This window comes from Hipposideros armiger, unplaced genomic scaffold (assembly GCF_001890085.2).
Source record: "Hipposideros armiger isolate ML-2016 unplaced genomic scaffold, ASM189008v1 scaffold_553, whole genome shotgun sequence".
In the NCBI taxonomy this organism is placed as follows: Eukaryota; Metazoa; Chordata; class Mammalia; order Chiroptera; family Hipposideridae; genus Hipposideros; species Hipposideros armiger.
The window spans coordinates 79,434-142,550 of NW_017731903.1; the positions used below are offsets into that span (position 1 = coordinate 79,434).

The following is a 63,117-nucleotide window of genomic DNA, read 5'->3' on the forward strand; positions in this document are numbered from 1 at the left end:
AGCTCTGCTTCTGTCGGCACTACCAGAAAAATAGTATCCACCTGCTGGATTTGTTCGCGGCTGTATCCGGATCCCCCAGAACAGAAGCCGGCACCTAGCAGATGCTCAAGAAATATTTACTGAGTCAGAGGTTGAATGGGTTGGTTTTTGTCCTCTGTTGGCTCCTGCCAGGACCCCATCTGTCCTGTATGCCCTCCCTACGACCAGCACTGCCAGTGCATCAGTTTCTTTAGGCTCAATCCAGTATGTTTACACTCTGAAGGGAAAGAGGCAGTGGAGAAATAAGAGTTGTTCTTTTTTTTTTTAAGATTTTTATTGGGGAATTGGGGGAAGGGGAACAGACAAGTTGCTGTCCTTTTGTTCTTCAGTCACGTTGTAGAGGACATTGCTTCACTGGCCCATGTTGGTATTATCATTGTGCTCTTCCTGGATGAGGCAGATTGGTTGCCGGCCTCTGCACAGCCGCTCACAGCGGCCCTTGGAAGCTTACACCGGTGTCAGGCGATCACGCTGGCTGCTGGCCACACACAGTAGCTTATGGCAGCCCACTGCAGCAGGGGCTACAGCCTATGCCGTCACTGGCGACTCATGGCAGCCCAGCTCCAGGTGGAGTTGTTGTTCACCATCTGAGCTGTAGAGGGCAGTGTCACTGGCCCTCATGTGGGATCCGAACCGGGGCCCTGATGTTCAGAGCTGGCATCCCAATTCAGCTCTTAACCAACACACCACTCGGCTGGCCCGAAATAAGAGTTTTGAAGACATATTAGGGTGCCCTTTGCATTGTCTTCCCAGAGCTATCTGTAGCGGGGAGAATCAACAATGGATTTTAGCAGTGACATACATACTTATGCTTGGGGGTACAGGGAGAATCTGCTAAGTGCTTTCAGCCATAAATGAAAAGCCAATGACCACCCAAAATCACTCAGGGAAATCCAAGAGGAATATACACAAAAGGGAGTGGAAGATTTTACTTTATATTATTATTTATTTTTTAGATTTCATTGGGGAATTGGGAAGGGGAACAGTGCTGGGGAATTGGGGAAGAAGAATAGCCAAGTTGTTATCCTTCAATCTTAGTTGTGGAGGGTGCAGCTAGCTCAGCTCAAAGTCCAGTCGCCATGTGGCCACCCATAGGCAGCTCAGCTCAAGTGGTTGTCTTCAATCTAGTTGTGGAGGGCGCAGCTCACTGGCCCCTGTGGGAATTGAACCAGCAACCCTGTTGCTCAGAGCAAGAGCTCTAACCAACTGAGCCACTGGTCCGCTCCAATTCCCCTGTTCTGAAACCTTAGATGGTTCAAGATTCTAATCCCCAGGTTTTGTAGGTTAAATAGTGGAAGGCTTTTCTAAAGGGAACCTCTTAAGCTGGGGTAAAACACCATGGCTTGTTCTTGCCTTTACCTTGATTCTCCTAATACTGTTCATTCTGTCCCACCCATCTTCCGTTTATCCAGGTCAAGTAAGAAATGACATGCTTAACTCCACAGTAATCTTTATCTCATATCAGAGTCACTGAGTTGGTCAACAATTTGCAGATTCCTGGACTCCCTTTCAGGCCTACTACATTAAAGTCTGGGGTTTGGCCTGAAAATCTGCATTTTAAACAAACTACAGTTAATTGTTAATAATATACTAAAAATCTGAGAAACTCAGCTCTTAACCCCTTTAGAGAATTTGTCATACTGCTTGGCATTGGACTGACTCCTGGGTGTTTGATTAGTATTTGTGTAATATGAAATTAAAATCACAAAGTCACTACCTCCCATCCCCAATAAAATAAAATACATGATGTTGTCATTTTTTTAGAGTACCCTAGATGTCTTTCAGAATTCCACAATCTGGATTTGTTCATGATTCAAGTCAGTTTGAATATTTCAGGGAATGATAATAGATATTGTATCCTTCCTAATGTGTGTCATCAAGAGGTCCATCATGTCTGTTGGCACCCACATTGGTGATATAAAGTTTGATCACTTTGTTCAAGAGTCTCAGTTCTTCTTGCCAACACAATGAAGAATCAAAGGTCAGCAATTACCTGATTGGTATGCAAACAGGGTTTATTAGTGATATATTCTCAGGGGAGAGAACTGGCCTAGCCAAGGTTGGAGAGAGGCCTAAGCCTCCAGTATTAGTGATACATTCACAGAGAAGAAAATGGGCCTAGCCAAGGTGGGGAGATAGGGAGAGAGAGAGAAAGGGGGAGAGAGTGAGGGCAAGAGAGCTCAAGGGCCAGAGAGAGAGAAAGAGGGAGAGAGAGGGAGAGAGAGAACTCTTGTCCGGAGCAAATTTATAGTTTGCTGGGTGGGGTGAGGGAGTTACATGTTGAATTGGCGGGAAAAGTGGTGCATGCTCTTCCACCCCAGAACGTGGCCTCCTAAGATGGGTGGAGTCTGTTGACTCAGATCCTTATCTTGCTCCGGACCTCCTCTGGTCATCTGTTGTTGTAGAAACCCATAAGTGGCTGGAGGCAGTTAAAGCTAGCTAGGAGCTTTTGCTCTAGGCACTATGGACCCCCTCCACCCCTCCTCCTACATTTTCTAACTGCCATCTAACAACTTGGTTCAGGTGGCACCCCCAGACATGTCCATTATAAAGGCAGCTTTTCCCTTTGAGTTTAGCAAGTTGACGCTCCCCCAAAACTCAAAATGCTGTAGTCAGGGTTAAATCTCAGATCTGTGTGTGACCTCTGAGGCTGTGCTGATGATGCCATCGCAGCACCTCTTCCTGCAGCATCACCTCAAACACGTTCTTTTTATCAGCGTGTAACATGTCACATACGTAATTTTATTTTTACAGATTGGTGGTGCTTTGAAATTTTCGCTTCACTATTACAAGTAAATCTTGGTACAGGTTTCTGTTTCTTTAAGATAGCTTCCCAGAAGTGGGATTATTGGGGAAGAGGATATATACTCCTTAGAGGTTTTTAATCCTAGAAAGGTGCCATTTTGCACTCCCAGTAGCAGAGGACAAGCATGCCAATGTCAGCTAGCTCGCCAGCAACGCCTCCTAACTTTTAAGCAATTTTTGCCATTTTGAGATGTCAGACTACTGGTAAAGTTGAACTCTGTAACTATAATGTTTCAGCTCTTTGTGACAAGAAGGGGAAAAAAGGCAATGTCATTTCCTGGGAAAGAAGAAGTTAGCAAAAGTTCCACAAATCTTTTAGAGAAAGTCATTTTGAGCCAATTTACAAACAGTGTCCTTTACATTAAGCAGGTAGCTCCAGAGCCTAAATCCCCCACCAGAAGGGAAGGGATGCAGTTTTGTAGGCCACATGGATTTGGTTCCCTGGTCAAGGATTACATATTAAAACAAAAAGCTGGGCCAGCCGAGTGGCTCAGCTGGTTAAGAACTCGCTTGGGAGTGCCCGTTCTGAACAGCAGGGCAGCGGTTTGGATCCCACATTGAGGGCCAGTGACGCTGTGCCCTCTACAGCTAAGATGATGAACAACAGCTCAACCTGGAGCTGGGCTGCCATGAGTGGCTTGCGGCTGGCAGTGGGCAAGAGCTGCCATGAGCCACTGTGAGCAGCCGACCAATGACCAGCGACCGATTGCCTCACCCAGGAAGAGCGCAATGATCATACCAACACAGGCCAGTGAAGCAACGTCTTCCACAACTAGACTGAAAAACAAAAATCCCAGCAATTTGTCTACCTGTCTGTTCTTCTCCCCCAATCCCTCAATAAAATCTTAAAAAAAAAAAAAAAAAGCTGACTGTCCTCTCTGTGCCCTGGGATAAGGTGGGGGAAGGGAGCTCTGTTACCTAGGTGATTGGTGTTGCCCTCTATCGCCCCAGTTTTGGGAGCAGCAAAGGCTGAGTTACCTATGGGAAGGTTCTTGAACCCCCTATCCACTATCCACCTCCTACTCTCAGAGCTATAGGGAGTGTTCATAAAACCTGAGCCTTCTTTTTTAGGCTGTTCCAGACCCTGCTCACCAATTCCCCCACACCTCCCCACTAATTCCTGGTGATCACAGAGGTGAATGGAAAACGGGCTCCCTACCTTGTCCCAGGCCAGTTTCTTCATACTTGGGTTTATTAAGACAGGGGATTGTAATGGTGGTGATATAGGATCCTAGTGTCTGGTACCCGGAATCATGGTCTCATATACCTGAAGAATGAGAATGTGGACTCGCAAGGAGAGGTAGAGGAGCAAAGATGTTTATTGAAGCGAAAATACTGCTCTCTTATGAGAGGTGGTACCCGAAACTGGGATGTCCACTGGCTAAGGCAAAAGGCTGTTACTTTTATGCTTTCTCTTGCATGCTTGGAGAAAGGAATTGGCATCTTCTAATGGATTTTGTCTATCAGATTCGCTCTGTTGTTCAGCTTAAAGAATTTAGGAAGTAACCTTTTTATCCCCAGAGCACAATTACATTTTTGCCCTGGAGCAAATGAGTCATTTCAGAATGTGGATTTCCAAGATATGACTGTGTTTGTATTATTCTACCATGAACTTCCCAGTCTACCTAACGACATGCTAGCTAACCTGCCTCAATGGCACTAAATCTTCTATTTTGAGATTTGGATCTCTGGTATAATTCGATTTACCAGTGTAATCTGGCTTGCTGCTCTTTGAAAGCTGTCTTTGGCTCTGCTTGCTGTACATTTACTATACACACTAGTTTCAATGCTTCACGCTGACCCTGTGATTTGGGAAGGGCTTTGCATCTGTACAGGTCCCACTCCTGGCTCCAACTTAAATCTACATAACATATGCAAAGGTTGTAATAATCAGTTTAACTGCACATTCCTCACTCCAAAGGATAAAGCCAAGCTTAATAGAAAATTCCACAGCAGAGCAAAGCAATTGACATCCTGGTTAGAAAACATAAAGCTTCAGATAAAACAATCTCTAGGCAGTAGTTTCCAGCAGACTTGGACCAGCCGACCCTTCTACTTTAAGAAATCTTTCTTCTGTATTTCTACCTGATTCAGGAATTCTTTCACAACCTATGAGTGAGCAACCACAACAGGGTTTATGATTAACAGACAAATATCCTGGATGCCTCCAGCGTCTGAGCCCCTGGAGTGGAGCATGCTCTGTACAGTTATCCTGGTTGCCATTCAGAGGCTGACGGGAGAGGCCCGGCTGAAGCCACCCTCAACACTCAAAGCTTTTGTGGTATCAGGTGAGAGGACATGGGTGGAAGAACAGTGTTCTCTAGTGTTGCATGGATCCCCACGCCCTCTTCTGGGTCTCAAGGATGGGCCATTTTTGTTTGGCTCTTATGCCTGCTCAGAAGCCTAAAAATTTGCAATCAAGGGGAAAGAACCCTTTGCTGAAACCTGTTCTTGGAAACAGGATTCCTGCAACGTATGGTCCCTGGGAGAGGGACCAAAGGGTGGGGAACATGTGCTCTGGCTGCTGCTGCTGAAACAGGGCTCAGTTGGCACCCCCATAGTAGAGGCCTCCACTTCCAGGCCTCACCTTTTCTTGACCTACCTATAGCTTAACAATAGATCATCCCCCTGCAGCTTGAGCTCAGAATGTCCCCTGGCCCACCCAGTTCCCTGCTTTAGAAAACTACCCTGAACCTTATGATTAATGCCCTTAGGCTTATTGATCACAATCTCAACGGCCAACCAGGCTGATCCCATCATTATTCCTGGGTTGTGACCCCCCACAGCCTCTGGGGGAACGCACAGATTTTCTCTTAAAAATCCCAAGCTGGTCTGAGAATGTTAAGGCAGTTGTTGGAGGTGTTAACCCGCTGCCTTCTCAGAGTACGGGTGCTCTGATAATAAATGCTTATTCTATGACCCAACTCCTATGTTGGTCTATTTGCTGAGTGGCACAGGCAGCATGAGCTCTGGACTCATTTGGCCTCCGGTTTCACTGTCACCCCAAGGTACCAAGGAAGCTGTGAGCCAGAAAAAGAGAGAAAAGAGGGTATCGGAGAGGATAGTCTACATGCCAGAGCTTTTTTATGTTATTTTATTAACCCTCAAATCAACCTTTGATTTTACCTTGTTCTATAGATGAAGAAACACAGGCTCAAAGAGGTTAACTGCCATACCCAAGGTCACACAGCTGGGATGGGATGGAATCAGGGTCAAATGCTGGTCTCTCTGACCCTATACCTTCTCCCACTGGCTGTGGTCTACTTCCTCTCAGACAAAAGCAGAAAGACATGTCCTTGAGCAGGGTCTGTCTGGTTCCTGGGAGCTAGGAGAGATAGGGTTTCTCACATGGCTTCCTCTCTCTTCCCCAGGGCTGTCAAGACAGAGTGCAGGGACGTCTAGTTCTCTCTGGTGGATTTTGAGATTCAGATACAGCAGTTTTCCATGGCTCCTTATTACATCCGCAAATACCAGGAGAGCGACCACCAAGGGGTCCTGGGCGTGTTCTCCCAGGGTGTGGTGGAACACGCCCCTACCGCCTACTACCACGTCTTGAAGCTGCCGAGAACCTTTGTGCTTTTGCTTGGGGGACCCATCGCCCTATTCCTGGTCTCTGGGTCCTGGCTCCTGGCCCTCATGGCCGGCCTCACCCTTCTTGCTGCCTTGAGGTACTTTGTCAAATACCCCTGGACCCAGTTTCTGGTCGATGCTTTGCATACAGACATGTCTGACATCACCAAATCCTACATGAGTGAGCGTGGATCCTGCTTTTGGGTGGCCGAGTCTGAGGGGCAGGTGGTGGGCACAGTGGGAGCTTTGTCCATTGAGGACCCCAGCCTGTGCAAGAAGCAGTTGCAGCTGCTTCACCTAAGTGTGGCCTTGGAGAGCCGGGGTGAAGGGATAGCGAAAGCCTTGGTCAGGACTGTCCTCCAGTTTGCGCGGGACCAGGGCTACAGTGAAGTTGTCCTCTCCACCAGCACAATACAGCACTCCGCTCTGGCCGTCTACCAACACCTCGGCTTCCAAAAGACACACCAGTACTTCCATTCCAAGATGTGGGCGCTAATGTCTATCCCTATGATTCAATTCAGCTACCCGCTCCCCTCCGCTCAGGCCTCTCAGGCCCCTCCACAGAAAGGAGGACTGTGATCATTTCCTTGTGGATTTGACAGGAGAGGATGCGCTCTGTGGCAGTAACAAGCTAACGTTGAGCTCTCACTGCGAGAACACAGGAAAAGCTTGTTGCTCCTTCACATCCCAACTCAACAGGGTGGCTCAGCTCTAGTCAGACTTGTTGAGTTATTACTGTTTCATTGATCTAGTGGTACAAGAGTGCAAAAGGATAATAAACATTTACTTAGCTCATGTGTCTGTGGGTCAGTAGTTTGGGCTGGGCTTAGCTGGGTAACTCTTTTGGTTTTGGCCATGTTTACATGTGTGGGGGTGGCTGAAGTGACAGGGTGACTGGGTATTTTCATGTTCCAGCAGGCTTGCTCAGACCTGGTTTCCAGGTCATTGTGATGTGCCAAAGTAAAGCAGAAACAAGAAAATGCTTTTTCAAGCTACTACAGGTCTCATGTCTGCTGACATCCCCAACTAAGTGGGGAGAAAGGGAGCTGCCTCTTTATGAGAAGAGAGCATGGTCACATGGCAAAGGGACTTCAGGAAGTGTGGGATGAAGCCAGGTGAGTAGCACTGGGGCCACTGATGCCATCAATCTGCTCTGGCCCCCAGTTGCTCTGCTGAAGAGGAAGAAGGCAGCCAGGGATGTGGGATGTTGGCATGGGCTGGACCTAGATGTCATGCAACTCACATCCCACTCCCTAGGACCCAGTCACGTGGCCCCAACATGCCTGAAAGGAAGGCTGGGAAATGCATGTCCAGGAAGAGGAAAGGGGATTGGCAGGTTTCCCAGATCTGCCACTCCTGAACCCTGCCTCTGCCCCCAAGTGCCCAGAGACTCCAGATACTCTCAGGTCCCCCAGGGCTTCATCTTATAAGCCTCTGATCAATGGAGAGGTGGGGCTCAGGCCCAATGGTGGTGTGTGCAGCCATGCACCCTTCCCAGCTAGCTCATCACCAGCATGGGAGTCCCACACATGTCTGGAGCCTCTCACCAGGTACCCCCAACCCAGAGGCCAAGCTCCAGGAACTTGTGTCAGCCAGGCCACAAACCAGGCCCAGTCTTGCCACCTGGCACTGTAACAGGCAGAATTCACCTAAGTGGGGTCCTTTCACCAAGTGTATAGTGAGGTTCCAGACATTCATGTTTTGTTGCTCAAGACAATGGGACTTGACTCTGTTTCTCCATTTCAGTCTCTTTTCTCCCTGGTTTTGGGGTCCCCCACAGTTCCCTCTGCCAGGCCATCTTCTTCCTCCAGGCCTGCTGCCTTGTACCTTCCCCTCGATTGTTGCTGGAAATTCAACCATCCAAACCACTCATGAAACTGAGCTCCCACTTCTGGGTTCTAAATCAAACTTCTGTGCCACCTGTGTTGTGTTCCAGCTTCCATATTTAAAGGTGGGGCTACAGGTCCATCCTCCCTGAGGGGGCAGGAAGAAGTGGGGACTAGCCACTGCTCACACTGCTCTCCTGGGCCACTTAGTGACCCTGCAGGAGGAGTTCCCACATGGGGCGGACAGAAGGGAGTGGCTTCTCCTTGGAAGCACCAAGAGCAGCTGGAGCCTTGATAATGCTGGTAACCTGGGCAAGCTCTGAACTTGAACTGCCTGCTGAGAGACGGAAGGGTGAGCAAGACACACCCGCTCGCCACACACGCTCCATCTGTCTGGGGGGAATCACACAAGTGACCCCTTCTCTCTTCTACACAGCATGACCTTCATTTTCTTTCTCATCACACTTTTCAAACTGCTACTTTGTTTTCCTTTTAAAGACTTAGTTTATTTTGTCCTCACTGTTGACAGATTGTATTGGGTTGTTGGAAAAGTCATGACACATGTTTGCAACAGATGGCATTAGTTCATTTTTGGAAGTACTAGAGTCATTCGCATCTATGTTATTGCTATGTCATTTGACAGCTGACAGTTCTAGCTTCATTCTAGAAAAAAATTGAGCGATTTGGTTGAGTTTTGGAGATTTTACAAGTTGAAGGTGGAAGACCCAACTGTGCATTTTTGCCATATTTTACTGTTTTATTTCCATAAAGGGAAGAACGCACATCAAGCTTGTGAAAAGTTGCATAAACTTTACAGTGATAATGCTGTACAAAACATCAGTGCCAATGATAGTTCACGAAATTCCGTACTGGTGATTTTGATCTCAATGATACTCCTTGGTCAGGGAGGCCCACCGAGGTTGATGATGACAAAATAAAGGCATTGATGAAGTCAAAACCATGTTACACGATACGAGAGATTGCAAAACATTGAACATCCATCATTCAAGCGTTCATGACCACCTGAAGAAGCTGGGGTACGTAAGCAAGCTCGATATTTGGGTTCCGCAAAACTCAAAGAAGTTCATTTGACAGCGATATGCTCATTAAACGTGGGGAAAATGATCCTTTTTTAAAACGACTGAGAACTGATAAGAAGTGGATTGTTTACAACAATGTGGTGCACAAATGATCTTGGTCCCAATGTGATGATTCGCCTCAAATGACATTGAAAGCAGACATTCATCAGATGAAGGTTATGCTCTCAGTGTGGTGGGATTTTAAAGGTGTGATTTTCAAGCTCCTACCAAAGAGCCAATTAATCAATTTGAATGTGTACTGCCGGCAATTGGACAGTTTCAACGAATCCATTATCCAGAAACGTCCAGAGCTTGTTAATTGTAAAGGATTTGTGTTCCATCGCGACAACATGAGACCACACACAAGTTTGATCACCCATCAAAAATTATTGGAGCTTGGATGGGATGTGTTGCCACACACATCATACTCGCCTGACCTTGCGCCGTCAGACTTCCACTTGTTTCTCTTCAAAATTCTTTGCATGGTATAATGTTCAATTTAGATGAAGTTGTAAATAAGCACCTTGTTCAGTTTTTCACAAATAAAGACAGTCCTTCTATGAACGAGGAATTATGAAGCTCACTGAAAGATGGCAAATGTTATCAAACAAAACAGGCAATATATCATTGATTGATCTTTGTTTTTTATATAAATAAATGACCTTTGAAAAACATAGACAAACTACATCATGACCTATCCAACAACCCAATAGTTTGTCTTTTGAATTGTTTTATTTTAACATATCTTCTCTGACTTGACATTTTTATCTTTCTTTAAAAATGTTTATTATATGTATATTACCTTAATTTATAAACTGGTTTCATCATCTATTTTAAAAATTATTTTATTACTTTTTAAAGCCATGCCTTTTAAATTTTAAAATTTTTCTTCTGGGGGCCGGCCGAATGTCATGTTGGTTAAGAGTTGGCTTGGGAAGCCAGCTCTGAGCAGCAGGGCCCTGGTTCGGATCCCACATGAGGGCCAGTGATGCTGCGCCCTCTACAGCTAAGATGGTGAACAACAGCTCAACCTGGAGCTGGGCTGCGGTGAGTTGCCAGCATCAGCATAGGCTGCAGCCCCTGCTGCAGTGGGCTGCTGTGAGCTACAGTGAGTGCCTGGCAGCCAACATGAGTACCTGGCAGCCAGCTTGAGTGGCCTGTAGCCAGCATGAGCTGCCGTGAGCGGCTGTCCAATGGCTGGTGAGTGACCGCCTCAGCCGGGAAGAGTGCAATGATAATACCAACATGGGCCAGTGAAGCGACGTCCTCCACAACTAGACTGAAGAACAAAAGGACAGCAACTTGTCTGTTCCCCTCCCCCAATTCCCCAATAAAATCTTAAAAAAATTTTTTGTTTTGTTCTGTTGACGTTTTAATTATTTTAGTTTAGGCTTTTTCGATTCCAAGCTATATACTCTATAAATTTCTTGATGTTTGTGATTTTTATTTCTTTTTTTTTTTTGCAGTTTTTTTTAAAATTGGGGAATGGGGCGAGGGGAACAGTGATGTGGAATTGGGGAGGGGCACCAGCCAAGTTGTTGTTCTTCAATTTTAGTTGTGGAGGGTGCCAGTCACCACCTGGCTGCCCATTGGCAGTTCGTGTTCTCTAAGCTCAAGGTACTGTGTTACAATCTTAGTTGTGGGTTGGCGTGGCCACTATCCCATGCGGGAGTCGAACCAGCAGTCTTGTTAAGAGCACATGCTCTATCCACTGAGCCATCTGGGTGGCTGCTCAGCTCAAGGTGCCAAGTTCAGTCTTAGTTGCCTGCGGCATAGCCCACCATCGAACAGGCAGTCTTGTTAGGAGCACGTGCTCTCACCAGCTGAGCCATCCTGCCACCTGTTGGCAGCTCAGCTGCAGCTCAGCTCAGGCACAGCGTCACTAGCCATGTGGGAATCGAACCGGCGGCCCTGTTGCTCAGAGCTCAGGCTCTTAAGCCAACTCTTAACCAACTGAGCCACTCGACCAGCCTATGTGATTTTTATATCTTATAAGCTATAATTCCTTACATTATATTTTGTATATATTTTTACTGTGGATAATATATGTAAAAAATTTGTCATTTTCATCATGCAATTCAATAGCATTAATACATTGTTATATGACCATCACCACAATTCTTTTCTAGAACATTTTCATCAATCCCAAACACAAACTCTATACCCATTAAACAATAACTCCCTGTTCCCCCTCTCCCCAGCTCCTAATAATTGTTATTTTATTTTCTGTGTCTATGAATTTGCCTATTCTGGGTACCTCATGTAAATGGAATTATACAATATTTGTCTTATTTCTTTTTGCCCTTCACTCTAAATGACTGTTCTTAAACTTTCATCGCTTTGGATTTGTATCTATTTGCATCTTTAATTTAAAATTGGTTTTATGATAGTGATTTTTGCTTTGTCATATTGACAGTGTCACTTCATAGGGAAGGCTGCCCTCCTGCCATCCAGTTCTCTTTGAAGTCATCTCCTTGGTGCTCTTCAATAAATCTATCTTCTTTAAGGTTTACTTTCCAAAGAAGTCTCCCATGTAACTTGACACAGATTCAAAATCCTTCCCAGGAATTTAACACCCTTGCATTGCCTCAAGGCCACTGCTGGACATCAGTGGGGGTTCTCTCAGTCTGGTCTCTCCTCTTTTACTGGCAGTATTTCTCTAAGCCATATAGCAATTGGAAGGTTTTGTCCTGCTGTTACCCCTCCATGTGTCCTGTTGTTGCCAGCTTCCAGTTAAAGGCTGCCCTCTAGTACCTGTGGACTAAGTTTCCCAGATTGAATAAACGATGCCCCAATAAATTTGCATTTCACATAAACAATAGTTTTGTTTTTAAGTATAAGTATGTCTCACATAGCACAGGACAGACTTACACTAAAACATTTATTCATCTAAAATTCAAATTTAACTCAGAGTCCTGTATTTTATTTGCTGTATCTGGCAACCCTACTGTGGACATTACCCAGAATTCCAAACCCCAGTCCAGTCCACAGGCTGCCACATTTTCCCTCAAAATCAGGAAGAGGAGTATGGACCACGTTCTTTTCCCTTTGCCTTTCCCTGCAGGCTCTGCAGAAAGAAAGACTGGGTTAATCTGTGATGCTTTACTCACCATAGGACCAGGGCCAGTTCAGAAATGTATCACTATGCAGGTGCATGACTCCAGACTGGGCAGGCATTCATCACTTGAAAGCTTAATATGCATTTCCTGCAGTTGGAGAGGCTCATTGGACTCACACCAGAGAAACATTTAGCTACCCCAGAAAGCTCATCTGGGCCTGTTTGCTGTACCATGGTGCTGTCTATCAAAAATTTTGTCTTCTGGGGGTCTCTTGCTGCTTCCCAGGAATAAGCAGCTAGGAATAAGCATGCAGGAGTGCAAGAGTCTGTGACACTCAAGTATGCAAAAGATCATATGGAGACTGTTCAGGGAAAGTATCCATAGCTAGGTGTGGGCACCAGAAGGAAAGAGCACCTCATTTCCTAGCCTGGCCTTCGCCCACCAGGGAACTGCTGAAACCATTTGCTGACAGAATACCTTCCATGCTTAGCCTCCAGTCTTTGGGGCAGGAGTAAGTAGAATATTCTCAATTAGGCCAAGAACCAACAGAATTTTTGTAGCCTTCATTTCCTGGTTGCATGTACAAAATTGTCCAGCTCCAACCCTCTTAGTCAATCAGGAAATGAGCAATGTTAGATGTTCACCTTGGCTAGGGTTTTCTTGCTTATTGTTTCTGGTCCTATTAAGCCAAGAGTGCTGACCATTTGTCCCCGACAGCTAAAAACCCGGCCAACACTTACACGTTCCTTCCCTAAAAGGACCAGATCCTACTTCCTATTCCTTTTACCCATTGATAGAAGAAACGCAGCACCTGGGCATATTTACTTTCTAATATCAGGGACAGCCTGTGTGTGATGGTTGCTGTGTTTGTGATTATGCACATCCCTCTTTTATGTGTTCCCCAGTCATAGCTTCTTAAAGCCTTCTCATCACAGTCTTAACATCTAGCACGTTTATAAACTCTCGTAACTTGTTAAGTTGAACATTACAAAAAAGAGCTACTTTTTGGAGACTGCGCTCAGTGGGAGCACATCCCTCTGCTCCACACCCCACCAGCTCTGCTTCTGTCGGCACTACCAGAAAAATAGTATCCACCTGCTGGATTTGTTCGGGGCTGTATCCGGATCCCCCAGAACAGAAGCCGGCACCTAGCAGATGCTCAAGAAATATTTACTGAGTCAGAGGTTGAATGGGTTGGTTTTTGTCCTCTGTTGGCTCCTGCCAGGACCCCATCTGCCCTGTATGCCCTCCCTACGACCAGCACTGCCAGTGCATCAGTTTCTTTAGGTTCAATCCAGTATGTTTATATTCTGAAGGGAAAAGGCAGTGGAGAAATAAGAGTTTGGAAGACACATTAGAGTGCTTTTTGCCATTGTCTTCCCAGAGCTATCTGTAGGGGATCCAGGAGAATCAACAACGGATTTTAACAGTGACATACATATTTATGCTTGGAGATGGAGGGAGAATCTTCTACGTGCTTACGGCCATAAGCCTGAAAACCCAATGACCACCCGGAATCACTTCAGGGAATTCCAAGAGAAATATACAGAAAAGGGAGTGGGAGATTTTAGAGACATGGACCATGGTCTGCTGGAGGAAGTAACACCTGTGCAGGAGCTTTAAATTAGGCTTTGAAAGACAGGACATGTCATCACTAACATCACTAACACACTTACAGGCAGTTTCCCAAAATTGGGGGTGGGGGAAAAGTATCCCCAGAGTTAAACTTTTAAACTAAATTATACAGTTTCAGAGTGGTAACATACAAAGTCTCCTGAGACAGACTGACCAGCTGCCTTGCGGGACTGTTTCAGAAAAAGGATGTATGTATATTCATATATACACACACCCACACACAGAATGTGCCACTCTGTTTCTATTTGATACTGTCATACAGATCTTTGTGTCTCCATCTCTTTGCACATTGACCCTTAGAAATTAAACACCCATTTTTCAGTCAATTTTGGTGGTCTGACATTAAAAGTTAGTCTTATGTTCTTTTCTAGGAAATAAAATTGATTGCCTCATACCTCAGGCCATAAATTTTGTGTAGAAAATAACAGAAACAAGCTGAAATTTTCAGTTTTCCTTTCCCTGGTTTAGAAACCCTGGTTAGTTTAGCCAGGTACCCCAGATTAGCAACCCCTCCTTGAACGCTGGATTTGTTTGAGTGTGACAGAGGGGCTATCTGATAAGAATCCCCACCTAAAATCAAAATAATTGGAAAAACAAAAGTCAGCTAGGTCATTGGTTTCTTCAACTATTTGGTTCCGCTTCCTCCCTGTTTATTTCCTTTACCAAGATGGTCGCCGTCAAGCTCTCTTCTGATTGGTCGGGTTTTCAGACGTGGCTGATGTAGCCCCGCCCACCAGCTCGCCCCACCTGGGTCCTAAATTCTTGCGTATATAACCAATACAGACTAGCGGGAGTGGGCGGGGCAGGCGCCGGATGTGACGTTTACGGAAGCTACGCGTGCGGTCCGCAGGGACAGGTGGGGAAGGGTCCCGGGAATGTGGTGGGGCCCCGACGCTGAGCGTGGTCGGACTCAAGGGGAGCGGCCGTCGTGAGTGTGGGGCTGGCAGCCTTCGCCTCCCTCGGGACCCTGTCTGGCCCGCCGCGCGCGAGGCCCCTGGCGGCTCCGGCCGCCAGCCAGGCCCAGCGCGTCCCCGCCTATCGCACTCGAAAGACCCGAAAACCTTGGATGATTTTTGCCCGGGGTTGACAGCTTGGGCTTGAGTGTCTTAAAGAAGGGGGCCTCAAGCAGTTGTCAGGAGGTCCCTGTCCCTGCATACGCCCCCTTTGCTCGTTCCTGCGACTTCCTTTGTCCTCCTCGTCTTTCCCCCTCAGCCCTTCACGACACTTTCCCCCCCTTATTTGCGGATGCTGATCTCCTCTTTGGAGTGTTAGTCGGCCCTGTGGGACCCGGCACCACTTGCTGGCCTCAGGAGGGGATTGCATTCTCCATCCAAAAGATCCTCTCCGGAGAGGTACTGAGGTGCAACAAGCATCCTCTGCTTCCGTTAGCTTTAATGGGCCCTGGACTGAGTTTACTAATTAGACAACTTGAGGTTTTAGATTTCACAGCTTTCTGAGCCCCCCAAAAGGCTTTGTGGGGAGTGGAATGCCTCTGCATCCCTGGTATTACCCACAGCTTTTGTACTGTTAGGATGTTTAAGAAAGGAAGCATGGAGAAAGTGTGACTAGAGGTAGACTGGCCAGGAGACTATCTTATCTCTGAGGGAGGGGTTAGAGTGAGAAGCAGAAAGATAGTGGCTAGACAAATGAAACGGAAATGCAAGGATTTCTGGGCAGATCAGAATCCTGACTGAAGCAAAGTCTCTGTTGGGAAGGAGTAAGGTTTAAGACTGAAACAAAAAGGGGCCAGTTGACACCGGGCCTTGAATTCCAAAATGAATTCTACCATAGTTTGTATATTCTAGAGCATGCTGGTTAGGATGTGCTGTAATTCAATGTGTATCAAATACCCAGATTCCTTTTGGAAATGATGTTGAGTGATATCTAATTAGAAGCTGGAACCTGGTTCCCACAGCAACAATATCTAGAAAGATTGTAGAATTACTGCAGTTTGACACCCAGGGAGGGAAGACTCCCAGATTTTGTTTTTGTGGGGTGTTTTTTTTTTTGGTTTTGTTTTTTGCTTTCAAGTTACCTTTGTGCATTTTTGTTATTCAGAGAGTGCTTAGTTTTTGAAGATGGATTTGAGTAAATTGTTTTCAAGATCCAAATTCCTTTCCCTGATACAACGAATGATGTACATAGACTGGAGTTGTAGTTTAGTGAGCAGAGGTAGGATTATGAACATCCATTCCCAGACCAGTTTCCCTAACTAACCTTGTGCTCAAATATGAAAAAGTACACCACAGAAAAATATCAGTCACTCTCAGAATAAATAAAAATGAAGTCAGTTAACAATCATCATGAAAGCTCACTGAGTATACTCTGTCAGGGACTGGGGTGGATGTACGTGGGTAGCCGGGAGGAGAAATAATACAAAAAATATAAGGTGCTGTCCCTCCTTTTATGGTGCTGAGAGCAGGGCCACCTAATGATGGAATGATTAGCATGAAGGTTAGAACTGAACCCCCTGTGGCCCATTATAGCTATACTCCTGTATCACCTAACTGGGTTTTTTGGGCTGCCAATTCTTTTATCATTGTGATATGGGCTCCCTTGAAGGTCTCAGCCTTCTTGTGGGAAAGAGACCTTATTTGATATGAGCCACAGCATATGGCATTTTTCTCTTAATGTTTTCGTAAGGTAGAGGTTTGTGGGATAAACACACACTATATGCTAAGTTGTATTGGGATGATGTGGGCCATTATGTTGATGCCATCTTTTTTCTCTTCTATTGCAGAACTTCTTAGTCCTGATGTCTGACCATGGAGATGTGAGCCTCCCACCCGAAGACCGGGTGAGGGCTCTGTCCCAGATGGGTAGTGCTGTGGAGATAAATGAAGACATTCCACCCCGTCGGTACTTCCGCTCTGGAGTCGAGATTATCCGAATGGCATCCATTTACTCTGAGGAAGGCAACATTGAACATGCCTTCATCCTCTATAACAAGTATATCACGTAAGACACCTCCAGTTTCTTTTTTCTTTTCTGGTGACCAATGCCTCACTCATCCTTGTGCTCATTTATTTGCCAGAATTGCTAATGCTAGAGAACTTTATAACATCATCAGCATTAGTCATTTTTGCTGTCAGCTTTTACATATTGGCTGTCCTTGACATTCAAAGGCATGAATACTGAAAGTGTTCTTTTCATGACTCAGCAATTTCATGAGTAAGAGATGTAGCTCTTTGGCCTGTGCCCACATGACCCAGCTGTTAGGTAAGAGTTGGTGGTTAAACTTTACATGTTTTGTACAGATAAATGTTTTTCATGTCATCTCTCTATCAAGGCAGCCAATCATAGGATTGATGTTGAAGGCTTAGCAGAGCCAAAATACCTCATCTGTGCTTATTTTGTAGCAAATTGAGTGATTCAGGAAATAGTTCTTTCTTCTTAACCTTTATCATAATCATGGTAAGTATTGACCACCTACAGTTTGTGTGGCTCATTGTAAGACCTTTCCATTGAGTTGCTTAGCATCTTAGCGTAGGCAGCAAAAAATTGAAGATTTCTGTATGATTAACAGGGAACACCTCCTAAAGCCTCAGTGATAAGGAAATGATGTGTGTAATTTAAGAAGGGAATAATATTAAAGGGCCCCATTTATAATTCCTAGTCATGTTCTTTCATAATACCAGGACCTTTTAAAAAAATAATAATTAAAATATATCAGTATGGCTCTTACTAGTTCATAGAGTATTTCACCTGCATTATTTCATTTGATCTTCACAGTTCTGTGTGCATTGATTAGTGTACATCATCTTCCCATTCTACAAGTGAGGAAACAAACTCAGGGTTTAGTGATATGCTTTGTTCCACAGTTTGGAGTGACAAAACCCATTTTCCAACTCTTAATTCAGGAGTCATTCTACAACATCAGCCCTGTTCTTTTTGTTTTCCTTTTAGTAATGTTCTGTGAGTTGAGTCTTGAGCATAATGACTATTTTTTTATTATTTTTTATTATTGGTTTTTGAGTAGGTAACACATACATATGGTACAGAATTCCAAAGGCACAAAAGGGTATACATTTTTGTTGTTGTTGTTGTTGTTGTTGTGTAACAGTGTGTTTTTTCCAGGACCCATCAGCTCCAAGTCATTGTCCTTCAATCTAGTTGTGGAGGGCACAGCTCAGCTCCAAGTCCAGTTACCATTTTCAATCTAGTTGCAGGGTGGGGACGGGGGTCGGGATGGGGACGGGGACGCAGCCCACCATCCTATGCAGGAATTGAACCGGCAACCTTGTTGTTAAGAGCACATGCTCTAACCAGCTGAGCCATCCGGCTGCCCACCAGCAGCTCAGCGGCAGCTCAGCTCAAGTCATTGTCTTCAATCTAGTTGCGGAGGGCACAGCTCACTGGCCCATGTGGGAATCGAACTGGCAGCCTTGTTGTTCAGAACACACCCTCTAACCAACTGAGCCACCTGGCCGCCCCAAATGGTATAAATTCTTAAAAACTAAATCTCCTACTACTCCTCTTTTCCCCCAAACCCTCAGTTGCCCTCCCCAGAGACATTCACTCTTAGTTTCCTGTATGTCCTCCCAGAGATGATATATGCATATCATTTATATCACAATAAGTTTTTGATCACATACTACTGTAAAGCAGGGTATCTCAACATTGGCATTACTGACATTTTGGGCTGAATAATATGTGGAGACTGTCCTGTGCATTGTAGGGTATTTATCAACATCCCTAGTCTCTACCCACTAGATGCCAGCAACACCTCCTCCCCACCAGTTGTAAAAACCAGAAATGTCTGCAGACATTATCTAATGTTCTCTAAGAGGCAAAATTGCCTCGGTTGAGAACCAGTGCTCTAAATAAAAGTAAGTGTTAACAGTGGACCCCCTAGGATTCATATTGTAATTTTAGAGTGGAGAAAAGGGACCACTGTTATCTTTTTTTTTTAATAACTTTAGAAGTAGTGCCCGTTTCCTCAAAAATCTTTTATTTCTTCCATGCTATTACACCTTGTCATGTGGCCTCAATGTTGATAAAGTTTCATAGGATTATAATTACTTTCATCCTCTCCTTGCTATTTTGAGTTTTACATTCCTAGGCACAGTGGGCACAGAATTTATTTTCCTGAGATGTTTCTTTGGCTACTAGCCTTTTCTTCATATACTTTGCTGGTGATAGAAATAGTATTCTTGTATACTTCCAGTAATCTGGTAGATAGTTCTTCCAGAATGAGACTCAGGGGCATAATTCTTTTGGAAAAGTTCAGTGGAATCCTGGAATTACTCTACCAGATGTTTTCTGAAGGATCCTGTTGCCCCACATAGAAAGTGCTTTGAGGGCAAGGACCATATTCATTCAACAAATATATATTGTGCATACCTACTGTCTACTTGGCACTGCGCTAGGTCCTGGATATATAGTAAGTAAAATGGCCCATGCCCTTATTGGTGCACCTTTCTAGTTCTGGAAGAAGACAGCAAACAATAAACAAATAAATATGTAGTCACAAAATGAGAAAAGCAACAGCAAGAGTGTTGTGAGACAGACTAGCCAATATGTAATTTAATAGAGTAGGCAGGGTAAGATCTGTCTGCAAATATAAGATTTAAACTGAGACTTGAAGGATGCAGTAGAGTTGGTCATTGTGTTTGGAGTGTAGCATGTGAGGAGGGAGAATGACTCCAGAGGAGGTCAGAGAGGCAGGCAGGGCAGAATCATGCAGAACCTTATAGGCCATGGTAAGGAATTCACATGTTATCTTGAGAGCAACAGAAAGCTATTGAAAGTTTTAAGTGAGGTTGTAAACTAATCTTATTTATATTTTCAAAATATAAATTTTGGCTGCTGTGTGGTGAATAGTGGAGGGAAAGTTAAGAGAAGACAAGGACACTAGTTAGGAAACAGAGGTTCAGGAAGGAGGCTGGTGGCTTGATGGAATGTGGTGACCTGGAAAGAAGCAGATGGTTTCGGTATTCGGGAGGTAGAGTACATGGGACTTACTCATAGTTTGGGAAAAAAGGTGGTATCAAGGTTGACCTCACGTTTCTGCCTTGAGTAACTTAGAATGTGGTGGTCCATTTACTGAGATGGGGAGAGTGGTGTTGAAAGGGGTTGGGTAGGGGGTAAATTCAAGAGTTCAGGTCTGGATTTTTTTTGACATATTAAGATGTTAAGTTTGAGATTCATGTGGACATCCAAGTAGTGATGTCCAGTAGGAGGTTGGATGTACCCATCTGAACTCAGAGAAATCTGGGTTGGAAATACAGGCACAGGAGTCCTCAGCACACAGTGGTTCTGAAGCCATGAGAACCACTAAGACCTTCTAGCACAGAGGTTCTTAATTTGGGGTCCAGGAACCCCACGGGGGTTCATTGATAGGACTTGGGGTCCATGAACTTGTTTGGGAAAAACTTATTATTTTTACTAACCTCTAACTGAAATTTAGCATTTCCTTCCATTTTAAATATAGACCTCAAGTGATAGTAGTATTAATGATATAGGCATACCTCAGAAATGTTGAGGGTTTGGTTCCAGACTACTATAATAAAGCAAATTTTGCAATAAAGCAAGTCACACAAATTTTTTGGTTTCCCTGTACATATAAAAGTTATGTTTACACTATACTATGGTCTGGTAAGTGTGCAATAAATAGTATTATGTCAAAAACAAAACAAAAAACTATGTACATACTTTAATATAAAAATACTTTATAACTAAAAATTGTTAATTATCATCTGAGCCCTCAGCAAGTTGTAATCTTTTTGCTGATGGAGGGTCATGTTGATGAAAATCCAATATCTGCAAAGCACAATAAAACAAGGTATGCCTGTATTTGTAATTTTGTAACCAATAGAAATCAAGATATTTCATATCACATTACAGTTGTTGCTGATATCTTAGGGTAGCATTTACATTTATCACTACTTCAGAATTACAGTACAGAGCTGTTAAACCCATGACTAGATCCTGTTTTTTAATGCACTAACAATGCATTAATAAAGAAGCACACATCACAATTTTTTATATTTTGAAAACTGTATTTTAGTAGAATTGGTTTCTTTTGTAACTCTTTGTATTGTATGTTATATCTTAAAAAAATATATTCTAAGGAGGAGTCCACTGGCTTCATCAAATGCCAGAAGAATCCACAGCCCATTAAAGGATAAAGAATCCTTGTTAATGAGACTGTAGAATGAGAAAAGGAACCTAGGATTGAGCCCTGTGCTTGATTAGTGGAGGGAGGGCCAGCAAAAGAGACTGTGAAACAAGGTTCGGCAGGTAGGAGGAGGAAATCCAGGAGAGAGAGGTGTCGTGGGAGCCAAAAGAGACTAGTGTTTATACGAGAGGAGCCAGCTGGGTCAGATGGGTCAAATGGGTAAAGATTTGGGTTTGGTAACATGATGTCATTGGTGATTTTGGTAAGCAATTTCACTAGAAGGATTAAAGACGCTAGATTAGGGTGTGTTGAAAGGTGAATGGAGAGCAAGAAAGTGGAGACATATGACAGTGAGTATATGACAGCAAACTTTTTTTGTAAAGGGCCACATAGTAAATATATTTGGTTTTGCAGGCATTTTGTCTGTGTCACACAACCTCTGCTTTATAATGTGAAAGTAACCATAGACAGTACACTAACAGAGTGGGTGCGGCTGTGTTCCAATGAAACTTTATTTACGAAAACAGATGGTGAGCTGGATTTGCCCCACTAGCTGTAGTTTGCCAAGACCTGGCCTAGACACTTTTTGTAGAAGTTGGATAGGAAGTAAAGTGGGAAAATGAGGAAGTAATTAAAGGGGACATGAATGTGTGGTGTATATTTTAAGATGAGAGACTCTAGAGCCTATTTTTTGCTGATGGAAAAGATCCTGTGGAGAGGCTGATGTTACAGAAAAGAGAGAGTTTAACTGCAGCAATAAACTCCTCAGTAGGCAAGAGGGGGTAGGATTAAGAATACATGAATTCTGGGGCAGCCAGATGGCTCAGTTGGTTAGAACGTGTGCTCTTAACAACACGGTTGCCAGATCAATTCCCACATGGGATGGTGGGAACAGCGACTGGACTTGGAGCAGAGCTGCGCCCTCAACAACTAGTTTGAAGGACGTCAACTTGACTTGGAGCTGATGGGTCCTGGAAAAAACATACTGTTACCAAAAAACAAAGAATACATGAATTTTTAAGAAATTGATATTTTTTTGTGACTTTGTATTACTTTGAGTGACATGGATGTTGCAAGAAAGAGCGTTCTTGGCTTTGTGCAGGAAAGAATGCAAGCGTGAGTCAGGCAAAAGAACAAAAGTAGTTTATCATGAGGGAATTCCTTCCACAGGCAGACTAGAGGCTGTCTGTAGGCAAAAGTCTGCTCCATCCTCCTTATGGCTGTGGTTTTTATTACTTAAGCGTTTTAGTATGGGAATAAGGACGAGGAATATTCTTATTAGTTCTCGTAAGGGGTGGGTTTTTCTGGGAATTAGGGTACACCTCATTTTTGCCCTTGTATGGTTCTTTCCAGAGGTGTCATGGTCGGGGGGTATGCCATTTAGCATGGAGATGTATTGGGTTGTCAGAAAAGTCATGATGCATGTTTGCAACAGATGGCGCCAGTTCATTTTTGGAAGTACTAGAGTCATTCACATCTATGTTATTGCTATGTCATTTGACAGCTGAGAGTTCTAGCTTCATTCTAAAAAAAAATTGAGCGATTTGGTTGAGTTTTGGAGATTTTACAAGTTGAAGATGGAAGACCAAACTGTGCATTTTCGCCATATTTTACTGTTTTATTTCCATAAAGGGAGGAACGCACATCAAGCTTGTGAAAAGGTGCATAAAGTTTACAGTGACAATGCTCTACAAGAACGTCAGTGCCAACGATGATTCACGAAATTCCGTACTGGTGATTTTGATCTCAATGACGCTTCTTTGTCAGGGAGGCCCACTGAGGTTGATGATGACAAAATAAAGGCATTGATCGAGTCAAACCGCGTTATATGACACAAGAGATTGCAGAAACATTGAACATCCATCATTCAAGCGTTCACGACCACCTGAAGAAGCTGGGATACGTAAGCAAGCTCGATATTTGGGTTCCGCATGAACTCAAAGAAGTTCATTTGACGGCGCATATAAACATCTGCAATATGCTCATTAAACGTGAGGAAAAGGATCCTTTTTTGAAGCGACTGATAACTGGTGATGAGAAGTGGATTCTTTACAACAATGTGGTGTGCAAACCGTCTTGGTCCCGATGTGATGATTCGCCTCAAACGACTTTGAAAGCAGACATTCATCAAAAGAAGGTTATTCTGTCAGGGTGGTGGGATTTTAAATGTGTCGTGTTTTTCGAGCACCTACCAAGAAACCAAACAATCAATTCAAATGTGTACTGTCGGCAATTGGACAGTTTGAACGAATCCATCATCCAGACACGTCCAGAGCTTGTTAATTGTAAGGAGTTGTGTTCCATCGCAACAAGGCAACACCACACACAAGTTTGATCACCCGTCAGAACTTATTGGAGCTTGGATGGGATGTGTTGCCACACCCACCATACTCGCCTGACCTTTCGCCATCAGACTTCCACTTGTTTCACTCTCTTCAAAACTCCTTGGGTGGTATAACATTCAATTCAGATGAAGCTGTAAATAAGCACCTTGTTTAGTTTTTTGCCAATAAAGACAGGTCCTTCTATGAACGAGGAATTATGAAGCTCACTGAAAGATGGCAAAAGGTTATCGAACCAAACAAGCAATATATCATTGATTGATCTTTGTTCTTTATATAAATAAATGACCTTTGCAAAGCATAGACAAAATACATAATGACTTTTCTGACGACCCAATATTACAATGACTATATAACGTGGCTGGAGGTTACTTGGAGATGACTCTTGTTGCCATCTTGGTCTTGACCAGTTCTGGTTGGTTTCCTTGTCTCATTTACTGGTCCCGGTTAATGGTTTTCTTGAAGGCCCTGCCCCAACTCGCTCATGAATATTAGTGTTAACAGCAAGACTATATGGAAGTCAGTCCCTGTATATAGTTCCACTTATAGGACCATATGATATGATGATCTAGTTCTGGAGGAGAGTTGAGAGGGGGGGTTGGATGTAGCAGCTTTTTCACTTAATTTGTTAGATTTAGGGTTTAATTTGGGACTTTGTTGGATTGACTTGAACTAGATCAATAAATGTAGCTACCTTCATTTTTCTTGCAGGTATCTTCAAGACCCTATTCTAATTCTTGTCAAAGCCCTAAGAGTAGGAAAACAGTTCTAGCTCAGTATTGGTGGTCTGTTTTTCTACTGCTTTTTACTTGGTCTGTTCCTGTCAGTGACCGTGGCTCACTTTGGCAGTTATTAAACTGAGGAGAGAGGCAGGAGGAGGGCAGGCTCCACCTCACCACTCCTCTGCCTCCCGCACCAGTGAGAGTCATTGTTCTGGACCTTTTGTGGATCCTTTAATTCAGGAGTTTAAAAGGCATGTTCTTTTCCCTGGAGCATTTCTGGCATCTTAATGATCTCCAGCACATGTGCCTCTTCAGAGCTTTTCCCTGCCTAGGAATGCTTTGCCTTTTGCAGACCCCGGTGTAGAAGGATCTTGCGCATATTAAAGCAGTACATATTTTCATGCTGAGCGCAGACAATAATCCAGGCAGTAGATTCTTTTACAGCTTTTTATGGTCATTGACTGGGCTCCATAGAAAGGAGTTACAGAGGACTTAAGCAATTCCTGTCTGGTGCGTGAGCATCCTGTAACACAAACCTGCTTTCTGAAAATGGTCTGTCACCTGCACTGAAAATGGTCACCTAGGATTGAGGCTTACAGATTAAAGAGGGTTTTCATCTGTGATTATGCTTATTTTTCTGATTAGCTTTTTAAGATCAGAAGAAATGAGAGTCCTTAGTACATTCATGTTATATCATTTCTATTTGAATTTTTGAATTAGTAATTTTTGTACAAAATTAATATTTGCTCGTGGTTAAAACCATTTTTTTCAAAACAACAGCAAGGGAAAAATTAAAGTGAAAAGTCTCACTGACCAGAGATAACCACTGTTATGTGTCTCGTATGTAGAAGAAAATATTTATGCCCATGCAAGCACGTGGGCTCCCATGTTTATCCGTTTTACTTAAAGCATTAATGAAATCATACAATACATTCTGTTGTACACTTGCTTTCTTAACAGTCCTGTCTTTCCATATCAGGACTTACTGGTTTATCTCACTCTGCTTCAGGACTATTTTTTCTGCCTGGAACAGTCTTATCCCAGATTATCCCAGATCTCTTCAGGACTCTCCCTCTCTTGCTTCCTTACTTAAATGCTGCCTTCCCAGTGATACCCTTAGTTGAGCTATCTAAAATCTCAGCGCCCCCCCCCATCACTTCCTATTTCCCCTCCCTATTAATGACTTTTTCTTGCACTGATTATGTACATAGTTTTTGTTTTGTTTATTGTCTGTTCCCCCCACTGTAATGTATACTCTCCGAGGAAGAATTTGTGACTGTCATTCATTACCAAATCCCCAGCCTTTACAACCACGCTTGACCTCATAGTAGATGCTCTATAAATATTTGTTGAATGAATGAATAGGTGATTATGTTGTTTATCACATTTGGGTACACCATAATTTATTAAATAATCCTCTATTAATAGTCTTTTAGGTTTTCAGTTTTCCCTGCTTTTATGAACAATGCTATATTGAATAGTCTTATACATATATCTCTGTACTATTGTGTAGGATAAATTCCTAGAAATGGAATTGTGAGTTTAAAGGATATACGCATTTAAAATTTTTAATATTGTCTCCCATCCTCCTTCCTCCCCTAAGAAAAGAATATTATCCACTTATAGTCTTGCTAAAAGTGTGTAAAGACACCCATTTCACTACATTGGTTATAATCAACCTGTAAGCCTTTGCTACTCTGATAGATGAAAATGATATCTTAATTTCAATTTCTTTCATTATAAGTCGAATACCGTTTCATATACTTACTCACCTTTTGTATTTACTTTTCTCGTCTTTTTTTTCTTTTTTCCATTGTTCTATTAGGTTGTTTTCCTTCTGTTTTTGCCAGCACGGCTTTGTTTGCTTTGGTACATTTCCTCTCTCCAGGCTGCAACCAGATCTAACTCCAGAGAACAGTATACATCTGGGCCACAGCTATTCTATGCCGAGAACGTTTGTAACCCTACTGTTAACATTTTTGTGCCTTCTTCTTGCTCACGTTTTTTATTTGTTATTTATTAGTAAAAACAATCATGTAAGCATGCAGATGTTAGCTGTATGCTTGGCACTGTGCTCAGCACTTTATTTCTTTATCTCTTTAAGCATCACAGCAACCCTATCAGGTGGTACTATTTTCTCTCCATATATAATTTATACCTATAAAGAAACTGAGAGATGGTAAGATTAAGTAATTTGCTTGAGGTCACACGTCTAGTGAATGGCCACACTAGGATTTGAGCCTGGGCAGGGTGGCCCCTGGAGCCTGTCCTCCTAACCACTAAGTTCTGTTTCCTCCAGGGTGGGGAGGGAGTTATGTTGCCCATTCTCTGTTTTCAAGAAACCCTTCTGCCCATGTGTCCCCATCCAGAAAATGGACAACAGTTGTTGAAACAAGGAAAAGGTATTCATGTACACCTTGGTCTTTAGTGCCAAGGTGAGAGAGTTACTGAATTTTAAGTCTCTTGAACATAAGAACTGTGTATTCTTTATCTTTATATCCTCTTAGGACTTTATGGTTGAACAAATAAATCTGTACTTGTTTTAAATATAGACGTCCAGGAACCTGTTTTATATCTTTTTCATGAACCCAAAGGGAAGGTTTTAAGAATCATGTTGATTTTAGAATTCCTCCCTGCCTGAGGGGTCTTGTCAAATTGGATTGAAATAAAATGTTCATGTGCCAAATACAGAACTGAAAACAGAGGGCTAATTTATAGAGGGTCTGTTTGGGGGTGGGAGATCCTCTTTTTTTCTCTTTACTGAGGCTTCCTGCTCTGTTTTCTCCTGCCCATGGGCAGAAAATGGAAAAGAGACAGTTAATCCCAATTACAGCAGAGTGTTTCAGGGCCATCGGCAAGCTACCCTCAATTTACTTGTTTTGGGTCTCAGCTTGTGTTTGTTACAACTGAATTCTATTCAAAGACCCCCTTTGTCGAGAACCCTTCCAACAGTTGTGGACATTCCAGGAGCCATGTGGAGGCAGTGTGGTAGGGGTTAAAGGAGTGGACTCTGGGGCTGGCCTGTAGGCACTGAAATCCTGGAGTCACCGCTTTGGGCTCTGACAAGATACTGGACTTCCACTTGTTTTCAGTGTCCCCAAGCATACATCCTAAATGTTAGGGGCCTGTGAATTGAGTCAGTTTATTTTTCTCACTGAGCTTTACAGCTAAGGACAAGAACGGAAAGAGAGTATGTAGCTCTTATGTTTCTCTAAGCACTTTTCATCAGAGATCATAATGCACATTACACATGTAACATGCACATATTACACACATGAACGCATGTACTAAGTGCTTAAAATGATGCAAAGAGTCTTCTTTGAAGGAACATGAATCCCAAAAGAAAAAAAGCCAAAGTTAAAGGTCACACAGGCGGAGTAGAAGTAGAACGTGGGTTTTCTTCTAGCTTCCTGCCCTTGGCTGCTGAACTGTTCTCTGAAGAATGATTTGTGACAGAAGCCCTTTCCTTTGGAATCTTGTCACTGTCAAAAGAAAAGAATCTCTTTGGAGGCATATTTTGGGCACAGGATAGGCTTTTTTGTTGTTGTAGGAGTCTGGTGCTTGCTGCTGCAGGCCTGATCTGGGAGAAGAGGGAAACACTCTGTTGCTGTTTACAGGGCTAGAGATGGTTGGAGGACATGGCCTGACTGGGTGTTCCTGTTATCCCTCCCCTGCACATCTGGAAACCTGTCATGCAATGGCTATGGCATAAGGGAGCTGCATTGCTTCAGCGTCTTTTGGATATGTCCTTTTCTTTGTATCATAATCATTCTGATCTGTTCCCTTAGGCTCTTTATTGAGAAACTACCAAAGCATCGAGATTACAAATCGGCTGTCATTCCTGAAAAGAAAGACACAGTAAAGGTGGGTCTTCACTTTCACTGTTGCTCATCTAAAATTTTCAAAGTGGCACACACTAACTTCATGGTAAAAGTGGTAGTGTCTGCATCTGAGCATCAAATCCCGCAAATGAGGCCATTTCACCAGATCAATATGAAGTAGCAGGTATGGTACAATAGGGGATGTTATAAATCATGTTTGGAAACATTGTTGCCATTGAAAATTTGACTTAAGTCTTCTTTTTACTTTTCTACTTAATTAGCTGGGAATTGTTCTAATTTTCAGTTTTGTGTGTGTATGTGTCTCAGAAATTAAAGGAGATTGCATTTCCCAAAGCAGAAGAGCTGAAGGCAGAGCTATTAAAACGATATACCAAAGAATACACAGAATATAATGAAGAAAAAGTAAGTATATAACAACACAAAAAAAGGAAATTATTTTGTTTTTTTAGGCTATGCCCTGTGATTATAATATGATATTTCTGCAGATCCTATGATTTTAACATGATGCTTTACATTTTTTGGCAAAGTCCAGAAACTCAAAAAAGTAAAACACAGGTGTTAACCTGAGGATTCTTACACAGATTTAGCCTGCTTGTCCATGAGGGTAACTTAAGGAACAGAAAATCTATTGCTTGTCTGCTGTATCTAGAGCGAGAACCTAAGAACAATGAAAAGTCTCACTAAAACATAGGTTTTCAGATCAGAGAATTTGCTGGATTTGATTCACATTTGGTTATACCTGAAATAGGCTGCACCTATTTGAAATCACTGACTTTTTAAAAGCCATTTTCAAATGATTCTTGTTAGAAAGAGTCAGCTCAGGCCCGTGGAGAAGCTCCCAGGGCGCTGTCAGTGCTTTGTTAGATGTGAACGCGCACTGCAAGCACTTCCGCGTTATTTTGTAGCGCTCTGCTGAGCTCTCTTCTGGGTTCTGATGGTGGAAATCAGCAGAGAGGTCAACAGCTGTGAGGCATATATTTCTAAGGCACCAAAGTGAGTGAAAACCTTAATGAAGGAGGAGATTATTACTTCTATTTCTTGTTCATTAAAAATGTCACTCTATATTGAACTGGTCACCAGAAAAATTTCAGAGGCTTCATTTTGGGTTAATATTCAATAGAGACCTCCAACATAGCTGATCTAATTTTGGTTCTGTTTTATAGACTCACTTGGGATATAGAATGTGTACATGGCACAGATAGAGAATAAAACTGTGTGTGATACCAATTATGAGGTGCAGACAATAAGTTGCATCAAGATTTTGGTAAAGAAGAAAATGCTCATTGGGAAAGTTATTGAGAGGATTGGGACTTTAACTGTCCTTGAAGAAGAGGTATATAGTGGCTAGATAGATAGGAGTGGTGACTCGTCCATGTGTGTAGAGTTACCGAGGAAAGCATAATTTCTGTGTTGGGAAATCAGGCCAGGAAAGAAGTACATTTTGGGAAATCCCCCTCCTGAAAAGCCTTGTCCTCCTGAGATGTGAAGTCACCTGAGTGTGGTGTTAGACTAATGCCTGTTCTATTTTTGTAGAAGAAGGAAGCTGAAGAATTCGCCCGGAACGTGGCCATCCAGCAGGAGATGAAAAAGGAAAGACAGAGGGTAGCACAACAGAAGAAGCAACAGTTGGAGCAGGAACAGTTCCATGCCTTTGAGGAGATGATCCGGAACCAGGAGCTAGAAAAAGAGCGCCTGAAAATTGTACAGGAGTTTGGGACAGTGGACGCTGGCTTAGGTGGCCCCCTGGTGCCTGACTTGGAGAAGCCCTCCCTAGATGTGTCCCCCACAGCACCTGTCGCATCCACACAGCCTTCCGACTGTAATACAACTGTAAGGCCTGCCAAGCCACCTGTGGTGGACAGGTCCTTGAAGCCTGGAGCACTGAGCAACTCCGAAAGTAGTGAGTCCCTTTACTCATGTCCTCTTCCATCTCAGCTGCAGCCATCAGAGCATCATTGCAGGGCCTTCAGCCTAAGATTACCTCCACGAGTCTAGTCATTAGACTCTGGTCACAGAAACCCATTTAATCAGTATTATCATACTGTGTCCTACCACATTGCCTATATTATCAAAGTGGCCTTTGCTTGAGCCATATAATTTACCTGGGCCCAGGTCAATTTTCTGAAGCATGAATGAAGTCCTTGAAAGTCGTACCCTCAGCTTTGAAGGGTTATACAGAGACTTGAAATGTTCAGTAAACTAGAGACCACTGTTGGCCTTTTGTAAAGGAAACTTGAAATGTATTATACCACTTAGCAATTTAACAACTGACTTTCAAAATAAGGTGGGAAGAGAGGGGCAATTGAACTGTGCTTGCCCTGAAAGTGGTCCTAATCCTTAAGGAGCTTAGTAATCGGTGATAATTCAGTCTAGCCATACAAGCTACCGACAGTCTTTCCTCCTCTCACCAATGATTGGCCATCTGAGAAAATAATAGGAGCTGCAAAATGATGAGTATACCTTGGTTATTAGAATAGATCTTTTGGGGTAGGACTAGGCTTTCAAGTAGTCATTTAAGGAAGTTAGCTTTGCAGAAGATTCACTTAAAAAGACAGTGACAGAGTAGGCAGAGTGGACTCTGAAGCCTGGCCTTTAGGGCTTCGTCCCGCGTACTAACAGTCTTGTATCTCACTACTGTTTTTTCGTACGTATTTAATACTCTGGTCAAATTGGGCTCTCGTGTTCCCAGAACAGTTCCTGGACTATCTTACCCAAAGAAGTTTGTTAACATTTGCCCTGAAGCTCAAATCTCCTTTCTCTATCTCTGCCTTCCCTACTTTTCTTCAAGTTTTTCCAGATCCCCTTCCCTTCAATAAGATTAATTCTGTTCTTAAAACTCCCAAAGCTCTTATCATCTGTAATACAGTTGAGATTGTTATCTAATAGTGGAGTTGTTTATCAATAACTAGATTTTAACTTATTGCAGTTTAGGGCTTGAGTCTTATTCCTATTTGTGTTCCCTGTGGGCTGAGCACAGTATCTATTTGGTATGCACTTGGTAAGTGATTACTGAATTGAAAGGCAAGGATTGTATTAACCTTAATTCACAATCCTCAGATACCGTCATTAGACTACCATGTGACTACCCGGCTCCTGGTCTGACATTACCTCTCTAGCATTTCAGATCTTGTTGTTCAATGTGCAGAAGCAGAATATCCTTTTCCACTTTTGTTTTTTTGTGTTTTTTTTTAATGAAACTGTAAATGTAAATGACACTCCCTGACTTTAGCCTGCTGGTTCCCTCAGAGGGTTTCTTCCTAGTGTTCAGGGACTGAGTCCATTGTTGGCATCCGAGCCAGGCTTATGAGCTGCTTGGTTTGTGTATGCCTTTTTTGAGGACCAGAATATGTTTCTTGTTGTTTTGTTTTATCACTTTAACTTTCTCCTAAATGAACTAACTTAGAAGTAAGTAGGTACACAAGTTACTTTCTGTTATCTAGAATATATCCTGTGTATTTCCTCGAAAGTCATACTTTTTGACATTCTTATCTGAGATAAAAGATATTTAAAACGAAAATTTAGTTGAATGAGGTTACTTTTTTCTTTGTATTAGATGATGACAGAATTCCTGAATAGCTCAGAAACTTCTTTTTAGTAGTTTATTCTTGTCTTAACTTGAATGATTAAAGCCTGTTTTCTTTTCTTGAAATAATGTATTACTGACAGCTGTGGCCAGAGGTTAGAGAAGAGACTTTATAACCCTCTAGCTTCTGCCATTTAGGTTGAGATTCCCACTCACTGCCTAAAATTGGGGTGGGGGGTGAGCAGTGATTTGGCATTGCGTTCCCAGGGCTGCCAGCTCTGAGTCTGCTTGGGGAGGCTCTGCCCGTGATCTCAGACTTTTCCCCTTTCCCCACTACAGCTCCTACAATCGATGGACTGCGCCACGTGGTGGTGCCTGGGAGGCTCTGCCCACAGTTTCTACAATTAGCCAGTGCCAACACTGCGCAGGGAGTAGAGACATGTGGAATTCTCTGTGGAAAACTGGTAAAAAGAAACGCTTCCCTGAGCTGAGACTGTCTCTTCCCCCTTGGCCTCCTGTGAGTCAGAGAAGATACCCAGGGTCAGTTACTCTTTGCACTGATCCCTCTGCCAAAGGGACCATGGACAGCATAATGCAATGTCACTTTGAATTTGGTGACCCTGTATTTGATTGATTTTCAGAGTCCTTTGATTATTATTGAACTGGTTATTTTAATGCCAGTAGTAAGAAATTCCTAATTCTAAACTTCATAGGAAGATCCAGTCATTACCTGTATATCACTCTTCGAACACCTGCTTTATGGTAGGACCCAGGAATATGAAATAGTAAGACGCAGAGCATGTGTCCACAAAAAGTATCCCAGCACTTTGGAGCGATGGGAGCTATACACCAAAAGATAAATAGCATGCTGAATCGTATGTACGATAAGAGCACTAGGAATTTTAAGGAAAGGTCATTGAATGGAGCCACTTACAGAACCCATTACTAATTGCTGAATGAATAAATGGATGAAGTGGAATATAATAGCATTAGACTGAGACTTAAGGATGAGGAAGACTTAAAGGAACAGTGAAAGGGAAACTACTTTAGACACAAGCAAAGGAAGAGAAATGGTATTATACATGGAGCTTCTCAAGAACCACGAGTAGACCCATTTCACTGTAGCAGGAGATTCCCACAGGACTGTGGGCATCTGTGGCTTTGTAGAGTGCCCCCAGGCAATGCACATGAGCGGGAAAGGAGGTGAACCACAGAAGCGAGGGGCTCAGAGAGCACGATGTAGACTGGAGTGGGAGAGGTCTTCACTTGTACAGATGTTTAACTCTCCACTGCTGTGACAGAGTGGGGTTGCATCAGCGCCAGGGCATTGTGACAAGCTGTTTTCTCCTTTGGCAGATGAGGAATGAATTTACCATCACCCATGTTCTCATCCCCAAGCAAAGTGCTGGGTCTGATTATTGCAACACAGAGAACGAAGAAGAGCTTTTCCTCATACAGGATCAGCAGCGCCTCATCACACTCGGCTGGATTCATGTAAGCAGTTCCGAGCCTCTGAGGATTAGCCTCTTCTTTCATGATGTTACAAACACACTGCTAGTGTCTTTCTTTGAGCAAAGTGAATCGTATTCAGATTATTTAGATGATTGTTTTTCCCTCCCTTGGCTGCAGACTTCCCTAGTATATTTGACTGCTGGGAACTATTTAGGGCTTTTTAATTTTTTTATGAAAAACATTTTTTTCATAAAAATGAACTTTTATTTTTGGCGAATTGTATCTTTTTTTTTTTTCTGGTGTACAAAACAACATAATGATTAGACGTTTACACCCTTCACAGAGCAATAACCACCCCACAAGTCTGCTACCCCTCTGACATCGTACATAGCTATTATAATACCACTGACTATATTCCTTATGTTATACTTTACATCCCGTGATTATAAATATATACAAATATATGTATATATTTAATTATAGTTGACATGCAATATTGTTTTATAGTAGTTTTCGGTGTACAGCACAGTGGTTAGGCATTTATATAATCTGTGAAGTGATTCCCCCTGATAAGTCCAATACCCATCTGACACCCTACATAACCTTTACAACATTATTGATTATATTCCCCATACTGTATTTCACATCCCCATGACTATTTTGTAACTACCAATTTCTACTTTCCAATCCCTTCACCTTCTCCCCCATCCCTCAACACCCCTCCCATCTAACAACCATCAGTTTTTTCTCTGTGTCTATGAGTCTATTTCTATTTTGTTTGCTCATTTATTCTGTTCTTTAGATTCCACCTGTAAGTGAGATCATATGGTATTTGTCCTTCTCACTCTAACTTATTTCACTTAGCATAACACCCTCCAGGTCCATCTGTGTTGTTGCAGATGGTAAGATTTCATCATTTTTTAATGTCAGAGTAATATTCCATTGTATAAATGTACCACAGTTTCTTTATCTAATCGTCTATTGATAGGTGTTTTGGTTGTTTCCATATCTTGAATATTGTGACTAGTTCTGCAGTAAACATAGGGGTGCATATATTTTTTTGAATTTAGTGTTTTGGATTTCTTTGGATAAATAACCAGAAGTGGAATTGCTGGATTATATGGTAGTTCTATTTTTAATTTTTCGAGGAAACTCCATACTGTTTCCCACAGTGGCTGCACCAATTTGCAATCCCACCAACAGTGCACTATGGTTCCCTTTTCTCCACATCCTTGCCAACACTTGTTGTTTATTGATTTATTGATGATGGCCATTCTGACAGGAGTGAGGTGGTATCTCACAATCTTGTTTTTAAAGTCCCAGTTTCCCTGTAAGTGTGAATGGTGATGGGATGCTGGCCTAGAATATATGTGAACATTGACTATGCCTTCATATAGATGATGTTCCTAAAAATATATAAATCAAAATATTTTCAATGAGCCAAGGAAGTTAATTCAGATTCTTGGTTTTTCTTTTTAAGATTTTTATTGGGGAATTGGGGGCGGGGAACAGTGTTGGGGAATTGGGGAAGGGGAACAGCCAAGTTGTTGTCCTTGAATCTTAGTTGTAGAGGGTGCAGCAAGCTCAGCTCCAAGTCCAGTCTCATTGCTCAGCTCAAGATGCTGTGTTTAATTAGTTGCGGGTGGGTGTAGCCACCATCCCATGTGGGAGTCAAACCAGCAGCCCTGTTAAGAGCGCGCCCTGTATTCCCTGAGCCACCCAGGCGGCAGCTCAGTTCAAGGTGCCGAGTTCAGCCTTAGTTGTGGGCGGGTGTAGCCCACCATCTAAAATAGGCAGCCTTGTTGTTAGGAACACATGCTCTCACCAGCTGAGCCATGCTGCCACTCATTGGCAGCTCAGCAGCAGCTCAGCTCGGGCACAGCTCGGGCACAGCTCGGGCACAGCTCACTGGCCCATGTGGGAATCGAACCGGCGACCCTGTTACTAGAGCTCACACTCTTGAGCAAGCACTTAACCAACTGAGCCACTCGGCTGGCCCGCATTTGGTTTTTCTTAAAGTAGCATATACCTTTATGTAAGCAAGAAAGGCCAACAATATAGGTGATTTTTAAGTGTTTGTGTATGTCATGTAATCTTTTGGTAATATTCAGATAAAATTTAATTCTATCCCTAAAGATTATTTCTAAAGTTTTCTTTCTATTCCTTTGGAATCCTTCACTCTTATAGACCAAGCTGCTTTTCATGTTGTGTGACAGGGTAACATAGAAACAAGTCAACTCATTTCTGGACTTGGAAAGATTACACACACTTGTATGTTAGAATTTGGGAAATACTGACCTGCGAGGTAGTCCTATGTTCCTCTGTCCTTGATTCAGCTTAATTACATTAATATTTGCCTTCTGTTGTGTATCCCCCATGGTAGTATATTGGGGATAGGAAACTTGTTCCTTATCTGCCAGGGGATACAAATTTGAGTAGGGTACAATTTTAGTCTCATAAAGGAGATTAGACGCACAGAGAGACAAGTAATAACTCTTCCCGTGAGGCAGAATGTGCCAAGTGCCTCAAGCTACACAGAGAGCTCTGTGGAATTCAGAGGAGGGGAGCATTGCGCTTGGTGTGATTTACTAGAATTTTGACAAGATGGGCCCAGGGAGAGTTGCATAGAGAAGGGAAAGCACTGGAATAGACAGACTGCGTTCCTGCAGCATCGAGTGGTCCGGTGTGCTGGAACTGATGGTTCGTATGAGGAAATCGTAATAGATAAGCTTTAACATGATACATTGGGTGGACAGGCAGAATAGTTCTCCTTTTTAGTAAGTGGAGAAATCTTAAAGGTTTTTTGTTGTTGTTTTTTGTTGTTGTTTTTCTGTATTCATGATGACTTCTTTCTTTTTTTATTAAAGTGTAGTTGACATGCAATATTACATTAGTTTCAGGTGCACAATATAGTAATTTGACATTTTGAGTAGAGCAGTGAATGATGTGATCCAAGCCATATTTTAGAAACTGTAAAATATAGTTTTAAGATAGGTCAAGGCAGGGAAATCATTTAAGAGATTAGTGTGATGATAAAAATCTCATAATAATGTGAGCTGTGGTGATGACATTGCATTTGGGAAGGAGGAGATGAGTGTAAATTTCAGAGGATGTGGGTATGAGTAAGAGAGGATGATGAGTAAAAGTCAGTGATGACTTAGAGATTTGGGGCCTGACTCATAGGAGTAGCAATGATCATCTCATAGGCAGAAGCGGGGGCTCAAGGAAGAGAACTTACTTTGGAAATGGGGTAAATGGTGTGTTCAGTTCTGAGCATATTGAATTTAAGGTACTGTTGAGACATTAAATCAGTGGAGGTATTTAACAGGTAGTTGGAAATGTGGCTGGAACTTGGGAGCAAGGCCAAGGCAGAAAGAGACCTGGGAGACCTCTGCATAGAGCCGATCTTGGAGGCCTTGGAACTGGAGGAGAGTGGAGAGCAAGAAGAGATTCACTGGCAGCTTGGGGGACAGGCTAGCTAGGGGGTTATAAGGAGTAGGCAGTTATGCAGCAAAGAGATGTAAGAGAAAGGTGAGGGTAGTGTTAAGGCACAGAAGCCAAAGGAGGGGGAACATTTTAAGAAGAAACTTCAGCATGTTAACTATGTCACATGCTGCAGGGAGCTCCAGAATGATGAAGACCTGGATGAGTCTTAGATTTGGTGGTCACTGATGACCTCGATTTAGTGGGTGTTAAACAGTGGTGGGAGTCGATTGTGAGGGTTTAAGAAATAATGGAAATTGAGGTTGTGGTGATAGTAAAATGCACACAAAGTTTTTGAGGCGCCCATCTCTAAAGCAAAGGGATGGGAAGGTGGCTTACGAAGTAGCCAGGCTGACAGAAAGTTGGCCTGATTTCCTGATTTATGGTTTAGTGTGAAAGGCTTGACTGTATATTTTGTTTCAGTTTTGTTATTTCAAAACCTTTATATTTGAAATATAACATATAAGAAAATACATGAACTGGGGAGACCGGTTAGCTCAGTTGGTTAGAGTGCAGTGCTCCTAACACCAAGGTTGCCGGTTTGATCCCCACGCCCCCCACAACTAGATTGAAACAACTACTTGACTTGGAGCTGATGGGTCCTGGAAAAACACACTGTTCCCCAGTAAAATACATACATACATACACACATACATAAGCTTAATTACGAATCATTTAGCAAACATCTACGTACACATGCTACCGAGGTCAAGAAATAGACCCTTGGGCCGGCCGAGCGGCGCGATGGTTAAGAACTCGCTTGGGATGCCAGAGGGCCCCGGTTCGGATCCCACATATGAGGGCCAGTGACACTGCCCTCCACAGCTAAGATGCTGAACAACAGCTCAACCTGGAGCTGGGATGCCATGAGTCGCCTGCGACGGCGTGGGCTGCAGTCCCTGTGGCAGTGGATTGCCATGGGCTACCATGTGTGGCCAGCAGCCAGCGTGAGCGGCCAGCAGCCGCAGTGAGCGGCCGTCCAGAAGCCGGCGACTGATCTGCCTCGCCAGAGAAGAGCGCAATGATGGTGCCAACTTGGGCCAGTGAAGCAACATTCTCCACAACTAGATTGAAGAACAAAACGACAGCAACTTGTCTGTTCCCCTTTCCCCAATTCCCCAGCGCTGTTCCCATCCCCCCAATTCCCCAATAAAAAAAATCTAAAAAAAAAAAAAAAGAAAAAAAAAAAGAAATAGACCCTTGCCAGGAGCATGCCCCGCCCCCATGCTCCTGCCCAGTCACACTTCCTCCCTGGTACAGGTGATCCTTCTGACGCTTCTGGAAATCCTTTGCTTCCTTTTTATTATATTTTTACCATCTAAATGTGTACTCCTACATGCGATAGCTTATAGTTTTGCCTGGTTTTGAACTTTATATAAATAGAATTATATAATATGGTTTTTTTTTCATTAGAAATACTTTATATGAAAGTAATAGAATAGCTACATGTACATAATGTGGCTATGTAGCCTTACATGTGAATATTTTCATAAATCTTAAATAACAACAATAGGCATTCATAGGTATATAACCATAGATATGTAATATGTATTCTTTTGTGTCTGGTTTCTTTTGCTCAACATTTTTAAGGCTTATCTACATTTTTTTTAACACTTATACAAATTTATTTACAAGTTTATTAATTATTACTGGCCATCTTTTATTCTTAAGATGCTTTCATATGCATCTATCCCTAAGTATTGGACTTCCTTAAGTTTTGATTCTCTTCCATTTTCTACTATGCTCCCCCACAGCAATCTCATCCACTATCACATCTTCAAAAGTCATCTATGTAATATGATTTGTAAATCAATGTTTCTTGACTAGACTTTTTTTAATTATTATTTTTTATTGTGAAATACACATTTTTTAGAAAGAGTTTCAGCTGTACAACACAGTGCAATAGTTATACTTTTTACTCCTTGAAGTGACAACCCTCCTCCCCCAATCTGCCGCCCCACTTGCCCCTGCCAATATCATACATATCTATTACAATTCCCTTGACTCCACTACCACACTATACTCCACAAAGCTTATCTACATTCTTGTGTGTAGTTGTCTGAATGTGTTTTTATTGCCCAGTAAGCCAGTGGAGGAGATGTTAGGGAGCAGGAGAGACAGGTAATGTGGAGGTAGGAGCGTCTCAAATAAAAAATACAAAAAGGGCATTCATCTTCACATGGGGGAGCAAACATTCATTCCTCTGAGACAGAATTGAAGGAAGAGAGAAAGATACAGAGAGATTTTTGAGGTTATATTTGGAGAGGTTGAGGAAACTCATTTTAGGTGATCTTGATTTCAACAAGGCTGGAGTCTAGATCCACTGCTCCACAGGAAGGAGAACGGGGAGTTTAGGAACTGGAGGAGATGGGGGAGAGTTTGAAATAATTACTGTGTAGACTTTAGGTAGAACTTAGCCACAAATGAATAAAAGCATTTCTAATATCAGTGAGGGCCCAGCTAGGAACAAATTTGGAGCCTAAATTGATATTTTTCCCCATGATATTTCTGTACTATTCCTTCCTAACTTGGGATTATAAACAAACAAAAAGTAGACCAAATGGTGTATTTAGGTTTTATGATCGGCAAGAGGAAAATGCAAAAGATCAGCTCTTCCTTTTGTACCTTGCCAGCTACAAACCAGGTCCTCTGGTTGAAAGCTGTGTATGGTCGTGTACTGATCACCAACTATTGTGTAACCCGCCCCCCACCCACCCAGTATTCCAGGCACTCCCTCACATGGTGCAGCCTGACTTAGCTAACATTGCTCTCCTATGGCCACTCCACTCCTGCCTAGGTGCCCAGGCTGCCTCAGCATTCACTTCCCTTGCTCATTTCTGTTCCTTCGGTGTATTGTTTTCTCTTCATAAAAATGCCTTCCTCTGTCTCCAGCACGGTGGACACAGTGGACATAACTATTTTTTCAAGAAACTGTGAGGGTGTGAAATACAGTATGGGGAATATAGCCAATAATGTTGTAAAATCTATGTATGGTGTCAGATGGGTACTAGACTTATCAGGGGGATCATTTCATAAATTATATAAATGCCTAACCACTACACTGTACACCTGAAACTAATTTAAAAAGTAAAAATTAAAATTTGAAAATAAAGGAAAAAACTGAAGTTCCTATTTTGGAACAGTTAATAAAATTAGAATATGACCTGAATATTAGATAATAGTATTGTATATGCATAAATATTAAATTTCATAACTCTGATAATTTTTTAGAAAAGAAACTGAAGGGAAGGAGAGAAAGAAGGCATAGTAGTTAGAGGAAAGCAGAGGCTCGACTCAAGGTTTTTTAATTTAGTTTAACAGTCATTTATTGAGCCCCTGCTATATGTCTCCATATTGTCTTTCTAGCTAACCCAACTTTAGATCAGGGGCCTAGATTGCCTTCTGTTGGCCTCATTTGTTCCCAGTTAGAATTCCTAACCATGGGATGAAATGTGTTGGCATGGGCCATTTGTCCCTAGCAGCCTATCGGGTCTATTATTATCAGGTAGAAAATGCATTTTCCTTGTGGTCACCAAAGTTTTTACCTGCCCATGAGGACCTGTGTGTGATTTCCTGTCAGCACTCAGCTCCCATGTTCCTGACCTGCAGACCTCTTCCACCTGAGCTGGTCTCAGCATTCTGCAGAGTGGTGCTTCTCAGACAAGGCAGCAAATGAGAATCACTTAATGAGCTTTTTTAAAAAAGAAGAACACCTTCTCAGGATGGGTATTTCCTGGGGTGGAGCACAGGAGTCTGTGCTTTTGTCAGACTTCAGGAGCTTCATGTCTTGCACAGCAGATTTAAAAACACTGGTTAAGTGCAACTATTTATTTTCTGTGCTTTTCTGTCAGTGAAGGTTGGTGGTCTTTTCGAGTCATATTGGGTCTTTCTTTTCCCATTCTTGTTATCTAAGACCACACCCCCTCTAAGATGAACATACGTCATTATATAATTGTTCATTTGTATACAAGGAATGTGCTTGATAAAACATTAAATAATTGAAAACAAATGACAGAAACGAAATGTACATTTAGATGGTGCTTTAACTGTCACCCTCAGATTTCAATATCTTGGTCCTTTTACAAAACAAGACAGGGTCCTTTGTGTTATTTCAGTACCCACTGAAATCCCAGTCACCCCCTGCCTCCCATATCTATAGATGATATGCTTTAACCACAGAACAGCTTTTTCCACTTTTTTCTTTAGAGCCCCAGACTCATGCTTGACCTTCTAACACCTCTATCAGGAAGAAGAATCATTCATCTAACTGTGGTTTGTTAAGTCCTTGGCTTCTACCATGTCCAAGTATTGGGCAGCACGTACCACCTGGTCCAGAACGGGTGACTCTCCATTGTACACAGAGAGCTTGTGAGGAGCCAAATAAGTCTTGATGGTCAATTAGAAATTATGAATCTCTTCACATAGTCATGTTAAACTACACTTGTTTACAATGCTGGAAAGGAAGTTCATTACTTACATGAACTTCAGGCATACCTCTCATGGCTACAAGTGGCTTTGTACTTGAGAAGGCCATTGTGGCCAGCTGTTGAGAACTGTTTGATTCTACCTTCCTTCATGACTGTGTATTCTCACCAAGGGGGTCTTTCACCTTTTTTCTCTTCCCAGACTCATCCCACACAGACCGCCTTCCTCTCCAGTGTTGACCTACACACTCACTGCTCCTACCAGTTGATGTTGCCGGAGTCAATAGCCATTGTCTGCTCCCCTAAGTTCCAGGAGTAAGTACACAGGACGCGGCTCAAGGAATTACAAGGAAATAGTGGGGGAAAAGCCTCGAAGAATAAGTCTCTACTCTTAAGGCCTTCTTCTCTATGAAATATGTAGATTGCGGTATTAATTGATTGTTCTAAAAGGCTTCCTTTTAAGCCCCATATCCTGATAAATCTGTTGTACCTGTTTAAAAAGATATCCAAGCGGCAATTTAGTTGCTTTTCTAAGTAAAGGACATAAGAAATTTGAAATGTTTGATGTGAAACAGTAGGAATTTTAAGGGATTGCTGTCAGATTAGAGAATTTCAAAATCAAACAGATTATCTCAGTGTTAACTTCTTTTTCATTCTAAAACCTGTTGTTTACTATGCCTTCTCCCAGCAAAGTTAGTGTGGTGGCAGCAATGAGTCATTCCTTGACTCTGATTCATTCGCCACGAAGAGGCCTATGAGCCAGAACACTGTTGAAGCTGTCTCAAAATGAGCTGTGCCCTGCTATGTGTGTGTGTGTATATGAGTGTGTGTGTGTGTGTGTTTGTGTGTGTGTGTGTGTGTGTGTGTGTGTGTGTGTGTGTGTNTGTGTGTGTGTGTGTGTGTGTGTGTGTGTGTGTGTGTGTGTGTGTGTGTGTGTGTGTGTTTCTGTGTTTGTGTGTGTGTTTGGGATTTCAGGGCCACCTTTGCCTGATTTTTCTTATTTCAGAACTGGATTCTTTAAACTAACCGACCATGGACTAGAGGAGATTTCTTCCTGTCGCCAGAAAGGATTTCATCCCCACAGCAAGGATCCACCTCTCTTCTGTGTACGTATCTGTGTAGGAGACATTGGGGTTGTACCTCAAGCAGGGAGGACAGTCAGAGCCAGTGAAGTGCATTAGACTTTCTGACCCACATAGAGGACTAGCCTTGTCACCTATCTTTCCAAATCTTCCTAATAAGGACATACATGGGGAGCAGTGTGGGATAGGAGCTGTTGGAGTCTTTGCTCTGCCACTTAAGGACTGTGTGTCTTTGATCGGGCTACTTAACCTTCCTGGGCCTCAGCTTTCTCTTCTGTAAGTGAGGATGATAATAATAATACCTACTTTATAGGTTTATCCAGAGGATTAAATGAAATAATGTATAGAAAGTACCTAGTGCAGTAAGGTGGCTTATTAAATGTTAGTTGTTGTTGTTTTTTCATCAACATCAGTTGCTAAATCTATACTTCATAGGAGATTTGAAAGCCACTTAAGAGAGGTAAAGTATATTTGATTCTGGAATTTTGCTTAGATAATAGGGATTTTTATTTTTTAAAGATTTTATTGGGGGAATTGGGGGAGGGAACAGCGTTGGGGAATGGGGAAGGGAAACAGACAAATTGCTGTCCTTTTGTTCTTCAGTTTAGTTGTGGAGGACATCGCTTCACTGGCCCATGTTGGTATTATCATTGCGCTCTTCCTGGCTGAGGCCTATCAGTCACCAGCCATTGGACAGCCGCTCACAGCGACTCATGGCAGCTCACACTGGCTGCTGGCCACTCACGGTAGCTCATGGCAGCCCACTGCAGCCTCACTGCAGCCCACGCCGTCGCTGGCGTCTCACAGCAGCCCAGCTCCAGGTTGAGCTGCCGTTCACCAACTTAGCTGCAGAGGGCAGTGTCACTGGCCCTCATGTGGAATCTGAACTGGCGGCACCGCTGTTCAGAGCTCGCGCTTCCAAGCCAACTCTTAACCAAGGAACCATTTGGCCGGCCCGATAATAGGGATTTTTATGACCTTCTTAGGAAGTTTTTCTCCCCTAAGTTGTATTCTGTGAATAAAAGGTTTCAGTTGGTGGTAAGGTCAGTATGTTTCAATTTCTTCTCAAATCTAATATGATAGTGTTGCTGTACTCCATGCTGGGCATGGGGCATTTTTATTGATTTTGGGTTCACTGAAAAGTGACCAACATGGAAAAGGGATGTAGAACCTTGTCACATAAGAGGAACTGGGGATGTTTAGGAGAGAAACCCCAAGGAAGATCTGAGAAATAACTTTTTAAGTGTTGGAAGAATTTTTGTATAAAAAGGTATTGGGAGTGATTCCAATGACTCCCAGAACTAAAACTAAGACCTCATGGAATGACAGTTTTTAGCTGAGAATGACAAAGAATTTTCTGGTGGATCTGTTAAAAAATAGGTTAGTCTGCCTTAGAATGTAATAAATGTCGAGGTACCAGAATGTTGAAACAGAGGTTGCACAAGCCTCCTCAAAATGCCCAGGTTTTCAGCTATAAAGACCCCTTTTGCATGCCAAAAGTGAGTGTTTCCCATGTGAGAGTAGGTATGATTTATTATCTGGTTTACATAGTGTCCCAAAAAACTGCAATGAATTCAGCAGTTCTTTTAGATTAATGTATACTTTATGAATGATTCTAGAATATAGATACATTTGAAAAATAAATGAGGATATACAGGCTAAGGTAGGGATTGGCGAAGGTAATGATTCCCAGACCCCTTACCATAACTGCCGGTTAAGTAAGCAGTCTGACTTCCAGACTGAGAACCACTAGCCAGAATGAGCATTTTAAATAAGCAGTCTTAAAAAATGACTTTCCAGAATTTTCCAGGACTTTCCCTTTCTTGTTCCCTATTGCAGAGCTGCAGCCACGTGACCGTTGTGGACAGAGCAGTGACTGTCACAGACCTTCGATGAGAATTTGACTCAAAACACCTTTCAAGAACTATAAAACCGCATCAGTGTACTGTAGCCCCTTAATTTAAACTTTCCAGAAATCTCTGGAAGCTTTTGTAGACAGAATAGAAAGTGAGTATCACCTGGGGGAGAACTGACTTTCCATTTCTGGCTTGAAAAGAAATAATTGAATATATATTTTTAGGCAAGTCTGGAAAATAGCATTATCATGCTAAAGCAACTTTTCAGTCTGCCTGCAACTAAAAAGTTAAGTTGAAAGAATGGTATAATGAACACTCATATACTCTTTGTCCTCGAGTTACCAATTGTTAACAATTTTTTTCTTTCAGCTCTCCCTCTAATTTCTCTGCCAACTTGTTTATTGTTTTCTTTTAATTAAGGACTAATTAAGGGCATCTATGCAGAAATTTGGAAGCCATTCAGAAAAATCTTTGGGTTTTCCTGTGATTTATGGCAATATTAATGAAGTTTATTACAAGGGCCAGGGACAGCTCAGTATGTCCGATCAGAGGGTGAGGCTTGAAAACCCTGAAGAATGATTGTGTCAGGAATTATTGTTATTTAACAAATATTTCAGGATATTTTTTCCTCTACAATAAAATAACAGTTAACTTGTTTGTGTGTGTTCCAGAGCAATCTGTTTGATCAAGCATTGTCTAAACAGGCTAACTAAAAGGTCTGGTTGTTTGGGGAAAATGGAATTTGAGATGTACCATCGAAGGTGTGTCCCAGTTCACTTTTAATTGTTCAGTGTTTTTGTCTGCCTGTTGCCATCATCCAGGGCTGTGAAGTCATCTGTTCTTTTGGTGCTGTCTCAAGTGGGTCATCCCATTCACTTCCTCCTTATGCCCTAAAAGCTTTCAGATGAAGACAATAGAGCCTTTATTTGGAGTGCCAGGTTACCCTCCAAAGAAATGATTACATTCCCATGCCGCCTCACCCTACCAATGTTATTGTGTTGACTATTCTTTTCTGACTTAAGCCACATCTAGGAAGGTGTTTAAAGCTGTAGCCGATCCTGTGTTTTTCTTTCTATGAGCTGAACCTGGTGTTCTAAGGTGGCCTAGAAATAATGGTATTGTTCATGACCCCCCAGACGAGTAAATGGCTTGGCTAGGAGAGGAATGATTTCTTTTTATATCAAAATTCTGTGAGAAAAAGTCTGCAAATGTATGAAGCTTTGCTTCATTTTTAAATTTTGTGTCCTGAATATGTTCAGTCTTTATTGCTTAGGTTGGTGGTCCTTGAACTTTTCCCCCAAAAGAGCCCAGTCTCTATATTCTTCTTCTTCTCTTGGGTTCTTAGCCTCCAAGATATTGGAAATTCTTCTGCAGTTTCGGTGTAGGTGGGGATGTGGGGCCACATGGGGAAGGGTGCCTCTCCTGTCACTGTGCTCCTTTCCCTGCTGTGGCCCCATGGCAGCTTGGACTGTTCCACCTTGCCCTAATAGTCCTGCCATTGCCCCGTCCTGTACTGCCCAGGAAATTCATCCCTTCTTCCATTTGCAGCACTACTGCTTAGTTGAGGGCCTTATTACCCCTTACTTGGACTATTGCAGTCGGCTTTTACCAAATCCCTTGTTTTCAGGGTTTCTTGACTCCCGTCTGTTCTGCCCAGTACATTCAGGAGAAGCTGCCCACATTATAGCCATTCTTATCTTTCCTCTCTCGCTCAAAATCCTGCAATAGCTTTTCACTGCCTAAAACCTAAATTCAGCCTTTATTCAGAACTTTCTATGTGTGGTCACATAAAGCTCTTGCCCGTGGCTGCACATTCAGATACCTGAGGAGCTTTATAGAAAATACTGATACTTGTGCTCTACCCACACCAATGAAATCTGGAGACCGCAGATACTGGTTTTATTTTGTTTTGTTTTTGTCTTCTCTAAAGCTGCTAGGATTCTCAAGTGCAGCCAGGATTGAAAACCACTGCACTAGTCGTTTATACCTAAGAATTGCGAGCTCTCTATTCATTCTCTGCACATCAGAGCTACTCAGCAGTTGTTTGTTGAATCAAAGTAAACTGAATGTATCATATACTGCAGCCACACTGATCCCTTACTGTTTGCCAAGTGGCCACATGCTGTTACCTCTGCACCTGTGCACACGAAAGCTCAGTGGCTGGATGGACACAGGAACTTGGTCTGCTGCGGTCCAGCCAGGGCAGGGGTACTCTGCACGGCGTCAGTGTCTCTGTCTTCCCCCCACCTCTGTGGGAGACAGTCTTGTGGTATCAAGCCAGCCCACGAAGAAGTAGGGATGCTGGGTAGGCTCGTGAGAGAGACAAGGAGCCAGAATTGTAAGGAAAGAAGGACAGGAATATTGCAAATAAAAGGGAATCAGACCGTGACACCACGGCAAAGACGCTTATATTGAAAGAGTAACAACTACTCAGTAGAGACCGACTCCTGGGCTCCTGAAAGCCTTTCCGCTCTCCCATGCCACACAAGCGCCATGCTCACTGGCCTGGGCTGAGTGGAAGGGAGAGGCAGTGTCTGCTTGCATCCCCATTGGCTTCAGAGGCGCAGATCCTCCAAAGTGCCACAGGCCAGGTGCAGAGAGACTGGGAAACTGCTCTGCTGGGGGTTGGGGCCGGGCTGGGTGTTTTCAGGTGATCACTTTCACATACTCCTGGTTAAATGCCACCAAAGACGAAGAAGAAACCACCTAAGCCTTTGTAATGCTCTCTCAGGTACCAAACACCTTAAAAGGCAGCATGGGGAGATTCCCCAGTGGGGCTGGTGTCGTGGGTATTTGCAGCTTGAGAGGCAAGGGTTTCAACTCTCCTTTTGACACCCCAGTTTTTAAAATCGTAATGCAGATCCCCATTGGCTGTTGATTGCTCCTTCACCCCAGTGGAAGGAGAAATTCTTCATGTGGGGCTTGAGAGGAATAGAATCTGCTAAGAGCAAAGTTCTGATGACAACCCTTGGAATGTTATCCTCGCAGGAGAAAGTGCCAGATTGAACATTTAAGACTTTGCTTCTAGGCCCAGCTGTTCATTCATCAGCAAGTCACTTAACTTGCCAAACTTCTTTATAATCTATAAAATGAGGTCAGTCTAATGAGGACAGAATGAAATCTGTATGCAACAACGAGAGTTGTAAGCTGCTAAAGACTTAAAGTACTTGTTATTTGTGTTTCTTGAAATGTTAGAGTTCAGGTGGCAGTTGCTTCCACCTATTAGACTTCTACCCCATCTAACTTCCAGCCAGAGGACTCTTTAGGCAGATCCACATTCTTTATCACCAGCTAGGCCTCAGGTCCAAAGATCTTGTCTGGTCTGCCCCGATATTCTGAGCTGGAAAACTGAGAAACTTAAGTGCCAGAAGAAACATTTCAAATTTCTATTCATTTTCCCTAAGACTCAGCACAAAGCTAGGACCTAGAGAGATTGCACCAGGTCTTTTATCTTTTGGCTCCGCCCACCCCACTCTGATTTAAACCTCCCACTTCCGTTATTCCAACTACTTTTTTTTTTTTTAAGATTTTATTGGGGAATTGGGGAAGGGGAACAGCTCTGGGGAATTCGGGAAAGGGGAACAGACAAGTTGCTGTCCTTTTGTTCTTCAGTCTAGTTGTGGAGGACGTTGCTTCACTGGCCCAAGTTGGCACCATCATTGCGCTCTTCCCAGGCGAGGCACATCAGTCTCCGGCTTCTGGACGGCCGCTCACAGCGGCTGCTGGCCACTCCCGCTGACTGCTGGCTACACACAGTTGCTCATGGCAACCCATTGCAGCAGGGGCTGCAGCCTATGCCATCGCCAGCGACTCAGGCAGCCCAGCTCTAGGTTGAGCTGTTGTTCAGCATCTTAGCTGTAGAAGGCAGTGTCACTGGCCCTCATATGTGGGATCCGAACCGGGGCCCTCTGGTGTCCCAAGCCAGGTCTTAACCAACGTGCCACTCGGCCAGCCCCTTTTTTATTAAGATTTTATTGGGGAATTGGGGGAGGGGAACAGACCAGTTGCTGTCCCTTTGTTCTTCAGTCTAGTTGTGGAAGATGTCACTTCACTGGCCCATGTTGGTACCATCACTGTGTTCATCCTGGGTGAGGCAGTCGCTCGCTGGCCATTGGACCACTGCCCACAGCGGCCCACGAAAGTGCACGCCAGCGACCGGCCAGCCCCACTGCAGCCTACGCCGTCACCGGCAACCCACGGCAGCCCAGCTCCAAGTCGAGCTGCCGTTCACCTTCCTAGCTGCAGAGGGCGCAGCATCACTGGCCCTCATGTGGGATCCGAACCGGGCCCTGCTGGCATCCCAAGCCAATTCCCAACCAATGCGCCACTTGGCCGGCCCTGTTCCAACTACTTCTTGAGATGAAAGAAGAGGAAGACAATTTTGACCCTCTTTACAAAAGTCTTCCCTCCATCCAGTTAACCTTCTCCTACTTGGGGTTAGAAGCACAGCCTTATGTTTACAGGATGTGTCTGTCCAGTATCATTCATTGCGACTGTTAGATCCAGAATCCAGCCCTGTTGCACTACATAACCAGGGCTCATGTCCTTTGGTGACCAAACCTACTTCCCTTAGGCCTTGGTTCAAGTTCAGCTTTCTCCAGTGTCTTCTCTCACTGACCAATTCACTCCAAGAGCTTCCTTCTTTGAACTCCCATGGCATTTATAGCCTGTTTCCCACAATTAGATATGTGGTTTTTGTTTGTTTTTTGCTGTTTTGCAATATTTTCTTATTGCCTTCTTATGTGAGTCATGTCTCTGAACTGTCATGTAAGGTAAGGGTAGGGGCCATGTTCGCTTTCTAGCACTGTGTTGAGTGCCCTTCAGTCAGCCCAGCACTTCCTTACTTTCTTTTGCTTAGCATTCCTTGAAATACTGTCCTTGGTGTTGAATCATGTGTTAGAAAGCCAGTAGGACCTGTGCCCTAACCTTGATAAGCTCTATCTTCACCTTGTAGGAAGGCATCTTAACGTCTTGACTCAGACATCATATCTTGGGCCCATGCTGCCACCCCAGTGTCACTTTATGCTGAAGGTCTGAATACAAGAAAGAGCTCTCAGCAGAATGAATCAGCAGTTGAGCTCTCCTTCCAGCTGCCAGAACAGATGGTTGTCCTGCCCAAAAGGCTCATTTAATGGGTGGTCAAGGGAAGGTGTGCCTGCAATGAAAGCTGAAGGGGGAGCTCATAGAGGTAGAAGGAGACCAGGAGATAGTGACACCACTATATTGTTGCAGAAACCAAGGAAGGCAACAGTTTAAAGAAAGGAGGGGAATGGTGCCAAATGTCTCAGGAGAGGTTTTCTGGGCTAAGGACCAAGATGAGTCCATGGGATCTGGCAGTTAGCAGAGGTCTCTCCTGACAACCCCATCTGAAACACCTCCACCCATTACTCCACCACAGCTCCTTCTTTACTCTCAGTACAGCACTGTCATTAGCCAAAGTCATCCTGCTGGTTTATCTCTAGCTATGTATCTCCTTAAGTAACTCCTTGAAAACAGTACCTTTGTCTTGTTCACCCTTGTATTCTCAGCGCCCATAAAAGTGCCTGATGCTCAATAAGATAGAATAAATGTACAGACTTGTCCAAAGTCACCCAGTTAATAAGTGGGAAAGCTTTGTTTTTTAGGGGGGAACAGAGCAGTAAATGTGCACAGGTTTTAAGTAATGATTTTAAAGATTGTATAATTTAAAATTCATAAGTTAGGGCCAGCCGAGTGGTGCGTTGGGTTAAGAGCTGGCTTGGGATGCCAGAGGGCCCCAGTTTGGATCCCATATATGAGGGCCAGTGACACTGCGCTCTACAGCTAAGATGCTGAACAACAGCTTGACCTGGAGCTGGGCTGCCGTGAGTCGCCAGCGACGGCGTAGGCTGCAGCCCCTGCTGCAGTGGGCTGCTATGGGCTACCGTGTGTAGCCAGCAGCCAGCGTGAGCGGCCGTCCAGAACCGTGAGCGGCCGTCCAGAAGCCGGTGACTGATCTGCCTCGCCCAGGAGGAGTGCAATGCTGGTGCCAACTTGGGCCAGTGAAGCAACGTCCTCCACAATCAGACTAAAGAACAGGACAGCAACTTGTCCATTCCCCTTCCCTGATTCCCCAACGCTGTTCCCTCCCCCAATTCCCCAATAAAATCTTTTAAAAAATAAAAAATAAAATAAAATTCATAAGTTAATTATAGAAGGTTACCTTTTAGAAGGCAAAAGAAGGAAAGCATGAGAAAATAAATACTACATATATAGCCATTTGTCTTTATTTAGAGATGAATGATAATGAAGTGTCTCAAATTAAAACCTCTGGAATTTCTACAAATTGTACAGAGAAGGAAATTTAGAACTTTAAATGCTTTAATTATTTAATAAGAAAGAATCAAAAGATGTGAATTAAGCATTTGACTCAAATTAGAAAAAAGAATACTAAAATATACTGGGAAAGCCAGGAAGAAAGAAATAAGAAAGCAGATATTACTAAAAAAATTTTTATTAGTTTCAGGTGTGCAAAGCAACATAATAGACATTTAAACCCCTCATAAAGTGATATCCCACCCCCCAAGCTATACCCCTCTGACATATTACATAGCTGTTACAATAGCATCGACTATCTTCCCTATGTTGTACTACACATCCCATGACTATATTCACCTATATATTTAGTTATAGGTGACATTCAATATTATTCTACTTCAGCTCTTCAGGTGTATAGCACATTGGTCAGGCATCTACACAGTCTATGACGTGATCCCCCTGATAAGTCCAGTGCCCATCTGGCACCTTACATGGTCTTTACAACATTGTTGATTATATTCCCCATACTGTATTAACTACCAATTGTATTTCTTAATGCCTTCACCTTTTTCACCCTGCCCCCAACCCCATTCCCATCTATCACCCTGGTAGATCTATTACTTATCTGACACTATACCTTGTTATCACAATATTATTGACTATATTTCTTATGCTATACCCTACATCCCCATGACTACTGTATAACAACCAATTTGTACATCTTAATCCCTTCCCCTTTTCACCCATCCTTAACCCCCTCCCATCTTAAAGAAGTCCCTCTAAGATTCCTTGTAATACTGGTTCAGGGGTGGTGAACTCCTTCAACTTTTTCTTGTCTGGGAAGCTTTTTATCTGTCCTTCAATTCTAAATGACAGCCTTGCTGGGTAGAGCAATCTTGGTTGTATGTTGTTGCTTTTCATAACTTGGAATATTCCCTGCCACTCCCTTCTGGCCTGCAAAGTTTCTGTTGAGAAATCAGCCAACAGTCTTATGGGGCTCCCTTGTAGGTAACTAACTGCTTTTCTCTTGCTGCTTTTAAGATTCTCTCTTTGTATTTAACCTTTGGCATTTTAATTATGATATGTCTTGGTGTTGGCCTCTTTGGGTTCATCTTGTTTGGGACTCTCTGTGCTTCCTGGGCTTGAAAGTCTATTTCCTTCACCAGGCTAGGGAAGTTTTCTGTCATTATTTCTTCAAATAGGTTTTTAATTCCTTGCTCTCTCTCTTCTCCTTCTGGTACCCCTATAATGCAAATGTTGGTATGCTTGATATTGTTCCAGAGGCCCCTTAAACTCTCCTCAATTTTTTGGATTCTTTTTTCTTTTTGCTGTTCTGGTTGGGTGTTTTCTGCTGTCTTATCTTCTACGTCGCTGGTTGGATCCTCTGCTTTATCTACTCTACTGTTGATTTCCTCTAATGTAGTCTTTATTTCAGTTATTGTATTCTTCATTTCTGACTGGCTTTTTTTAAATGTTTTTTATCTCCATTTTTATGCTTCCTATCTCTCTGTTGAAGTTCTCCCTGAGATCATTGAGCATTCTTATAACCAGTGTCTGGAGCTCTGCATTTAATAGATTGCTTATCTCCATTTTGCTTAGTTCTTTTTCTGGAGCTTTGTTCTGTTCTTTTATTTGGGACATTTTTTTTAAAGATTTTATTGGGGAATTGGGGGAGGGAACAGCATTGAGGAATTGGGGAAGGGGAACAGACAAGTTGTTGTCCTTTTGTTCTTCAGTCTAGTTGTGGAGGATATGGCTTCACTGGCCCATGTTGGTATTGTGATCATTGCACTCTTCCCGGCTGAGGCAGATCAGTCGCTGTCCATTGGACGGCCACTCTCACTGGCAGACAGCCACTCACACTGTCTGCTGGCCTCTCACAGTAGCTTATGGCAGCCCACTGCAGCCCCACTGCAGCTTACATTGTTGCCAGTGACTCACGGCAGCCCAGCTCCAGGTCAAGCTGTTCACCATCTTAGCTGTAGAGGGCACAGCGTCACTGGCCCATGTGGGATCCAAACCAGCAGTCCTGCTGTTCAGAGCTCACGCTCTCAAGCCAACTCTTAACCAACGAGCCACTCAGCCGGCCCTAGGACATGTTTCTTTGTCTCCCCATTTTGGCTGCCTCCGTCTGCTTGTTTCTATGTATTAGGTAGGTCTGCAATGTTTCCCAGTATTAGTAGAATGGCCTTATGTAGTAGGTGTGCTGTGGGGCTCAGTGGTGCAGTTTTTCTGATCACCTGAGCCATGCACTCCAGGTGTGTCCCTTGTGTGGGTTGAGTGTGCCCTCCTCTTGTAGTTGAGCCTTGGTTTATAATTGCACATCAATGTGAGGGACTGACCCTTGGGCTCACTGGTTGTGAGGACTGGCCTTGACCACAGTGGAAGAGTTGTCTTGCAGGGGCTGATCCTACAGAGCAGGATCTGCCTCAGCAGGTCTCTGCTGCCTGCCCAATCTGCCCCATGGGTGTCTCATACTTGGAGGTGGCTGGGTGATGCTCCAGCTCATTTTGAAATTGGCCACTGGGGGCACCAGCCCCAGGACCACCTTGGAGGGGATCCGCTGTAGGTCTACTTCAGCCACAGCCCATGCCCCACCTGGGGCCACCCAGCGGGAGCCAGAAAGAAGTCTAAAGATGGCTGCTGCTTGTGCTGTGCTTGGAAGCACCTTGAGAGGCCAAGCTGCAAACCAAGGCCAGCTGCCACTAGTGCCAGCTTAGGGCTGCTCAGCCAGAGGTACAGGACATGCTCAAGTCAGATGCTGCTTGTCTGGGATCTGTGAACCTTGAGAGTCTAGGAAAGTCTGAAGTTTGAGCCAAGGCAAGTGGTCTGCACAAAAAAGACACTGAAAGCAGCCTGGGTGTGCCTGAAAGTTGGGTGGAGCCAGGTCTCAAATCGTGAGAGTGGGGCGAATTAATGGCAGAGACTCAAAAATGGAGGCCACCTGTGTTCACACGCCGGGAAGGGGGAGGGCTCAGCAAAAAAAACAATGGCCTCCACCAGCTCCCCCGTCCAGGAGAAAGCCACCTCTCCAGCCCCCGTCCCAAGCCAGACAACTAAATTCCCCACCATCTGTCCCTGCTGTCTTTCCAGCTGCTGCCCCAGCACTAGAGCTCAGAGCCAGTGATTCCATTGGTGGGTAAGTCCGCGCATGATCCCTTTAAGAGGAGCGCCTGTGAGTGTAGCCGCACTCAGTCTCACTCAGTCACAATCTCCGCTGGTTTCCACAACCAGAAATTATGGGGACTTCTCTCCCCGGCACTGGAACCCTGGGCTGTGGTGGGACTGGGATCTCTCACTCCCCACAGCGGAAATAGCCCTCCCTATCTTTAATTGTCACACGTGGGTGTGGGACCAGCCCGTTCCGCATCTCTGACCTTCCTATCAGCCTGGAGGTGGCTTCTTCTTCAGTTCAGCTTGATTTTAGGTGATTTTCAATAATGGTTGATTTTTAGAGTAGTTATCATTTTGATGTGGTTGTGAAAGAAGGTAAACACAGTGTTTACGTACTGCGCCATTTTGGTTGTCCTAAATTTTAAAATAAGAGACTTGGTAGATAAATTCATAATGTCATTGTTTGAAAAAGCAATAAAGTAGTCAAAGAAGAAAAAAAATTAGAAATGAACAAGGGGTTACAACAAATGCATGTTATAAAAAAGTCCTATGTATAACTAGGCTAATAAATTTGCTATTCAATGAAATAGATGATTTTCTGGTAAAAAAAAATATTATACATGTGAATGAAACCAAAATTATCTTAAGTGGAAAATTTGAAAAAAATCAATAGTCAATGAAGAAATGGGTGAAAAAAGTGCAAGTATTAGCTCCACATGCCTTTATGAATGAGTTTTTTCAAACTTTAAGGAACAGATCATTCTTATGCCATTTTTTATCATTAAAAAAATCATATTACCTAAAACTTGCCGTATCAATCATATTTAATTGTACAGTTCAGCAGTGTTAAGTATACTCACATTATTGTGAAACAGATCTTCAAAACTTTTTCATCTTGCAAAACAGAAACTCTATACCCATTGACCAACAACTTCCCTTTCCTCCTTCCTCCAGCCCCTGGCCAACCACCCTTCTATTTTTCTGTCTGAGTGAATTTGACTTGTTTAGATATCTCATATAAGGGGAATCGTACAATATTTGTCTTTTTGTGACTGGCTTATTTTACTTAGCATAATTCCTCAAGATTCATCTATGTTGTAGCATGTCAGAATTTCCTTTTTAAGGAGATATTCCACTGTATGTATATAACACATTTTGTTTATCTATTTATCCATCAGTTGACACTTGGGTTGTCTGCACTTTTTAGCTATTGTGAATAGTGCTGCTGTGGACAGGGATGTATAAATCTCTGTTGCTGTTTTACTGTTGTGGGGCAAAGGAAAATAAAAAAAATGAACATAATTCATTTTTGTGAACTCACCTAATAAATCATTGCACACACACACTTCACACTAATCTCAGTAATGTAGACGTAAAAATCCTAAAGAAAGTACTAACAAATTCATCAACATATTAAAGGAATAATGTATCATAACTGCCAAGATTTCTTATGCATCCCATTTAAACTTGCCCATAGCCCCTCAGCTGGTGGGCTAGGAAGGCAGCCCAGGTGTGCCTGACTCCAGAGCCCATGATGCATGTGGTGAGTTTCTTGAGAAGGTAGTGATGGCCCCATAAAAGAAATCCACTGACTTGATACAGCACAGAAGTAGGTCAAAGGAAGAAAACAGACCCAAGAATCTCTCATAGATAATGAAGTATTAGAAGATGAAAATCAACATCTATTCTTTATTTTTAAACTCCCCTAATTAATTAGGAAAGTAATAAGCTTTGTTAACAGGATAAAATGTGTCTTCTGAAACAAAACCCAGCATCATTTTTAATAAAGAAATAACGTTTTCGGGGACAAGACAAACCCATTCTAAATACTGTTATTGAACAGTGTCCTAAAAGAATAGCTAGCCACTGTAATTAAGCAGGATAAAGAGTTTACTATTGGAAAGGAGACATGGTTTTTGGTTCAAACTAAGTATCTACCTAGAAATCGGAAAATAATCATGAAACACAGACCTAACAAGAAAGCAGCAAGGTTGTCCAGTAAAAGATACATATAAAACGTGTAAAATAGCTTTCCAGTATAGGTAATAGCCAGTTGTGATTGGGAGGAAAAATCCCATTTACCCTAGCAACCAAAACTATAAACTACTTTAGAACAAAATTAATAGGAAATGTGCAGGACTTACATGAAGAAAACTACTAAGTTTTACAGAGGGACAAAGAGAAAATAAATGAAAAGACAAATATGCTGTATTTCATGAGGGAAGACTTAATGATTTAAAGATGTTAATCTTTCTTTAATCCATAAATTTAAAAGCGAGTCTAGGGCCGGCCAAGTGGCACGATGGTTAAGAACTGGCTTGGGACGCCAGAGGGCCCCGGTTTGGATCCCACATATGAGAGCCAGTGACACTGCCCTCCACAGCTAAGATGCTAAACAACAGCTCACCCTTGAGCTGGGCTGCCATGAGTTGGCTGCAGCCCCTGCTGCAGTGGGCTGCTGTGAGCTACCATGAGTGGCTGGCAGCCAGTGTGAGCAGCCGGCAGCCAGCGTGAGCTGCCATGAGCAGCCGTGAGCAGCTGTCCAATGGCCAGCGAGTGACTGCCTCACCCGGGAAGAGCGCAATGATAATACCAACATGGGCCAGTGAAGCGATGTCCTCCACAGCTAGACCGAAAAACAAAAGGACAGCAACTTGTCTGTTCCCCTTCCCCGATTCCCCAATGTTCTTCCCCTCCCCCAATTCCCCAATAAAATCTTAAAAAAAAAAAACCTGAACGAAGAAGAATGTTGGAAATTTTATTACCAGATAATTCATAATATTATAAGTCTATAAATTCGAATAATATCATACTGGTGGAGGACTAGATTAAGAATTCATAAACTTTATTGTTGAAGGCCCTAAGACTTAAAGAGATTAAGTTGCCAAAGCCCACAGAACTCTAAATGAGTGGTGTCAGACTTCCAAACCACATTCTTAACCACAATGCAATACTGTCCTCCTAAAATACATACAGATACAGGCATTCATAAAAACCATGAGAAATAAGCACACCAAAATATTAATATTAGTTACCTGTAGGCGATAGAATTACAGCATGATTTTTTTTCCTCTATACTTTTTTGAATTTTCCAAATATTCTACAGAAAACATGTATTGCTTTTATAATTGAACAGAAAGGACACTTCTATTTTCAGAAACCAAAGCTCCACTGCCCCTTCAATGTGGGAACCCAGCCAAGACCTTATTCTTGGACAGCATCAGTGAAGGGCCTTGGGAATACTCTGGGCACGACAGCAGAGGCATGTCATATATGGAAACCTTCCATGAGAATGACCTCACCATTGGAATCTTTTCAACATAAATCTTGCCTGCAAGAGCTAGCAAAGTTCTTTGGACAAAACCTAGAGGGTGAAGAGCCAAGAAAGAACTGACCTAATGAAGAGAGAACTGGGTTTACGGCCTAAAGAAGTTCAGTGTATCCATCTGGGCTTAGCCAGTCTCCTCTGTGATCAATTCCTAGGGAAGGATTACTTTCCCCCTACCTCACCCTCCTCCAAAAAAGAACTCCCACAATGGCCCAGGATTATTTCTGTCTTTTCCCTGGACCTGCGTGAGAACGTAGGATGTTACTTGTGTTGGACAAATAGTAATGGGTTATTGGTGGGTGAAGGAAGTGGAAACATCACCTAGCCTAAAAGAAATATTCCTATTCTTAGGTGTTCCTAAGTCATTCCCTGTAGCAGCTTCCCTGGCAGCCTCCTCTGTTCACCTCACATCACCTTACAAAAAGCCAATGGCATCATACCTAAGCACAATTCCATCAAAATAGTCCATGCCATCTACAGCGCTGGCCCTTTTGCCACTTTGAACCGCTCTTAACACCCCTGCCCACCCTACTTAAGCATCTGTGTCTAGAATTTCTCTCACCTAGCCTACCTAGTATTATATACCGTTCCCATGGCTTTGGAGTTTTAACTTATTTTTAATTGAATCATGGTAGGCTCAGGATAAGTTGACACAAAAATTTTAGTTCTCAGTCCCAGCATTGCTCTGTAAGCACAAGGCCTCTAATTATGGTGCTTGAGACTTCAGTAAGGCCTAGGAAGAGACCATACAATGAGAACAGAATGCTGTGTTAGTTCGAATTATTTTCATTGCACCGACAGATAATTCAAACTGGTATTCAGGCACAGCTGAATCCAGTGCCTATTGTCCTCAAGACTCATTTTGTATTCCTTTCTGGCTCTTATATACTCAGTGTTTGTTCATTTAATTAGGTTTTTTCCAATACAGTAGCTTTGATAGCTATAGGTTTATATCCTATTGTCTTGGTAAATCCAGCAGGAATAAGAATTTCTATGTCCAACAATATCAACAAAAGTCCTAGAACTGAGTCATTGAGACATGGTCATGTCTCATCTAGAACCAATCACTATGGCCAGGGGAATGGAATGCTTTGATTGGCCAGGCCTGGGACATGTGCCTACAACCCATTTGAACCTCATGCAATGAAAATGGGGGAGCATGCACTCACCACAGAAAAATCATGATGGCATTAACAGTAGACGGGTGTGTGGATGCTGGGCAGGCTGAAGCAATACATATCTACAACAGGTGCCTAGGAGAAAAAGCTAGGGCATATCATCACCACTGTGGGCAGTATAACCCAAGGTAGGCAAGCTAAGAAAATATAAATGGGAACACCAAGTGCTACTGGCTTTAGATAATAGCAGCTGAACTATGGGTAGTAACGCTTTCACTCCCCCCAAAAAGTGGATCACATATCCAGGCCATGGGTCATTCATCCATTTAATTTGCATTTATTGAACACCTACTGTGTGCAAAGCTCAGTTCAAAGTACACAGAAAGTAGATATTATGTTCTCTGTCTTCAAGGAGACTTTAATGGAGTAAGTTAAAGGTGCCATACTCCCATGAAATAGCACAAGAGTAATTTCTTCATAATTGATGCGTGTACAGAGGATGAGTATCAACTTTCTGCATGAGTGTTGAGGGAACACAAGTAAGGGAGAAATGAATGTTTTCATTTCAATTTATTTATACTCCACTTTTATCATTTAATTTATACTCTATAATTATAATTTATTTGTACTCCACTTTTAATTCTTTCAACAAATATTCACTACATGCTTACTAAATGCCAACCCCTATGCTGGACTCTGGACACCTGTAGAAAGGTTTTCCAGGATATGTAAAATATTACAAAGAGGAAATAGATTAAAAGTAAGAGCAAAGGAATATAGAACACAAAGATACAACAAAGTGGATCCAATAATAGAGAAAAAAATGTAAACCAGGGGCCGGCCAAGTGGCGCTTTGGTTAAGAGCTAGCTTGGGACGCCAGAGGGCCCCGGTTCGGATCCCACATATGAGGGCCAGTGACACTGCCCTCTGCAGCTAAGATGCTGAACAACAGCTCAACCTGGAGCTGGGCTGTTGTGAGTCACCATTGATGGCGTAGCTGCAGCCTTTGCTGCAGTGGGTTGCCATGGGCTACCGTGTGAAGCCAGCAGCCAGCGTGAGCGGCTAGCAGCCGCCATGAGCAGCCGTCCAGAAGCCGGCGACTAATCTGCCTCACCCAGGAAGAGCGCAATGATGGTGCCAACTTGGGCCAGTGAAGCAACGTCCTCCACAACTAGACTGAAGAACAAAAGGACAGCAACTTGTCTGTTCCCCATCCCCCAATTCCCCAGCGCTGTTCCCATCCCCCAATGCCCCAATAAAAATCTTTAAAAAAAAAAATGTAAACCAGGATCACTTACATTCCCACCAGGGCCACATGATGTGTGATGTCATAAATAATATAAACGTTTGTATAATAAACCCAGACAGCACATAGAGGAGTCTGTTTTTCCATAGAAAAGATGGCATCTCACTAAAGCACAATATACAGTAGAAGTAATTCTACTGGAACTCAGGTGGGCATGGGAGTGAGGGGTAGTATAGTTCAGCTCTAGCTGGCTGCCAATCTGGTTTAATCTGGGAATGTATTTTACCATATCTGAGCGCTCAGATGGACTGCATGGATTATAAACAATTCCAAGTTTCTTTTTGGTAACATTTTAATAAATATTTAGTGACAGTGAACTTGAAATTGTAATCTTTGGCAAGTGCCTTGGGTGCAGCTGTCTTTTTTTATTTTTTTAATTGGTGGCCGAATAAGATTCAAGGTTCTCAACTTCCAAATCATTTTTTGTTTTGTTTTAAAACAGTTCACTCTGGTGGTATAAGAGATCCCCTGGCCCACTTACTACATTGATTCCCACTTTATAACAGAAAAGGAATTTGCAATAACCACACAGGGTTTCTGTACTAGCAAATTCATGGAATCAAATTTTGGACAATGGGGTTGTCTCCTCATGTATGAACTTGGGAATAACACAGGAATACCTACCTAGGTAATAACTTCAGTGTTAGAGGTTTTGATCTGTAGTCCTTTCTGTCCTAATTTGCTAGCAGGGTATATTGTATATACAGACCATTCCTTGTCTAGGAAAGTCATACCATCAGAGTAAAAAGAACATCTCCCCAGGCCACACAGCCAGCTTATCCAGAGATAGTATCAGGTTGTTTTTTTTTATTTGTTTTCTTGACAAGTGGAAAGTATTGGTGCCAGAACTCAGTTTGGATCAGTCCTAGGAAAACTGTTTTACTCCGCGCTGGCCCATGAAGTAGAATAGCAAGGCTGAGGAAAGGTCAATGAAAGTTACAGACAAGTTGATATTATTCTTCCCACTGTCAGGCAAAAATTATGGCCATGACCTGTGGTGCAATTGTTGTTCAAAGCCCATCTGTTCCTTGCATCAAATGTTGATCTGAGAATCTTGGATCTGCACAGCTTGTTAAAGAGCTGGTATAGGATTTGGGTAGAATGACCAATAAACAAATAGACCTTTAATTTGAGTTAAGGGCAGCACAGGTTTGGACTCTGGATCTAGCCAAACAGAGCTAAGTCCATAGGGTAAAAAATAAATAATAAACATAATCAATAAATAAAACTGGAGGTCAAAGCCCACCATTCAGAAGGATTAACAACTCCAGAGGCAAATGTCCCCCATAAATGCTTTAGTTAGCTTAAGTTTTAAACCTATCTGGGTATTGAAAGACTGTAACCGGGCTCTAGTCAGAGACTGGCCTCATAGTTATAAAAACTGGGGCAGTTGACTTGTTTGGTGAAAACCGGAAGTGAACTTCCTAGGTGTTATTCAGTATTTGGTACCACACAAACTCACTTTGCAGGATAACTGCTCAAAAGCCTCTTCCAGAGTCTGCCCTTATTGCTGGATTCCATTCTCACCACAAGGTGTTACCAAAGTAAAGTATTTTTAAGACAGTGAAAAATGTATTCTAAACTTTAACTTTTATGAGGTCTGGAGTGGCCTCTTCCTATTTTGGTTTTTTACAGCTTCCTCATTTGACTTGTTCAAGGTTATTTTGACAACTTAAGAATTTTTATGCCAAATATAGGAAAAGCAGGACCTGCATGTGCTGTAACATTTTAAAATTAAGGTTGATTCTAAATTATTTGCATTATGTTGTTGTGGGAAAACCTCACCTTCACAACACTGTAGTTGATGCTTCTAATAGTTATAGCTATGACTATTATATTTTTTCCCTCAGTACTAGGAGAGGGCGTGATGCTGAAGTTATAAGAACAGGCTCTGAAGCTAGACTGGCCTAGGATGGATTCCTGGCTTCTTCACTTACTGGCTATGTCACTTCAATACGTGTCTTATCCTCTCCAGCTTCAAAATCCTCAACTATAAAATGTGAATAATACCAGGACTAAATAAGGAAATGCAGAAAGAGGGCTTAGTACAAAATGTAGCACATAGACACAACTCAATAAATGGCAGCTATCGATAATAACAATAATAGTAATAATAACGAGGCCCAAGGCCAGTAGTGTTACCCTTTGGGAACTCTTGTCTTGCCTAGATAATGGGCAGAGGATTGTAACAGCCAGGGCTCAGCTGAGGCCTTTCTTTTTTTTCTTTTTAAAAGGATTTTATTGGGGAATTGGGGAAGGGAACAGCATTGGGGAATCGGGGGAGGGAAACAGACAAGTTGCTGTCCTTTTGTTCTTCAGCCTAGTTGTGGAGGACATCACTTCACTGGCCCATGTTGGTATTATGATCATTTCTCTATTTATCCTTTTTTTAGACAATTGTTATTCTCTCTATATCTATCTACACTATATAGAAAGATAGATGATAGATATAGAACACTGCATAGATATAGTTAGATGACAGATAGATGATAGATAGATATGCTATTAGGTGCATACAAATGTGTAATTGTTATCTACTCTGGTGAACTGACCCTTTTATATTATAACATGTCTCTATCTTTAGGACTGCTCCTTGCTTGCCTTAAAACCTACTTTTTTTATTAGTGCTTTACTTTCAATTTTATATATATATATATATACACACACACACACACGCACACCCCAAGGGTGCCAAAAAAATGTATACAAGTGGACACTTTGGTCAACGTTGCTCAAGCAGTAGTTCACCGTAATCAGAAGTTTCTGGACGCTGATAGAAACCACTTTAAGCACCTCTTGTAATTGCAGAAGTCAAATGTGACCTGTATTCATCTTTTGTTATCGATATATATTGATTATTACAATTTTAATACAGTTTTTCCCTTTCTTAAAATGTGTATACTTTTTTTTGCACCCTCTGTGTGTATAGATAGATGACAGTAGATAGATAGATAGATAGATAGATAGATAGATAGATAGATAGATAGATAGATAGATAAACAGCCAACAGGCTGGAGACTGAGGAAAGAGTTGTAGTTTGAGTCCAAAGGCTGTCTGCTGGCAGAATTCCCTCTTCTTCCAGGGAGAACAGTCCTTTTCTATTAAAGCCATTTACTGATTGGATGAGACCCATCCATATTATAGAGGATAATCTATGTTACTCAAAGGTCTACTGATTTAAATGTTAACCTCATCTAAAAAAATCCCTTCACAGAAACACATAGATTAATATTTGACCAAAGAGCTGGGTACTGTAGATCAGTTGACAATAAAATTAGCCATCACAGGTCCCAGTGGAAAGTTTGGCATGTTTGCCAGTGCTCCTCCTCCACAGTGGGCTCTGGACGCCAGCATTTTTCTCCCAACCCCGGAAGTCCTCCAAAAGTACTGATTAGCTTCTGGGTCTCTGAGTTACGGCTTCTTGCTCAACTTCTTGGCCTCTGCTCTGTGTGCTTTAACATTGAAAGATGTTTCAAAAGGAAAATGGCTTAGAATGTCAGATTTACTTAAATGAGTTTTCTTTCTCTGGCCTCTCACATCCTGTCTGCATTGGTAGTTCTCTGGTGCCTTCAAACAAGTGTTATTTCATATTTTATCCTAGAGGTAGAATTACTGAGATGCTGAAAAGACATTTTATTAAATTCAACTCCCAATTAATAACACTTAGTAAGCCTAGAATGAAGTAATACTTCCTTAATATACAACAATGCATATTATATTGAATAATATTTAATGGGGACACACTAGAGTAAGCTCCTCAGTGGTACAGTGGGGGAGAACATGCTTCAATATTATCTGTGTAATTAACAGAACAGAGTTGCTTGGGTCTCACCTCAGATTGAATGAATTATATATAACTTGTGGGGGCTGGGTTTAGAACACTGAACTAGAGGCATTCTCATTAAAGACAAGGATGCCAGTTGTAAGGGCAAAATATCAAACATTGTTCTGAAAGTTCTAAATAGTGAAATGAAAATAAGAAAATAAATAAATGGTGGGCCGGCCGAGTGGCGCGATGTTTAAGAACTGGCTTGGGACGCCAGAGGGCCCCGGTTCGGATCCCACATATGAGGGCCAGTGACACTGCCCTCCACAGCTAAGATGCTGAACAACAG

At 42.7% G+C, this 63,117-nt stretch overlaps 2 protein-coding genes across 4 annotated transcripts; both read left to right on the plus strand.

Moving 5' to 3' along the window:
- The first annotated feature begins 5,024 nt into the window (after positions 1–5,024).
- LOC109371193 (putative N-acetyltransferase 8B) lies at positions 5,025–7,200 on the plus strand. Its single transcript, XM_019623533.1, has 2 exons — positions 5,025–5,132; positions 6,216–7,200. Exon 2 carries the CDS (start codon positions 6,289–6,291, stop codon positions 6,991–6,993), a length of 705 nt encoding a protein of 234 aa, XP_019479078.1. The 5' UTR covers positions 5,025–5,132; positions 6,216–6,288; the 3' UTR covers positions 6,994–7,200.
- Positions 7,201–14,807: 7,607 nt separating this feature from the next.
- STAMBP (STAM binding protein) lies at positions 14,808–44,516 on the plus strand. 3 transcript variants are annotated; one of them, XM_019623609.1, is made up of 10 exons: positions 14,808–14,869; positions 16,754–16,971; positions 27,986–28,061; positions 28,346–28,441; positions 29,573–29,939; positions 31,902–32,026; positions 32,919–33,056; positions 41,124–41,236; positions 41,928–42,027; positions 43,843–44,516. In XM_019623609.1, the coding sequence occupies exons 2-10, from the start codon at positions 16,769–16,771 to the stop codon at positions 43,897–43,899; spliced, it is 1,275 nt and encodes a 424-aa protein (XP_019479154.1). In that variant the 5' UTR covers positions 14,808–14,869; positions 16,754–16,768; the 3' UTR covers positions 43,900–44,516. The 3 variants fall into 3 exon arrangements, with proteins under 3 accessions (XP_019479154.1, XP_019479156.1, XP_019479155.1); XM_019623611.1 differs by having other exon boundaries at positions 14,869–14,941; XM_019623610.1 differs by lacking the exon at positions 14,808–14,869 and adding an exon at positions 14,961–15,365.
- The last annotated feature ends 18,601 nt before the right edge of the window (positions 44,517–63,117 follow it).

What these genes read in the sequence shown, in the direction of transcription:
- LOC109371193 (XM_019623533.1), top strand. Translation starts at nt 6,289, where the DNA reads ATGGCTCCTTATTACATCCGCAAATACCAGGAGAGCGACCACCAAGGG.
- STAMBP (XM_019623609.1), top strand. Translation starts at nt 16,769, where the DNA reads ATGTCTGACCATGGAGATGTGAGCCTCCCACCCGAAGACCGGGTGAGG. An exon ending in AAAAGAAAGACACAGTAAAG is followed by an intron (nt 28,062 to 28,345) that starts GTGGGTCTTCAC and finishes TATGTGTCTCAG; the next exon opens with AAATTAAAGGAGATTGCATT. An exon ending in AGGATCCACCTCTCTTCTGT is followed by an intron (nt 42,028 to 43,842) that starts GTACGTATCTGT and finishes TCCCTATTGCAG; the next exon opens with AGCTGCAGCCACGTGACCGT.